Here is a 72,089-nt window from a genome sequence, read left to right on the forward strand (position 1 = left end):
CTCAATATTAAGTATGGTCCACATTATACTACAATGGGCTTCTTTCTATGCGTGGCCCAAAAAGAAATTGTAAGATCCAGTAGCAAAAATGTTGGTCCCACAGAAAGTTGCACAATCAAACCATTAGCATATTTAGAAATTTCTCGGCTGCTTTTGTAGGCCCCACAAAATTCTGCACACCAATTCAAAACATGCGTTTTATTCCGTGACCGTAGATCAACCAACTCATCTAATGGTTCACATTCTTTAGTGCTTTTTGAGAGAATGATGTGAACCATGTGTGCAGCCGCCAACCAACATTCTTGCTGATGTCATCATCTTCCTTTGATTCATGTGATAATTCATCGGAAAACATCAATAATTTCCGAGATCATCAACGGCAGCCGACAACATCCTTTGATTTCTTTATCACACATCATCAGCAAACCATTAACCATCTGACATCATAATTTTTATCATCATCATATATTCTTCATTATAATATTCAGAACATCATCAATCATCAAATTCATTTCGAGACTCATCATCATCATCTAACCTTCGAACATAAGCAACCTGCAACTTGCTTCTTTTTTATTATCACATAACCAACCTCCCATTTATGCATGAATTCCATATGTCTGAGTTGAACCGCTCCACCTCTCATCACTTCCCTTGTATCCTTCAAGCATGTAGACGACGACGGTGAAGTAGTCATCACACCACCGTTACTTCCGGCATCACCACGCACCCAGCGTCTTCACCTTCTTCTCCACCCCGTCCGTAACTCACCATGCTTTACCACCATTAACACCGCCGTACACCTCTTTCACCTTGTATCTACTGCGTCGTTTCAGCTTCAACCACCGTCACCGTAACTCTACAACATTCATCACCATCATCACCTTCAACCTCCATCTCCGCAACCACCGACGACCACCGAAAAACCTTTGTCATCGTCGCACTACGGTGCCGTCGGAATGACGGTTTTAACCGCTGTCGAGCTACCGCCGCGCCACCGTAGGGGATTTGATCGGCCTTTTCTGTTTCTGACGTCTCTTTTTCTCTTAACGATTTTTTCAGATCTGTAGATGAATACCGGATCTTACGAACCGGAGAACTTTCCATATACGAACACACATCCCCCGACACTTGCAACGCGTCTTCTTGTTCTTCGAGCGATATCAAAACCGAGCCTTTGAAAGACTTCAATGGCTCTGATACCACTTGTTGGTCCCGTTTAACCGGATCTTTCAAAGATATCAAATAACACCAAGTTTGTGCGGAATCCAAACTTGATGTGATTCAAGAACAAATCGAAAAACAATGAAAATACGAACCGAAAATATGGAAACGAAGAACAAACCGAATCACCTTTAAACTTGCACACGATTCTATTACTTTGACAAGCAAAATCGTCTGGTACAAGTTCACCACCAATTGCCTCTCTCTCTCTAGAGAAATCTGTAACTATGAAGATCCAACCCTAAAACAAGTTAGAAACTTGTTTATATACATACCTAAGCCCACTTCCCTACATGAGCTCCCCTTGGGCCTGCTTGGCCCACATGGCCTAAAGCTTGGCCCAAGTGACCTGTAAAGGTCCAAAACCTAATATCAACTAACCCGGTAAAGCCCAGTTCGTAACCATAGCCCATTGGATTAATTTGATGCGTCAGTCTCACACTTTAGGGCCTAACAGTTCGTATCTACATACTTAACCTTTTTTTTTTCTCTACAATGCCTCAACGTACACCATATACGCAATATTTATTTTTCATACCTACACCTATGTTCATACGTTTTATGCTTGTACTCATACACATACTACTTATACGTTTTACGCTTCTGCTTATACACACACTACTTACACGTTTTATGTTTATGCTCATACATACATGCGTATTCATACTTAAACTTATGCTCATACTTTCATCCTTACTCATGATTCGTACATTCATACCTATACGCGAGCGTAATCCGAGGGATTCGCTTACGTGGGTCCCATACATGCTTAAACATAAACATGCTTACATACGACATTCTTCTACGTACACATTCTTATTTTCAAATTCATGTATACCTTGATTCATACATAACTAGTACAAGCTATGTGGATCATGCGACAATCAGTATAATCGCGGGTGCACACGGGATTATAGTGATAGGCGTATGAGAACCATAGAGTGTACTACTGTGTATGGTAAGACACGGAACGTAACATGACCCCAAGTAACGAAACGGACGTAATGTGGTTAAAACATGGTGGATACGCCGCTGGTACTTCCTATATATAAGTGTTTTCACCATGTTACCAAACTTTCGTAAAACGTGCCATGAGAAATTCAGTGTGTTGCAGACCTTTTGGACCTAATACAACTTCACGCAACTCACAAACGCATTATATCCGATTATTCATGACGAGACTTCATCCTTAACACACTACGTTCATCTATCCAACACTTATGCTATTCACATACTTGTACTCTTTAAGAGTCATTCGTTCATTCTATACTCGTATTATTTTACACAAAACTCGTTCGCAATCCAGCTTGTTTAAACATTTGAGTCCTAACTTACCTCGTTACCTATAAAATAGCCTCCCTATTCTTGATTCTTGTGAAACTATACTTAGTATACCTCTATTGCTTTATTTAAAGTAACAAAGCTTTTCGTTCCTCTCAATAAACAGGTTTTACGAAAGTATGATTTTTTTTATACTATCCTTAAGAACTTCCCCTTGCAAATCTACCTTGACGTTCTCCAAAATTTGGTACTTTTCAAAACTTTCAAACTTCCCAAGTTTCAATTCTTAATGATCACCTTTATGCCAAAAACTCTTTCAAGCCTTCCTCTTGAATAAATTTCGGGACGAAATTTCCTAAAGGAGGGGAGACTGTAACGCCCTGCGTTTTCAAACTTCCTACATTTAGAAACCTTACGTGAAATTCTAACTTTGGAAATCTTGTGTTCTTATAACCATTCTTTCATTGTAATCGTTGTAAAATACGGAACTTGCTACGTAAATAAAACTTGTACATTACACTTTTTACCTAGTTAAATCATGTTTTATTTCATATTTCACCTTGTTACAAGTTAGGGGAAGCATTGTTGCACATTATTACACAACTTAATTAACAAAATTACTCATTATAATGTTTTAAAAAAATAAAAAAAATAAAAAAAATAAAGAAATATGGCAGCCCAATTCAGCAAAATTCAGCCCCATATAGTTGGGTTTTGTGGGCTAGTTTCAAGGTGTAACCCCTTCTAAACACTTTCAAAGCCCAACCCATTGAAAACCTAATCCTTCCCCCTATAAATACCACTTATAACCAGCCTCCCTACCACTTTTGCAACCCTATATACTCACAAAACATCCACCAAACCGTAGCTGAAAGCAAGGGTTCGAGTAGATTGACACCCCTTCACGAAAATGAGCATAACTCACTCAATTCTTATCCGATTCACTTGATTCTTTTTCCTACTTGCTTGTATAATCATGGGGTTCGATTCCTAGACTTCTCCTTGGAGAAATCAGACCTGGAAATGCCCCGAAATAGTCCATAAACTTTCTGTTTGTTTTTGTGTTCATCAAAAACTTGTTTAAACCTATGCAACTTGTGTCTAACACATCTCATACCTATGTCCTAATGCTTACAACTTATCCCATGGTTGGTTAAGCTTAAAAACAAGGTTGAGACATTTAAAATCAGAGGATTAAACCTCATAAACTTGGTGTTTTGTTTAGGGTTTTTAACCCACAAGTCATGTCAAACTTTGTCTTTGATACATGAGTGATTATGGAACAACTTGGGTTGTCCAAACATACAATCCTCACATGATTTGATGATTTCTCTTAGTTAGTGTGTATATTTCTTATTCTTTATTGTATGTTCATGACCCTCCTTGGTTGTTTTTTTTACATCAAGTGTAGTGGTGAACACATAGAGGTGCCTAAATGGAATACTTGATCTTCCTACCTCCTACATGACTTCTATGACATTTAGAGGTACCAAAATGAAGATTTTAATCTTCTACCTCATGCTTGAACTATTGGACATATATTATATAACCTAAATATATTATTCGAATAATCGAATCTTTGATGATGAACTAGTGTTCATATGTCGGGGTACTAGATTACATCATCCTAGACTATGATAACTTGTCACGATTCTAATGGAACCTTGTTCCATGAAAACATCTAAACTCCTTCGAGTTTCCTAGTGTCAAGAACAAGCATCATATGTACTAAATGATTATTTTCCATGTTATTCTCATATCTTATTTTTATGTTGTTTTAAACACCGAATCTCGACTCTAAACATACTTGAACCTTAACCCTTATACATTCGGACTCTAAATCTCTACTCGTCAACAATTGGATAATCGGAAAACATATGCAAACTTTGTGAGTATACTCGTATTTCCCCCTTTTTACTTTTACCACTTTTGGGGTGTAACATGTTTACCTATTAACTTACACATGAACACTTTATTAAACACATGAACGTTCCTATAACATGCTTGTATACGTGATGACTTGATACTTTAAACTTGGGTTATTCTTATGTGTTGAACTTATCATTAACTTCGTACGAGCCAAACCTTGACATATGTAGCGCTATAGGATTAACGACCCGCCTCTACTGAAACTTTGGTTATGTCATGAGCAAGTTGCGTTTTCTTGGTTTGATATGTTAGACACATGCCATGTTTAAATGTTTATCTTGAATCACATGCTTGCTATGAGGAATTGTTCAAACTTATCTTTTGCTATGTACGTATCAAACTTGTATACTCGCCTTTGCTTTTGCATTGAACTTTATTTTAAACATGTTACAGGTTGATGAGGACGATGCTAAGAAAAGAAGTAGCGTTGATGCCTAGATACACATATAGACGTTAGGGTTTAATATGTTGTATCAAATTTTGTTATGTTATCATGTTGTTATGTTAAACTTGTTGTATTTGAATTTCTTGTAATGTTGACTATTTGAAGTTATGAAATGAAATGAAATTTGGAATTTCTAAATATTGTCACAAATAGCGTTATGATGTCTCTAGCAATCTTCACACTTCGTCTCATCCCGATGTTTCCGCCATTGGTTGGGGTGTGACATAGAGTCAAGTGTTTGTCTGGTGTGTGGCAACAACCCATTATAGAAAGTGGATACTTGTTGCCATACCGCAAGACCGTGATGAGGACACTTTCTTAGTAGCTTCTTGAACCTTTCCCAAGTTTCATATAAGGATTCCCCATCTTCTCGTGAATATGTATTAATTTCAGTCATTAATTTAGCCGTTTTAGCAGGAGGGAAATACTTATATAGAAACTTTTAGGCTAGTTTATCCCAGGTGTTTATCGAGCCAACTGGGAGGGTATTAAGCCAAGCCTTAGCTCGGTCTTTTAGTGAAAATGGAAACATTCGGAGGCGGATGGCGTCGTTTGAAGCTCCATTGATCCGAAAGGTATCACATATTTCTAAGAAATTAGTAATATGTAGATGGGGATCCTCGTCCACAAACCCATGGAAGGTTGCGAAGTTTTGAAGCATTTGTATCAAATGCGGCCGAAGTTCGAAGTTGTTGGCTTCGACATTCGGTGCATTGATAGCGGCGCCGAGATTACCTACGGTGGGTCGTAGGTAATCCATGAGGGTACGTTGGTCCGCCATTGGAAGTGGATCCCCCGAAACTTTCTCTTGGTTTTTAGCTTTGAGTCTTCTTCTTAGAAAGCGTTCAGGTTCGTCTAGGGGTTCTTTTATGTCTCTACTAGAACTGGAGCTCATACACTACGTGAAAAGTTCAGATGTGGCGCCTGGGTTCCAAGTCCTACAATAAAAACAAAAAGAACGCTGGTCAGAAGCTTCACCACGGCCCATTGCTCAGATGAACACTGCCCGTGGTCGGAGATACAGTGATTGTTTTACGGATCCCTGTTACTGGGGAGCTCGACACGGCCCCGTGTTGCACCGACATGACCCCGTGCTCAACTCTCTGTAACTCGGAAAATAAAAACTGCCAGTAACAATTCTTGGCACGGCCCATGTCCGACCAGGCACGACCCGTGCTGAGCTCTACAGAAGCTAAAAAATCTACGAAAAATCCTAAAAAAATAGAAAAAATAAGAAAAACGATTAGGCTGTTGATTCCTAACTTTCTTAAAATCCTTGTGTCCCCGACAACGGCGCCAAAAACTTGATGCACGTGTGGTGTTATAGGTTTATATATATATATATATATATATATATATATATATACATATTAGCCCTTTTTACACGTTAGTCAAGTTTTAAATTTATAAAACACGATATTTTACTAACACCAAACACACATATGGGCAAGTGCACCCATCGTGAGCGTAGTATAGTGTTGGTAAAATACTGAGGTCATCCAAGGACACAAGAGCTTTTAATACCGGTTTATCCTCAACGTCTAATCAAATCAAAAGTTTAGAAAAAGGTTTTAAACTAGAAAATAAAAACTAAAAATGCTGAAAATAAAAATAAAAGTAAAAACAGATAGACAAGATGAATCACTTGGATCCGACTCGTGTTTAGTGTAACCTTTGATTATTTCCGCACTTTTGTATTTTTTAAGAGATTATCTTAGTTATAGTAGTAGACCCCTCTTTTGAAGGTGACGTTACCCTCAACCCAGTAGTTTGAGTCAGGAAGGATACAAATCTAAAGGGTTGAGTTATTGAAAGATAATTAATTAAGTTATTAATGCGTAATGTGGTAGGCCCCTCTTTTGAAGGTGACGTTACCCTCGGCTAAGTAGTCTGAGTCAGCAGGGATACAGTCCTAAGTAGCCGGGTTAATGTTTTAATAGTAGCTTACATATGAGGGGATCAAAGAGTTTGGACCCCCGCCATCCAATACCAGTAGGTATTGATGGAGGTCCTACTAAAATTGACCCACGTCCTTGCAGGATCTATACACTGAACAAGGCAAGACTCTTACCAAACCATTCCCTTAACCCCCAACCAGGTAGCCAACATATCTCATATAGACCGTGGAGATATGAATGGTGAAAATCTTTTATTTTATATATACAGTAAAATAATGCCAAGACACCACGGACAAATGATAAGGAAGATTCACCTTCAACATAAGAAACTAGTTATTAAAGTCATTAATACATAACCAAATAAAAAGTGCGAAAAGATTAAAAATAAAAAGTATTACACTAGACACTTGTCTTCACCAAGTGATGTAAGAGACTTAGGCAAACATGGCCTTTGATTGTCAAGAACTCTTACGATCAATCTTGGATCCCGAGACTACTCACACACTCTATGATGAATGATGGTGGTGGATGTGGGTTGTGATGGTGGTGGTGGGTGGGTGAAGTGTGAGAGAGGTGGTGTGCCAAGGGATGGTTTACAAATGAGCCAAGCACCCCTATTTATAGCCTGCACAGAAGCCCGGACACGGCCCCGTGTCCACCCATCTTCTCTTTCTTCATTAAATGTAGTTTGTCTGCATTAGTTGACCACGTCCCCGTGTCCGCTGGGCACGACCCCGTGTGTAGAAGTGTATTTGTACTATCAAGATTTCCCTAGATTCTGCGAATCTTAGAGTTGAACACGGCCCCGTGTCCGCTGGGCACGCCCCTGTGGTGGGTGATAGAATCTTCTACAACTTTGTCTTTTTTGCAGACACTTGGGCACGCCCCTGTGCTCATTGAGCACGGAGCGTGTTCAGCCTTCTATTCTCTTGTTTTTGCTTGGGAAGATGCTGTCGAGGGGTCGGGCATTCCACGTTTGTTCTTTTCTTGTATTTATGTTAGATTTAGCTGCCTTTTTGCTTCTTTTGTTCATTTGAGCTCATTTAATCCTGAAAATACAAAAGGAAGACAAAAACACACTTTTTCCAACATTAGTACTAAAAAGGGTTAGTTTTTTGCCACATTTGATATAATTTATATGTTGCATTTTGCGCACATCATTATTCCTGTTTTGGTCCCCATTCAAAATTAACTGATTTGCAGGTCAGTTTGGTTAATGGAATGGCTATCCTAGAGAAATCTCGGATAAACCGTCTATAGTATCCTGTCAGTCCAAGAAAACTTCTTACTTCTGTTAGCGACTCAGGGACTTTCCACTTAGTAATCGCCTCAATCTTTGTGGGATCCACATGAATTCCTTTATGATTAACCAGATGTCCAAGGAATTGCACTTCTTGTAACCAAAATTCACATTTTGAGAATTTAGCATAAACCTTTTCGTTTCTCAACAATGTCAGAAGTGTATGGAGATGCGTTGCATGTTCCTCTTTACTCTTAGAGTAAATTAGAATATCATCTATAAAGACAATTATGAATTTATCCAGGTATGGTTTACATGTCCTGTTCATCATGCCCATAAATGCGGCTGGGGCATTGGTTAAACCAAATGGCATGACGGTAAATTCACAATGATCGTATCTTGTTCTGAAGGCAGTTTTAGGAATGTCCTCTTCCTGTACTTTCAGTTGATGATATCCTGAGCGTAAGTCGATCTTAGAAAAGAATCGAGCTCCTTGAAGTTGATCAAACAGATCATCGATTCTCGGTAGTGGGTACCGATTCTTAATCGTAACCTTGTTCAATTCTCGATAATCAATGCACATACGCATCGATCCGTCTTTCTTCTTAACAAACTACACCAGTGCTCCCCACGGTGATGAACTTGGTTGTATAAAGACTTTGTCAAGAAGTTCGTCCAATTGTTTCGTCAGTTCCTGCATCTCCGTTGGTGCTAATCGATATGGTGCTTTGGCAATTGGTGTCGTTCCTGGTATTAGGTGAATTTTAAATTCAACCTTTCTATCGGGCGGTAATCCAGGTAACTCTTCTGGAAAAACATCTGAGAATTTAAATATCACAGGGATATCTTTTAATTCTTTTCCTTTAGTATTGATGATTATAGAAATCATATATACTATTCCTCCCTTCCTTTCATAATTTGCAGCTTTCATCATAGAGATTAATTTTTTCGATCTGGTTGGCTTATTTCCTTTAATTGTGATCTTTTCACCTGTTGGTGTACTTATCTGTACTGACTTTTAATCACACGAAATACTGGCATGATTGGCTACCAACCAATCCATTCCTAACACAACATCGAATCCGGCTAGATTCATTCGATAAATGTTAGCAAAGAAATGATGGTTCAGGATTTCTATTCTTGCTTCCTGCAAGATCTCACTAATCTTAATGGATTCTCCGTTTGCTGTCTCTACCAAACAATCTTGTTGAAGTTTGGTTAAGGGTTGGTCAAGAAGTTTGTAGAAAGAAGTATTGATAAAACTTTGGTTTACACCAGAGTCAAATAATACTTTGGTAAATATATTATTAACTAAGAACGTACCGACAATCACATCCGGAATCATCTTGGCTTCCTCCGCTGTCTGAACAAACGCTCTGGCATTCTTCTTTGGTCCTTCAGTTATCTTAGCCTTATTGGTTGTGGCTAGAGCTAGTTTAATGTGCCCAGTTTCTCCACAATTGAAACATATCCTATTACTAGGTTTCTTCCTACAGTCTTCTTCCTTGTGTCCAGATATTTTGCAAAAGTTGTAGTATACGGAGCATCTTCCAGAGTGCTTTCTTTTGCAATACTTACAGTAGGGTGTAAAGGAAGAACCTGTACTTTTCCCACTGTTGGTATTACCGTAGCGAAATTCTTGGGTAAGCTTTTGAGCAAGGTTCTTTCTTCGGTTTTCCTCTTGGGTGCGTATGTCACACCCCGATATTTCCACATATTACCAGTGGGCCCGGTGGGGAGAATCGTGACGTAGTTGATATCATCATTGTCAGTACACACAATATAATAGCACAGCGGAAGGCTTGGTGAATAAACTATTACAAACCATAATGTCTGAGTGTTCGAGTAAATGAATATACAGACTGGAGTGTAATAAGATCCACAGGCGGATCATAAAAAGTACAAGGAAACAAAATAACAGACTTCAGGTATCTACGGATTTGCAAGATCCTCTTAAGACACCTAATAGCTCCAGTCTATTACGAGAGGTACCTGTCAATCAGTCTTTAGAAAATACGTCAGTATAAACTGGTAAATACAATTAACTGACTCTTTTGAAAATATTTATGAAAATTGATTTAAGTGCACATGGCACAAATCTTTTATAACTTGGGACAATTATTTAAAATAATCTTGTATACAGATTTATATGTTTGTCATACGATTGGGGCTGGTTGGAAGCCGGTCGTGATTAACCGACTCACCACTTATAGAACCCACAAAGGAGTTATCCCCAACATGTGGGTTTATATTTTAGCATTTGCATCTGTCAGGTGTATGCCTACACCCCGTGCATAGGTCGTGGCCATTTTCAAATGAAATGAGCCGAGGATATCCAGGACATGGTCGAATTAAACCCCAATGTTCATGTTATCAAACAAAACAAATTAAAACGGGTTATGCAATTTATTAACCACAATCCGATTAAATGATTTCATACCCGACCAAGTGGTATTATTATAATACCATATCCCAAGCCCTATAAGGGAAAATAAGTTAAAAGTATTTACCTGAGCTAATGTGAAAGATAACTCAGCAGTAAAATCCTAAAGCTTCTTGATAGTACCTTCTACTGGATGCTACTAATATGTATGGAAGGTTTAATAACCTATTAGGATGCTAACGGGTCTTTAGCTCAGTCAAAGACTTAGACCGGCTAGCTAGAAAGAGACTTTACGGTTCTAAATGCTAGATTAAGCGGGGACCGGAATAGAATTTGGTTTAGACCCGACAAGCTTGGATACTTGTATAATATGGTTAAACTACACACATTCTGGAAATTGAGGATTTAATGATAAGGTTGACCCGTTTCGGCTATTATACGTAAACAAGTCACGTAAACCGATCTGAACGCGTAAATGCGTAACGGGTAACCAAAATGAATTATATACAGGTCTTAATTGTTAATACGCTTGAAATATGTTAATACGTCAGTTGGATGTTAACATATATGCGCAAAAAGTATTTAAAACCAAGTTAAGTCCCATAAGGGCATTTTGGTAATTTTAACGCTTATAAAAGAGTTTAAATACTAGCCTGAGTTTCAGGTCTGATATAATCAGTAAAAATATGTATTTTTTATAAGTTATAATAGTAGGGTATTATATATATGTGAAATTTATCTTTTATAACCAAATTATGCACCGTAGGGGCATTTTGGTAATTTCACATAAGCTTTAAAGGTCAAAATTAGAATTCTGAGTTTAAAACTTTGGCTTACTATTTAATTACATAAATTAACTTAAAACATCAGTAGGTAATACGTTTTATGTGCCAAAAATAGTTTTAACTCATACTATTCGCTTAAGACGCGCAAAAGTCGGTTTTAAGCGATTTTCGGGTTAAAATAGGAAATCTGAGTTTTTGATCAGTTTATAAGTTTCAAAATATTTTATTTATCATATAAAATCAGTAGCAAAATTTGGTACTAAAATGTTATGTAAAACTCATTTTATTCAAGAAAAGGGTATAACCGACATTTACCGAATCAATGCTAGAACCCTATGTTATGTTCAGCTTAAAAATAAATAAAAATCTTCAAAAATCCCAAAATATTATTTTACATCAGTGGGTAAAAAGTTTGGTATCAAAATTTGGGTTTAAATATGCTATATGCTAATTACGTCGTTTAATTAATAAAACGCTTTCTAATTACGCTAATGAGCATAACTCCTAATCTAGACCTCAAGCTAATGTCAAATTTTTAGGACAAGTCTAAATATCAGTAGCAAAGGTTTTTGTCTACTCACATTGCTAAAAGTCTCATTTGTGTGTCAAAAGGGCGTTTATGGCATTTTTAAGCATATTAACGATCAAGTGCATATAATTCAAACCACTAAGAATCATGCCATATAACTTCAAAGGGTTATACTACTGAGTAATGTGGTCCTAATGGAAGCTTAAAACATGGGAGAATTAAGCTTACACGGGTCAGAACTGAAAGTCAAAGCAAAAGTCAAGCTTTTGTGACTTTCGGTTATAAACTGACCTTAGACTGTTAATTGTCGGGTTAGGACTGATAAAACATGTTCTAATATTAATTACCAAGTCATTAGAATGTTAAAATATAATTTAGAACTTCTGTTTTATTAACTTAAATCATTTTCAAGTATTCTGTCCAGTTTGACTTTTTGTCAAACTAGTTTGACCCGACAATTAACTAGTCAAACGAGATAATTAGGAGGTGCCCTTTTAGGGGTTAATCACCTACCTTAATATGGTTCTATAACCACTTTCATTTTGATCAGTGGTTAGACCATATGTGATTAAACTGAAAGTCAAACCTAAATTACGACCAGTTTGACTTTTCAATAATTAAGCTAATTAAAAAGGACTAAGCAAGTAATTAGACTCTTACTAGTGGTCTTTGCTGTCTTTTCTACACTTGTAATCTTCTCCTAATCCTTGCTAGCACCAGAGATGGATGTTTGAAGATTGTTTGCAAAAGTGAGTTCTTGAACTCATGAACTAAAGACTACATATACTAAGTTTCATGAATCTAGATCATCCACACCTGTTATGGGAGTCCCTAGGATCACCCCAGGTGTCCTAGTGGGTTAAATAAACCGACATACAGCCCCTGGAATCGATACTATTGAGGTTGAGGCGGTGTAACAGCTTTAATCCACACCTGTCATGATTTTTCTGCGCTGGACATTTTTAGGCGGCCCGCGTAAGATCTTAAAGGGTCTTACGCGGCCCGCGTAGACCTGTCTTATAGGTTAAAACACTTTGCAACTTGGCAACTTTGGTCCCTGGTCGTTTAAAACCCCATTTAACCTCATTTTTGACATATAAGGCCCTTGTAGCCTAAATAGTCAAGTTGAGTAGTTCATCATCATTTACAAAGGCGGAATCAATGTAAACAACGTCAAACAGCTTGTTCCTTTCAATTCTTTACTTTACTTATTAATCCTGAGCTTTTACACAGTCAAATGACACACGGACAACACCTTGGCTCAGAATTCAACTCAAGATTCCGCTCCAAATGAACACAGCTCTCACCTATATATAGAGTGCCTGATTCCGCTTGAAATAGGTTCAAGCGGAACCTCTGATTTCGCTCCAGGTGAATTCAAGCGGAATCACCATTGCTGGTTCAAGTGGAATATCTAACCTAGCTGATTTCGCTTGAAATGAACTATGTAATTTCAAGCGGAATTAACACTAAAAACCACTTTTCAATTCTAAACCCTAATCTATCCTATCTAGACATAAGACTCGATTAAGACGTAGTTAACAGACACTAGATGCACCAAAAGACTCCCCCTTAAATGTTGACGAAGTCTTCGGCGTCGAGTCTTCAGTCTTTGTCTCTTTCCAAATTGTCTTTCTTGTAAAAACTCTCTTCAAATCTTCAATCTTTAATCTGCAATCTTTAATCTTCAATCTCCCCTCTGTGTGTTGATCCAGAATCTAGACTCCCCCTTTCACAGACTCCCCCTCTCGATAAGCTGGGATCTAGGGTCGTAATCTGGCTCAAACTTTAACATTTTGTTGCCATGGGGATGTTAAATCCTGTTTCCTGTTACTCAAACATAAAACATTACAATCCATACAAACTTAAAAACTTTCAACTATCCATCAGTTTTAGAAATCCACTTAAGTATTCAGGTCCAAGTTAATGACCCTGATTACTCAATTAAACTACCAAGTTCAATTTAATGACCTTGGTTGATTTGTGACAAAACAAACTGATTTTTGTTCAAATTTTTTTTTTCAAACATTTCCTGAAAATAACAAGCATCAAGTTAATGAACTTGTTTTTGACTTTTCAACAACCAGATTTTAACAAGATAAGCTCTCCTCATTCTCCAGTCCAGAACCTTCCTGCATCTGCTTCAACTTTGAGAATCTAACGATAAACTCTCCACTTTGGTTTGTTGGAAAATAAAGCAGAAATAAAATCTTTTTTTTTGGATTTTTAATAAAGTTTCTAAACTAGAAATGAAATACAGAAACTTAAATGCAGAATGTAATGAAAGTAAATTAATTACAAACATATTTTTGGTGAGCGTGTCAAGGAATCATATCAGCTATCAGACAGATCACTAGTACCGTTAAGCTTTAATTTCATACTCAGAATTAAACAATTCACGTAGATTGTCGATATGCTGATCCACTTTAAATTCTCACACAAATTTTCAATCTGTTCAGGATACGAATTAGATATTTTTAAGAACTTAAACTCATTCATGTGTCCCACCTCTTGAATATACTCCCGTATCCAGATCCTAATATTCAGTCTTACAGGTGAGTATACCACAGATGATATCTGTAAGGGGTTAGATGCGAAACCGTGAGAGCTCAGGTCAGAACTTCCGTTCAGCAGAGAGATGACGGTTCGACTTTAGGTGTGTCCACTTTAGAGGATCTTTTGTTTCAACAGCACACGATTATCATTTTGCAATGTTTCATCGTTTTTTATGCTGAGGGTGGTGCTATGTTTCAAGCAATGCAGAAAGTATTATTCGGGGACTAGGTCAGAACTTCCATTCAGGAGAAGTCCCGGAATAATACCCCAGATATCACTGAGTATAAAGACCTAGTATTTCAGAAAGAGGGGCCTTTCAAACAAGATTTCAGGGGTTACCTATATATCCAAGTAGTGTTCCCCACAAAATAAGTAAGTTTGAGTTTTATGTTTATATCCCGAACAGACCTACTAAATGTGTAAAAACCTATCGACACATCATCAACGAGTCTGTTTAACGCATTTAAACTTTTCAAATCTTTAGCGTACTGTAACTGTCTAGCCGATGTACTATCATTTTCCCTTTTTACACAAGCTCTTTTTCAGTTTTCTATTGTTTTTGGATTTTGAAATTTTATCATGTTTTTGTATTTTTGAATTTTTTTACTGTTTTTGTATTTTCTGAAAATATATCTACTCCCCCTAAATACCAAAACAAGTAAAAAATCGACAAACCATTGCAGATTGTTTCTCATTATCATCTACAACAGTACCTTCATCAACACCAATAATTCCATCCGACACCGAGAAAAGCATCATACCGTTTAGTTTTAAAAGATATTTAAACCGAGTTTTATCAAAAGCTTTGGTATGTAAATCAGCTTTCTGTTCGTCAGTGTGGATTTTCTCAATTCGTATCAACTTCTTCTCGAAGCAATCTCGGATGAAGTGATGTCGAATTTCTATATGTTTAGTTTTAGCGTGATGTACTGGATTTTTTGTTATATTAATAGCGGCCTCATTATCAACAAAGAGAGGTGTGTTAAGAAACTGCAAACCGTAATCGCGCATCTGTTGTTGGATCCACAAGATCTGAGAGCAGTAACTGCTAGCAGATACGTACCCCGCTTCACATGTGGATAGCGCCACAGACGTTTGCTTCTTACACTGCCAGGTGACCAGACGAGGTCCAAACAACTGGCATCCTGCTATTGTTGATTTTGCATTGACTTTGCAGCATCCGAAATATGAGTCGGAATACCATTCGAGCGTAAAATCGCCTTTTCTAGAATACCACAACCCCAATGATGGAGTTCCCTTCAGGTAGCGTAATATCCTCTTCACAATAATCATATGCGAAGCTCTCGGGTTAGATTGAAATCTTGCTGCGAGGCACGTTGGGTACATGATATCAGGTCTTGAAGCAGTTAAGTACATCAATGAACCAATCATGGAACGATAAAACGTCTCATCTGCCCTGTCTACGGTGAGATCTGGGTGAATCCCATGATTTGTTGCTAACGGGGTTGACGCTGGAGTAGAACCTGACATCCCAAATTTCTCTAGAATATCATGAACGTACATCGTCTGGTGAATGAAAATTCCCTTAGGTAGTTGTTCAACTTGAAGTCCCAAAAAGAATTTCATCTCCCCCACTGATGACATTTCGAATTTTTGCTTCATCACTTGTTCAAAATCTTTGCACAAGTTCTCATTCGTTGACCCAAATATTATGTCGTCCACGTATATTTGAACTATCAGAAGATGTCCGTCGACCTCTTTGGTGAAGAGAGTGGCATCCACTTTTCCACGAATAAAGCTGTTGGCTAGTAGGTGTTGAGACAATGTCTCGTACCAAGCTCTCGGGGCCTGGTGTAAACCATACAGCGCTTTGTCCAGCAAGTAGACCTTGTTTTTGTGGATTGGATCGGTAAAGCCCGGTGGCTGTCCGACATATACCTCCTCTTTAACCTTCCCGTAAAGAAACGCCGATTTCACATCTAGCTTATATACTTTGAAGTTCTTCAAGGATGCAAATGCCAGGAAAATTCTGATTGCTTCTAGTCGAGCCACAGGAGCGTACACTTCAGTAAAATCAATCCCTTCCTGTTAACTGAAGCTCTCATACCACTTATTGGACCGGTTATGTGACCCTAAACAGTCAAGTTGAGTAGTTCATCATCATTTACAAAGGTGGAATCAATGTAAACAATGTCAAACAGCTTGTTCCTTTCAATTCTTTACTTTACTGATTAATCCTGAGCTTTTACATAGTCAAATGACACACGGACAACACCTCGGCTCAGAATACAACTCAAGTTTCCGCTCCAAATGAACACAGCTCTCACCTATATATAGAGTGCCTGATTCCGCTTGAAATAGATTCAAGCGGAACCTCTGATTTCGCTCCAGGTGAATTCAAGCGGAAGGTTCAAGTGGAATATCTAACCTAGCTGATTTCGCTTGAAATGAACTATGTAATTTCAAGCGGAATTAACACTAAAAACCACTATTCAATTCTAAACCCTAATCTATCCTATCTAGACATAAGACTCGATTAAGATGTAGTTAACAGACACTAGATGCACCAACACCGGGTTCGTTAATTATCACTATAAATGCAAGTTTCGTCAAGTTGACACTTATAGCCCAAAGTTTTGAAAACATGCTTAACGATCTTGAAACCAAGTGAAATTTTTATCACTTATTCTTGGGAGTATGTTTGAATATTTCGACGCCTCGGTTTCATTGAAAGGTCACTCAAAGGTCAGAATTAACATGTTGACACGTTTAACCCTTGTAGTTTTATAATCTTCCGATTATTTTCACAAACGGCTTCTTATATCCAATTGATCACTCGTTTAAGGATATATTCTTCACGCATGGTCATTCAGAGGCCTAAGGTTGGCATGTTGACACTTTTAGTCCCTCTACTTACATAGTTTCACTGTTTGTCAACTTTAGTCCTTCAAACTAAATTTTTCATACATTTAGAATTTAGGACACGTGTCTATATATAATTGGACACGTTTTTACGTGGTGTTAGATCCTCACCCCCTTAAAATAAATCTCGACCCCGAGATTTACTAGAATAAATGAGGGTACTTCTGTCGCATAGTGGACTCAACTTCCCACGTATATTCGGGACCTCTAGGGGCATCCCACTTGACCTTTACTATAGGCACATGTTTTCTTCGGAGCTTTTTAACCTGACGATCCTCGATCGATATAGGTCTTTCAACAAATCTCAGGCTTTTATCAATCTGTACGTCTTTATGAGACATAGCTAGCGATTCATCAGCTAAGCATTTCTTGAGATTACAGATATGGAACACATTATGTATTCCACTCAGCTCCTCAGGCAAGTTTAGCTTACAAGCTACACTGCTGACACATTCGATAATCTCAAATGGTCCAATATACCTAGGGCTTAACTTACCCTTCTTACCGAAACTCATCACGCCTTTCCAGGGTGATACTTTCAGTAAGACTTTATCGCCAACCTCAAACTTTAGAGGTTTCCGCCTCTTATCAGCATAACTTTTCTGCCTATCCTTGGCAGCTTTCAGGCGATCATGAATTTGGACAATCTTGTCCGTCGTTTCAAGGACTATATCAAGTCCTGATAACTGGGCTTCTCCTACTTTGCCCAACAGACAGGCGTTCTGCATTTCCTACCATATAATGCCTCAAAAGGCGCAGCTTGAATGCTTGTATGGTAGCTATTGCTATAGGAGAACTCGATCAAGGGTAGGTGGTCATCCCAACTACCACCTAAATCAATAACACATGCACGAAGCATGTCTTCCAAAGTTTGAATTGTACGCTCACTCTGTCCATCTGTCTGAGGATGGTAAGCAATACTAAAATTCAAACGTGTGCCCAGAGATTGTTGGAAACTTTTCCAAAAGTGAGTGGTGTACCTTGTATCTCTGTCAGAGATAATAGACACCGGCACTCCGTGAAGAGCTACAATCTTATCTACTTACAACTGGGCTAACTTATCGGAGCTATGAGTCTCCTTAATGGGTAAGAAATGTGTTGACTTAGTCAGCCTATCTACAATAACCCATATGGTATCATTTCCATGCCTTGTTTTAGGTAACTTGGTTATGAAATCCATGGTTACCATCTCCCACTTCCACGTAGGGAGTTCTGGTTGTTGAAGCAGACCTGATGGCTTTTGATGTTCTGCTTTAATCTGAGCACAAGTCAGGCACTTAGCTACATGTGTGGCAATAGACTTCTTCAAACCTATCCACCAATAATTAGCCTTTAAATTCTGATACATTTTGTCACCTCCAGGGTGAACTGAGTACTTGGAGTTGTGGGCTTCATGGAGGATTACATCTCGAAGTCCTCCATGAATAGGAACCCAAATTATTCCATTCATTCTGAGGATTCCATCCTTCCCAGGTGCTAACTGCTCAGCAGTTACACCTAACTTTTCATTTGGAAGGTTAATTTCCAAAACAGCATCTTTCTGTGCAGCTAATAGCCTTTCATTCAGACTATTCTTTAGCTCAATGCTCTTGGCATTGATCCTGATTGGTTTAACTCTTTCCTTTCGGCTTAGAGCATCAGTGACCACGTTCGCTTTACCTGGATGGTAGCGTATCTCACAATCATAGTCATTTAGAGTTTCCATCCAGCGGCGTTGCCTCATATTGAGTTCTTTTTGATTGAATAAGTGTTGGAGACTTTTGTGATCTGAATAGATCACACATTTTGTTCCATATAGATAATGTCTCCATAACTTAAGCGCGAATATAACGGCACCCAATTCCAAATCATGGGTGGTGTAATTATTTTCATGCACCTTCAGTTGTCGTGATGCATAGGCAATCACCTTGCCACGCTACATAAGTACACATCCCATGCCGGTGTGTGAAGCATCACAGTATACAACAAACTCTTCAATTCCTTCGGGTAAGGTTAATACTGGAGCATTGCTCAACTTTTGCTTAAGAATCTCAAAAGATTATTGTTGTTTTGGACCCCAATCAAATTTCACATTCTTGCGGGTCAAAGAAGTTAATGGTGCAGCTATCCTTGAGAAGTTTTCAATGAATCTTCTATAATATCCAGCTAAACCTAGAAAGCTGCGAATTTCTGTAGGCGTCTTCGGTGCTTCCTAATTCATAATGGCTTCTATCTTGGCGGGATCAACTTGGATACCACGCTCACTAACAACATGTCCAAGAAATTGGATTTCGCGAAGCCAGAACTCACATTTGGAGAATTTAGCATACAACTTCTCCTGTTGAAGCAACTTGGCTACGAGAGTAAATAAGTATGTCGTCTATAAAGACAATGACAAACTTATCTAAGTATGGTTTGCAGACTCTATTCATGAGGTCCATGAATGCTGCTGGTGCATTAGTGAGCCCAAAAGGCATCACTAAAAACTCAAAATGTCCATACCTCGTCCTGAATGTCGTCTTAGGCACATCTTCAGTTCTCACTTTAAGTTGATGATACCCAGATCTCAAATCAATCTTCGAGAAGTAGCTCGCCCCTTGAAGTTGATCGATTAAATCATCGATCCTGGGTAAAGGATAATGATTCTTGATCGTTGCCTTATTCAATTCACGGTAATCAATGCATAAGCGCATTGATCCGTCCTTCTTTTTCACAAACAATATTGGAGCTCCCCAAGGCGAAGAGCTGGGTTGAATGAAACCTTTATCCAGTAAGTCGTCGAGTTGAGTCCTGAGCTCTTTCATTTCCATAGGTGCTAGACGATAAGGAGCTTGGGCAATTGGCGCAGATCCTGGAAGAATGTCTATCCTTAACTCTACTTGCCTCTCAGGAGGTAATCCAGGTAACTCGTCAGGAAAAACATCAGGATATTCAGAGATGATTGGGATATCTTCAATTTTAGGCTTCGGTTCATTCACAGACACTTGTGCCATGTAGATGACACATCCGCTTTTCAAACACTGTGATACCTTGAGAACAGACACTTGTGTGTATCTCCCTGAATAGTGACTGATTCGCCAGAAGGGGTTTTGATAATAACTAGCTTTTTGTCGCAGGCAATTTGGGCTTGGTTATGCGACAACCAATCCATGCCTAAAACTATATCAAACCCCGCCAATTTCATTGGCAAGAGGGATAGCGGGATAGAATGATTCTTAATGGATATAGAACATCCATCAAGAAGAGTGGAAGCTGTTTCTAAAGTACCATCGGCAAGCTCTACCTCATATTTTATGTCTAGAGTCTTAATAGGCAAATTCAATATCTTACAGAACTTATGGTCTACAAAGGACTTATCAGCACCAGAATCAAATAAGACTCTAGCATAGTTATTATTGATGAGGAAGGTACCTGTTATGACGTTCTCGTCGTTCACCGCTTCCCTCGCGTTCATCTGAAAGACTCTCGCATTGTTTTTCTTCGCCTCCTTGGGCTTCTTAGCATTCTTGGGGCCATTGGTTTTGATGTGCCCCTTTTCATTGCAACCATAGCAGATTGCATCTTTGATATTTCGGCACTCAACAGACTTGTGCCCTTTCTTTTTGCAGATCCCACATGGTTTGGCCTGTGGGTCTTGGTTGCACTTTCCAAAGTGCCTTTTGTGACATATCTTGCACCTGGGCCTATCATTTGACTGCCCCTTTTTGGAACTAGAGTTCCCTTTGCCCTTTTTGTTCGACTGAGGAGACTTATCTTCCTCTCTTTTCCTCTTCCCTTCATCGGTAACCTTCTTTGCCCTACTCCTCACCATCCAGAGTGAGGGACAAAGATAGATCCACAGCAGATCTATAAGTGGCTGGCTTAGAGGCCTTAACATTCCCTTTTATTTCAGGGGCCAAGCCACCGATGAAACGCGCAATGCGTTTGGGTTCAGGGGTGACTAAATATGGTACAAGCCTTGACATTGAGTTGAAGCTAGTCACATAGGATCTACAATCCAGATCCTTCATCACTAAGGTGAGGAAATCAGTCTCTATCCGCTCGACTTCATGCTGAGGACAATAGGTGTCCTTAACCAAACCAACAAACTTGTTCCATGAAAGATTGTACAAAGGAACCTTCCCAGTGGCTTGCACTAATGCTTTCCACCAGGTGAGGGCATCGCCCTTGAAGGATTGTGACACAAACTTCACTATATCCCCTTTAGCACATCCGCTGATGTCTATCACAGTCTCCATCTCGTTCAACGATTTCATGCAATCGATTGCTCCCTTTTCTCCTGTAAAATCCCTCGGTTTACAGGAGACAAAGTACTTATAGGTACAACCCTTGGTGTACCTGGGAGTCGGCTCGAGGACAATCTGCCTCTTTGGCTCACTACCCTAATTAGATGAGTGCTGAGACTCACTTTTCTTATAAGTATGAGATTGAGAATGGGATTTTGAATGACTTTTGGACCGAACATTACTCGGCTCCTTGAATATCTTATCCACCGCTTGAGAAACTGCGGTGTCGATCATTGCTTGCAGTTCAGCATTTGTAAGATTTACCCTTGCTTCATTATTGTTCTCCCTATGAGGGTGGCTATTTGCCTCATCAGATCCAGCCATTTTCGAGTACTAGATCAAACAATAATGATATGTAAATTATACAGTGATTCATCACATTGATGATCAGATGGCCATGGTATTATTAAACCATATAGACCATTTTAAATAAATTAATCAAATCAGAATTTGCCTAGGCTACAATAGAACCATAATAAGCAATTTATAGGGTATAATCCTTTATATTTATTAGACAGAGGATATAAATCACATTTGTCAATGTCATGGAAGACATTTTTATTTAGCACAAGCCTCGTCTCGAAGGACATTTAGATGGCACAAAAGCCTTGTCACTAGGACGATTAAAACATAACCAACGATCTCTTGGATCATTGATCTTTTAAGGGTTGAACATAGTTCATCGCCATTTTGACAAGAAGTTTACAAATAAAACTATCATTGTCATTGTTACACCTTTGCTTATAAGCATACATCTCTAATGGATGTTTTGGTGTATACATCATATTGATGTTTATTTGCCATGATTCGCATTGATCATATAGGCTATATATAAGTGACTTGGAAAACCCAAGTACATTTGGAAGCTTGTGTGGTTTCTCGTACCGCACAACTAGGAATGTTAACATGTTTTCAGATGTTAACAGAGATTTATTGTCTTAAAAAGGTTGTACCATCATAGCCATTTTAATATTTTGGCTAGGTTATACCTCTAAGAAAATTTCTTTGACAGATCAATTATAAATTGAAAGGATAAAGCATGATGATGTAATAAAATACATAAAGAAAATCCAAAGAAACTTCATTAAACATTAAACTACTACAAGTGCCCTAAACGGGTCTTAAAAAGAACATACTGCCCATGCAGGGGCTACAGAAACAGAAAACGAGTCCTCGCAGGGACTAGGTACTGAAAACAAAATGTCCTCGCAGGGACTTGATTGAAAATAAAATAATGTCCTCGCGGGGACTTGATTAAAAGACAATACAAGATAAAGTAACTTCCTATTTCTTCTTGCCCTTAATTAGGCTCGCAAGGCCTTTGAGAAAGCTACTATGCTGCTTCTTGGTTTTGTTTGCCTCATGCTCAACCCTATCTAACCTTTCCAGGATCTCCTGAGTTTGCTGCTGCTGGGGAGGAGGTTGCTGGTAAGGCGGGTATTGATAACCCTGTACCGGGTATCCAGTTGGATAAACTGGAGGGTAAGAAGAAGAAGGGTAAAGATGATGGTATTGTGCAGTTGTAAGGTACGGATCATGAGTTCCATAATCCGATGGATATCCTGATGGATTTTCAAAAGGGTTGTACCCAGAAGAACCTGGGTAAGTTGCGATTGGGTTGTCAAAACCCATTGGCGGTGGCGGTGGTGCATAAGAAACTGGCGGAGGATCGTTCTCCGGCACCGCGTTCGAGGGTCCACCCATTTGGGGATCCTCGATAATAGGAGGGTGTAACAATCCTCAAATTAAACCGACACCCTTGATTATTTTCCGACACCCTAATATATTTTGAAATACCCCAATATGTCTTTAAATACACCCCGTTTGTGAAAACGGAGCCCGAAATACAGTATTGCATTTAAAAATAATTAAAAACAAGAAAAATTAAGTTGAGGCGGGCCGCATAGACCCACCCCAACCATTTACGCGGGCGGTATCAAGGCTAAAGCCTGAATTCGTTGAATTTTAAGTTTAGGCTAAGCTCACCTTAACTCTTACGCGGGCCGCGTGAGATCGAAATTGTGGCACAGCCCGGTGATGACACGTGTCATCATCGTGGCAAGTCTATACACTGATCCGGACGAGCTACGCTTTGACCGAGGTTTGACGCGGGCCGCATAGCGCTAAGGCTACTCTTACGCTGGCCGCGTGAGGACCAGATTCAGCACCTATATAAGAAGGGCATCGGCTTTCAGTTCCGATCGCTCACAATCATTCTCAAATCTTAAATTCTGAATAGTAGAGATTATACTCGGGTATTATACCCCCTAAATAGCGAGGTTCTGCTACGATGTAAGTATTATAACCCCTAGAGACGTATTAGATACTCTGCCCGATTGATCCAGGGTTCCGTAACGGCTGTCGTGGTTCTGCCCGACATAGTCATTGGAATGCCGTCTCGGGGAGGGTATTACTAATGTTAAAATGGGTTATTATACTAACACACGTGCATTTGTGTAATTTATAGATTATTCCCAGGAAATCCTTACTGAAAACCCTAAAACAGCAATGTGAGCAATCCTCTTTTTTGTTAAATGTTTTTACAAAACCTCACTTAATTAAACATATACTAAGCAGTTATTGAGTATTTGTAAGAATACAATTATAGTGGGTATGTTGGGGTTTTGTATACAAAATTTGTTACTGGCGTGGTAAAATTCCACAAGTTGAGTATGACAGTACCACTGATATTAATTGTTATATCTTGGAAACAAATGTAATTGTGGATGCGCCCTCAATACTGCAAATTGGTTTTTACTTAAACTTGATTAAACTGGGATTCACTCACCAGTATGACAGCACTGAAGGCTTGGAAAAGTGGCAATAAAGTTACCTAAAAGAAATAGATGTTTTTCTTAAATAAAAATAGGATGTATTCATATGAAAACTGTGTACTAAAAACTTGGGTTTTACCCATGTGTTTAATATTATGGAAATGTGGTATTTTACTCTGATTAAATATTTCCTAACTACGGTCCTGATGAAATTTCCGCTGCCAAACTAGACAATAACGTGATACCACCGAAACTGGCTCGCGGCCGCCCGTTCCCGGAGATTTGGGATCGGGGACTGTGACAGAAGGTGGTATCAGAGCTATGCCACTGATTCAGCCACAGAAGTGTTCCGCTGACATCAAAATTCAAAGTGTTAGGAAATAAATAACGGAAATGCTTGCTGTCTTTTCTACACTTATAATCTTCACCTAATCCTTGATAGCACCAGAGATAGATGTTTGTAGATTGTTTGCAAAAGTGAGTTCTTGAACTCATGAACTAAAGACTATATATACTAAGTTTCATGAATCTAGATCATCCACACCTGTTATGGGAGTCCCTAGGATCACCCCAGGTGTCCTAGTGGGTTAAATAAACCAACATACAGCCCCTTGAATCGATACTATTGAGGTTGAGGCGGTGTAACAGCTTTAACCCTCACCTGTCATGATTTTTCTGTGTTGGGCATTTTTAGGCGGCCCGCGTAAGATCTTAAAGGGTCTTACGCGGCCCGCGTAGACCTGTTTTACAGGTTAAAACACTTTGCAACTTGGCAGCTTTAGTCCCTGGTCGTTTAAAACCCCATTTAACCTCATTTTTGACATATAAGGCCCTTGTAGGTAGTTTGTTGAGGCTCAAGGATGTATAAACTAACTTCGTTAGGCTCGGGTTCGTTAATTATCACTATAAATGCAAGTTTCGTCAAGTTGACACTTATAGCCCAAAGTTTTGAAAACATGCTTAACGATCTTGAAACCATGTGAAATTTTTATCACTTATTCTTGGGAGTATATTTGAATATTTCGAAGCCTCGGTTTCGTTAAAAGGTCACTCAGAGGTCAGAATTAACATGTTGACACATTTAACCCTTGTAGTTTTATAATCTTCCGATTATTTTCACAAACGACTTCTTATATCCAATTGATCACTCGTTTAAGGATATATTCTTCACGCATGGTCATTCAGAGGCCTAAGTTTGGCATGTTGACACTTTTAGTCCCTCTGCTTACATAGTTTCATTGTTTGTCAACTTTAGTCCTTCAAACTAAAATTTTCATACATTTAGAGTTTAGCACACGTGTCTATATATAATTGGACACGTTTTTACGTGGTGTTACAGAGTACCAATTCATCAGTCAGGGTATTGGCTAGTTCTACTGCTTCTTCTATGGTTTGTGGTCTAGTTGCCTTGACTACGTGTCTAATCTCACTAATTAATCCTCAAACGTAATGGGAGTTTAACACTGGTTCAGGTGAGGCTAAAGTTGGCACTATGCCAAGCTATTCAAAAGCCAGACTTATACAGGCAATGTATTTTTTCCATTGTACTTTTTATCATCGGCCCCGCGCCTTATTAATGCAAATATTATCTTTACATATGTTATTGTTTATTACAAATTGCATATAATTCCTTTGGTATACGCGAAAACAATATGGTGAACATTGTAAACCTCATGAACGGTCTAATAGGCACAAGCCCCGCGCACAGTCTAGACCTACGTTCACACATGAGCACAATACCATTCTCATTCGCTTTACCTAAACAAAGTAATTATGCACATGCAACATATTGTAATTCAAACACAACATATAATTACCAAAAAATAAATATGCACAACAGTGCATCAGAAAAGTTACTAGTGCAACAAAGCACTTTAACAAAGATTTACAAAACACAGCAGTGTATCAAAATATTAGTTACAGATCAAACAAGCTACACACCAAGAAACATATCTAATACACCAAACGGAGTATGGAGAACTTCACCATACTCAGAAAGAGGATGAGGATCAACAATCCATGGGTTAGCACTTTCCCCATCATCTTCTGCAGCAACAGCTATGTTCCCACCAGTCAAAGCCTCGGCCAAAGGAGCAGCATAAAAACCATGGCGGCGTCCTTGGTACACAATGGAGCACCGGCCTCTCCAGTCAGCCGGAAATGCTTGACTGACGGCATGTGCTGATAACCTAGTAACCCCCCCCCCGTTATTATCATCTGCAAGACAGGAGAAGGTTCGATTCCTTGAAGAATCAAGGAGAATTGCACCACGAATACATCCATTTTTAACGACAGAGTCAGTTAACGTGTCGGAGAGAAAAAGCAGACCGTCAACGGCGTCAAAGGTTTTCAGAATTTCAGAAATTCTCCGGCGTCTCGGCTGTCGCCAAGTCCTCATTTTTTCCCAAAATTGGAAAAAACTTCACAACCAATATGAATATATAGGCCAGAAAAGGCTAATGTCAGCATTGAAGGAAGGATTTGTGATGATTAAGTGTCAAATCAGTTGCCTTAGAAACGGCGCTGCCACTGCAACGGTCACATCACATTAAAAACTCTCTGACAGAGTCCACACACATTCCCAGAGCTACAGTTCCGTTAGAAGACGAAGAGGCAATACAAACCATATTTTCACAATGACGTAAGCAATAGTCAGCTCATAATTAAAGAAGCTCTTCGCTCAAGATAACAGTTCAGAATAAAGAAAGATGCAAATATCTTCCCTTGTAAGATTTCCATCTTTCTAAAATCAAGATTTTTCAAAATCAAAATAATAAGCAAAGACTATCTTCTACCAAAAAATATTCTCCACTTTCGCGCCAAAAACTCTACAACAAAAGCACCTCTCTCTCATAGTCCAGTGCTCCACTTATTTACATAAGAGCAACACTAGACTGGGGGGACTTGAAGGGGTAAGGTCCCAAAAACCTCGCTTCAAGTACTTGGGACCATACCACAACCTCATCCTTCTAACCCTCTTTAGACCTCGCGCGGCCACGCACTGGTCCAACGAAGAGAACTTAGAAGAAAAACAACAAGCAACACCTGCGCGCCAAAAGGAAGCTAACGATTCCTTGCGCCTCTCTCCATAACAGATAAGGATAAAAATCCTAATATACATTCCCGCATAAATAATATCCAAATAATATCCAGACTTGGATATTATTTACTTCACTGATGCCATACAGTAAGGAGCCACACAGGATTATAGTTGTAATCTTCTAGAAGGCTCTATCGTGCATCACCAGACGGTTATAACCGTCTGACCACGTGTCATCATCCCAGGCTCTCTTATAGTCACGATGATGACACTAAATTGAAGAGCGATCTTCACTTGCCCACTTTCCATGTGGCAATACCCCAATCGTTGATCAAATATCGCGATCCGTGTGCTCTCACATTCGATAAATGATTAACGGAGGGAAAAATAACCGCCTACGGAATTAACATTTTCCGTCAACATTTCACCAACAAGTTTTCCCGCCCAAACTTCGGCTATAAATAGAAGGATAATTCAAGTTACATTCACTTCACTTATACTTCTTCTTCTTCATAAACCTGTACTTATTCTCACGCCGGAGGGTGGTCACTAAGAGAACCCCCATTCTCCCCGTGGCGAGTCTAACGGTGGTTATTTTGCAGTTACCGTGAAGAGAAAAAGATTTGTCACCCACGAACCGAACGAGGAGAAACCAACCCTTTTATGCAGAACCGAACCCCCTGGTTTAGTTGATTCCGGTCACTTAACCAGTGTTTCTTCAATATTATTTTGTGTTATTTGACTATTTGTTAGTTTACAGTATAAGTGAGCAAGGTACGTCGGACGGTTATCGTCAATTAGCTAGTCATCAAAAGATGAAGGAACCTCATCTCTGCCAAACCCCTCTTACGGTTGTTCTTATAAATAATTCTTGGCCTGCAAACCAATAGAATTCTCAGGCAATAAAGGAGCCATTGCAAATTGGATAGAAAAGACTGAAGCAGTCATAAAAATAAGTAAATGTGCAGACGAAGATAAGATTATGTCTGCTTCTAATCTTTTCAAAAATACAGCCTTAGAATGGTGGAATACTATTCTCCAGTCTAGGGGAAGTGACATAGTTTATAATATGGAATGGATCAACTTTAAGGAAATTGTTGAAAGAAAATTATGTCCTCCTAATGAAAAGGAACAAATCGCCAATAAGTTCCTAAATCTTAAAATGACTGGGATAGACTGCAAAGGTTACACCTGCGCAGCTGCTGCGCGTTCCAGGTGCGAGGAATAGTTGTTCCGTCGATCCTTTTTAGGGTGTACGCCCCTTTGCCCAGGACCTCGTTGATAATGTATGGTCCTTCCCATTTAGGTGCTAATTTGCCCGACTTCTCCGCATTGGATGCTTCTTTGTTGCGCAGGACGACGTCTCCTAGGACGAAGGTACATATCCGAACGTGCGCGTTGTAGTATTTTTCAAGTTTGGATTTATACATTGCCTCTGCGATGGCCGCATTTTCGTGTCTTTCCTTGAGAAGGTCTAGATCCATCCTTCGTTTTTTTCATTGTCCTGCTTCTCCATGGCAATCATGCGCGGCGAGGGGAGTCCTATTTCTGCTGGTATTACTGCCTCTGATCCATATACCAGGCTAAATGGGGTTTCCCCCGTACTAGTTTTTGGCATGGTGCGATGAGCCCATAAGATGCTAGGGAGCTCATCTACCCATCCTCTGCGCGCCGTCCCTAATCTCGCTTTGATGCCATCCACTATTTGTTTATTTATACTTTCGACCTGCCCATTTGCTTGTGGGTGCGCCACAGAGGCAAATTTGTGCTCGATCTTCATTTCTTTAAACCACTTTTGGAGATCTTCTGAGGCAAAATTTGTGCCGTTATCTGAAATAATGCGCAAGGGCAACCCGAACCGACAGATGATATGTTCCCATATAAACTTGCGGATTACCATTGCTGTAGTTGACGCCAATGCTTTAGCTTCTACCCACTTGGTGAAGTAGTCAACTGCTACAATAATGAATTTAACTGCGCCTGGTGCGTCAAGGAAAGGACCGACAAGGTCGATACCCCACTGTTGAAAAGGCCAGGCGGAGGTGACTGGTACTAAAGGATTTTTGGACGAAGGATTTTTGGCGCATGGCACTGGCATGTCGCGCATTTGCGTAATAATTCCACTGCGTCCACATGCATCCCCGGCCAATAGTAGCCTGCGCTCATTATCTTTGCTACTACCATGTGTGGTCCGGCGTGTATCCCACATAATCCTTCGTGGATTTTTCTAACCAAGTACTGCACATCTGTTTTATCGACACAACGTAGGAGTGGACCCATAAATGATTTCTGGTATAAAATACCGTCTGCCATTTCGTAGTTTAGCGCTTTGTTCTGGATCTTCCTAGCTTCCGCTTTTCCTTCTGCAAGTTTGCCATGCTGCAGGTACATGATGATCGGGGACATCCAGGATGGGCTGCCGACCTCGACGATGTTTACTTGTTTTAAAGGAACGGATGGATTGGATAATACCTCAATGCGGACTTCTTTTGCTAGATGCTTGAAACTGGTGGCAGCCAATTTGCTCAACGCGTCTGCATGTTTATTTTCACTTCTGTTTATGTGAACTATTTTGAATGTTTGGAACTGGCTGATAAGCATTCGTGCTTGCTCTAGATATAAAGCCATGGCTTCGCCCTTAGCGTCGTAATGGCCATTAACTTGTTCAGCCACTAGCTTTGAATCGACATGAGCTTCAAGGTTTTTTGCTCCCATTAAGTGCCAAACGGAGGCTTGCAAGAAATGCTTCATATTCTGCCTCGTTGTTTATACTTTTGAAATCTAGGCGTATTGCGTATGTGAGCTCGTGATCATCTGGGCTAACGAGTCGGAGGCCTGCACCTGCACCATCATCGTTAGAAGCTTCGTCTGTGTGCAACGTCCAAACCCTATCGTCGAAGATTGGAATAGGGTTTTGGATCGCCTCATATTCCTGTACTTTGTATATGGGAACTTCTGTGGCGAAGTCTACTAACACTTGCCCTTTGATTGCTGGTCGAGGTCTATATAGGATATTGTATCCTCCTTGCTCGATGGCCCATTTGGCTAATCTTCCCGCGACATCGGGTTTAGACAGAATTTGGCCTAGATGGTAATTAGTGAGTACTGTAATAACATGACCAGAGAAATACCCACGTAGTCTTTGTGACGCATGTACTAGTGCGAGGACGAGCTTTTCTATCATAGAGTAGCGTGTCTCTGGTCCAGTTAGCATCTTACTAATGTAGTATATCGGGGTTTGAACGCCCTCTCTTTCCACCATTAACACTGCGCCAACCGCTACCTCCGCTGCGGACAGATATAAGATTAGCGGTTCTTCTTTTCGCGGTGCTGTCAACGTTGGTAACTGGATTAGACATTCCTTCATTTGCTTGAAGGCTATCTCCGCTTCTGGTGTCCATTGAAAACGGCTCTTCTTGGCGCAATTGCAAAATGTGCTAATGAACGGGTAAGACTTCGCGGCGTGGTTTGCTAGGAATCTATTCAAGGCTGCTAATCATCCCGCAAGTCGTTGCATCTCTTTAACTGTTGCTGGTGACGGGTTACTATGAACCCTAGAAATTTGCCCTCCTCCATTCCGAAGGAGCATTTCGTTGGGTTAAGCTTTAAATTGACGCTGCGCAATGAATCAAAAGTGCGCTGAATGTTTGCGAGCATGGTCTCTTCTTCTTGGCTCATGATGACGAGGTCATCCATATAAACTTCTACTGTTTTACCAATGTCTTCCCCGAGGACTGTATCCATCAAGCGCTGGTAAGTAGCACCTGCATTGCGGAGACCAAAAGGCATTTTCGTATAGCAAAAGATGCCCTTATCTATACGGAAGGCTGTTTTGTCTTCATCTTCCTCTTTCATTTGTACTTGATGGTAGTCTTTATAATAGTCGAGAAAACACTTTCAGCGGAAGGATGCTAGAGAGTCAACTTTCTTATCTATTTCCGGGAGCGCATAACAATCTTTCGGGCAAGCTTTGTTGAGGTCTTTGAAGTCGACGCACATGCGCCACCCGCCATTGTGTTTTTGAACCATTACTGGGTTGGCGACCCAGGTTTGGTATTGTACTTCTCGCATGATCCCAGCGTTGAGTAACTCTGTTACTTGCTCGTTCATTGCTTCTGCCTTTTCTGCGCTGAGACTGCGCCTTCCTTGCACGAGGGGCTCTGCTGAAGGTCGGACGTTCAGACAGTGTTGCACTATATCTCGTGCAACTCCAGTCATATCTGTTGGGCACCAGGCGAAGATGTCTATATTGTTTGAAAGTAATTCCTTTAACTGTATTCGTATTGCCGGTGAAATGGCGTGCCCTAGTAAAATGGTTTGCTCTAGATACTCCTCATTGAGAACCCATTTTTCCGGTTCGTTTGATGTTGAAGGTTTGGCAACCTTTGCTGGTGGCTCATCGTCCACGTACATGACGTCCTTGCTGGAATACAAAATTGCTACTCCGGTTTCCGTCAGAAAGTCGCAGGCAGCGTGTGGTATGGAGGTAATCATGTTGAATTCTATCTGCGATCGTCTCCCCAGCAGTACATCATGGCGCGATGCTGGCATAACCATGAAATTCACTGTGACAGTGTGCGAATGTTCACCGTCTGAGAGAGTCACAGGAAAAGCGATTTACCCTAGTGGAAAAACAGCTTCGTTGCAGAAACCAGTGAGAGGGAAATCAACTGGTTCTAAGCGTGCTTTATCTTCGGGGTCTAGTTGCTTGAAACATTGTTCATAGATTATATCCATCGAGCTTCCTGGATCTATGAACATGTAATCAGTTCTGTAGTGGCCGAAGATACCGGTAATAATTACTGGACGTTCTTCCTAAGGACCTCCAGGGACGACAGGAAATACAACTTGTTGCTCTCTCCAATGCTGATTATGGCTTCATTTGTTTGGCCTTCGTGAGGGACCTCCTTGCACCATGTTTATCTGCTTTGATTCGGTTTTCTGGTGATTGGTATCTTCTGATTCTCGTATCATCTCGTCGTGACTACTGGATTGGATGTCCCACTGACAAGGTATCTGTGGGTCCAACACTGTAGTGCCAAAATTACCCTTACTTTCTTCCAGATTATCAGATCTGTTATTTGGTAACTCAGATCTGTTGTATTGTGCGAAAATTTGGTTCATGGCGATCTGGAATCTGTTGAACTAGTACCCTGGAGTTCTTTCCAGGAGTAGATCTGAACGGTTATGAATTCCCGTTTGTATCAGGAAATCATTTCCTTCCAAATGATTTTGGTTACTTTCTTTTTGCCCATGATTCCACCGTTCTGAATATTTCGGGCTATAGTACCCTTAACATCAGATCGAGAACTTGATGGGTGAATTGGTAAGTTCTCTGCCATATGAAACAGAGAATGAAGAAAAAATAAACTGGAACGAGAAGAAATGAGTGAAACTGAGAAATCGGTGGGCGCCAATGAAGAAACACTGGTTAAGTGACCGGAATCAACTAAACCAGGGGGTTCGATTCTGCATAAAAGGGTTGGTTTCTCCTTGTTCGGTTCGTGGGTGACAGATCTTCTTCTCTTCACGGTAACTGCAAAACAACAACCGTTAGACTCGCCAAGGGGAGAATGGGGGCTCTCTCCGTGACCACCCTCCGGCGTGAGAATAAGTACAGGTTTATGAAGAAAAAGAAGTATAAGTGAAGTGAATGTAACTTGAAGATTATACCCGAATTATCCTTCTATTTATAGCCGAAGTTTGGGCGGGAAAACTTGTTGGTGAAATATTGTTGGAAAATGTTAATTCCGTAGGCGGTTATTTTTTCCTCCGTTAATCATTTATCGAATGTGAGAGCACACGCATCGCGATCTTTGATCAACGGTTGGGGTATTGCCACATGAAAAGTGGGCAAGTGAAGATCGCACTTCAATTTAGTGCCATCATCGTGACTATAAGAGAGCCTGGGATGATGACACGTGGTCAGACGGTTATAACCGTCTGGTGATGCACGATAGAGCCTTCTAGAAGATTACAACTGTAATCTGGTGTGGCTCCTTACTGTATGGTATCAGTGAAGTAAATAATATCCAAGTCTGGATATTATTTATGCGGGAATGTTTATTAGGATTTTTATCCTTATCTGTTATGGAGAGAGGCGCAAGGATTCGTTAGCTTCCTTTGGCGCGCAGGTGTTGTTTGTTGTTTTTCTTCTAAGTTCTCTTCGTTGGACCAGTGCGCGGCCGCACGAGGTGTAAAGAGGGTTAGAAGGATGAGGTTGTGGTATGGTCCCAAGTACTTGAAGCGAGGTATTTGGGACCTTACCCCTTCAAATATTTACACGTAATCACATAAATTATTTCCTAACACAGAATTTAAGTGTCAGCAGAACACTTCATTTGCTTAAACCAGTGGCTATAGCCCTGATACCACCTCCTGTCGCAACCCCCGACCCCTGCCCGGGAGCGGTGCCGGGAGCCAGTTAGATGGTATCGGTGTTTATTAATTTGGCAGCGGAATACATCAGGACCGCAGTTAAGAAATATTTTTATCAGAGTTAAACACCAAACTTTTTATAACAAATCATTGGGATAAAACTTAAGTTTATTTGATAATACATTTATAGGGATAAACCCTAATTATTGAAAACAAAAACTCCTTTTTATTTAGGTAACTTTTATAGCCACTTTTCCAAGCCTTCAGTGCTCTTTAGCTGGCTTCTATTGGCTTTCACATTTTGTTACCTGGAACACGTTTTAAAAATGTTTTATCAGCAAGAAATACTGGCGAACGCATCCCAGTTTAATCAAAACAGTTTTACAACTTCACAGTATTGAGGGCATCCGCAATTACATTTGTTTATATCTACTCAATTACCCATTAAGTACTATCAACACATGACTTGTGGGTCATATTACTCATTGGCTAACCCTTTGTCCAATGGTAACGTCTTTCACATTTTGTATACAAAACCCCAACATACCGACAGTAATTGTAGAATCACAAATACTCAATTACCGTTAAGTGTAATTTAAAACATTTGAGGTTTTGGTAAAACATTTTAAGTCACAAAAGATTTACAAAAAGAGAATGTACTCACATTGTTTACTTAGGTAAAATTAAAGCATCCTGGTGTATCTCCTGGTTATTATCTATTAAAATTAAACAATGCACACGTGTTAGTAAAATAACCCAAATCACATTAACCGTAGAACTCGAGACAGAACTCCAATGACTGAGTCAGGCAGAGCCTTGACATGCATTACGGAGTCCTAGATCAATCGGGTGTAACACGAGACAGAACTCCAACGACTGAGTCAGGTAGAGCCTTGACATGCGTTACGGAGCCCTAGATTGATCGTGTAGGGTAACAAGCAGGGTTATAATACTTACAACGAGGCAGAGCTTCGCTTTATAGGGTATTATACTGTCACACCCCGATATTTCCACGTATTACCGGTGGGCTCGGTGGGGAGTATCGTGACGTAGTTGATATCATCATAGTCAAACAACACAATATTTAAACGGACATCGGAAGCAAAAGATAGATTTATTTCAACCAAATAAAATTGTAATATTTAAGTATCACAAAGTAGTTGAAACAGATCCACAGGCGGATCAAAATAAAGAGGAGACTTGTTCAACAGACTTAACGCATCCAAGCTTGCGAGACTCTTATTGATGCTAAGGAGAGGCCAGCCTATTACGAGTAGTACCTGCACTTAGTCTTTTTGGGAAAATACGTCAGTTTACACTGGTAAATACAATTTAACTGACTCATTTTGAAAAGGTTTAAAATTGATTTGAATGCACATGGCACAAAAAGATTTTTGTAACTTGGGATAATTATTTGAATATAAACTTGTAAAAGAATTACATGTTTGTTATGCGTTCAGTTGCCCGGTTCGTGCCGGGTTAAAGATTAATAGACACACCACATGATATAGTCCCGCCACGTTATTCATGTAACTGGCGGTTATACCTTAAAAATTATAAATGCACTGACGGGTGTACGCCTACACCCGTGTGCTAAGGTCGTGGCCATTCTATGAATGATGCCAAGGATATCCGGGACATGGTCATTAAGCTCCCAAAGGCGTTAAACAAACAAAACCAAATTTTTAAACGGGTCATCTTGATAATACTTAATTACCAATGAATTAAGGTCAAATGCCCGACCAAGCGGTATTTTATATACCGTACCCCAAGCCCGTATAAGGGAAAATAAGTTAAAAGTATTTACCTGAGCAAGTATAGTCACAATAAGCAGGTGCAAATAGCTTTTACCGGGTCTCCTGTTCTGGAACGAAGGTTTATAATAACCTATTAGAATCCTAATGGGTCTTTAATTTAGCCTAAGCTTAGACCGGTTAGTTTTAAAGAAAGAATACGGTTCCATCGCATAGAAGGCGAAGACCGGTTTAGAATGTGGTTTTGACCCGACAAGCTTGCATGCTTGTTTAATATGGGTAACTTAAACACATTCTGGCTTTTGAGACAAAAATTGATATGGTTTGACCCGTTTTGGCTAATATATGCAAACTAGTTACATAAGTCGATCCGAACGCGGAAAGTGCGTAATGAGTAACCATATGAATCATATACAAGTTTCCTAAGTTAATATGCCATAAAAATGTTGTGACATCAGTAAGATATCTTCTATTATGTCCAAAATGATTTTAAACTCAAACTATGCCCCGTAAGGGCATTTTGGTCATTTAAAAGGTTATAAAAGAGTTTAATTAGTAATCTGAGTTACAGGTCTGATTTATTTAGTAAATATACTTAATTTAATAAGTTATAACAGTAGGGTACCATATATATGTGAAATTTATTAATTATAACCATACTATGCACCGTAGGGGCATTTTGGTAACTTCACATAAGCCTAAAAGGTCAAAAACTGGAAATCTAAGTTTAAAAATTTTGCTTACTGTTATATTATGGAATTTTACTGAAAATATCAGTAGGTATCATACCTTATATGTTTAAAATAGTTTTAATACATACTATGCGTTAAAAATGCTTAAAAAGGCGATTTGGAGCCATTTCCGGGTTTTGTATAGAAAGATGATATTTTTAATATTCTAGAAGCTCAAAATATTTTATTTAACATATTAGATCAGTAGAAAAAGGTTTGGGGTCAAAAGGATTTACAAAACTCATTTTATAGCCTGAAAGGGCAAAACCGGCAATAATCGAAATAAACTTAGAACTCTAAGTTATGCTCAGCCTAAAAATAAATAAAAATCTCCAAAATCCCATAATATTATTTTATATCAGTGGGTATAAAGTTTGGTATCAAAAATTAGGTTTAGATAGGCTATATGCTAATTATGCCATTAAATTACTAAAAAGTTTCTTATTTACGCTAATGAGCATAACTCCTATTCTAGACCTCAAACTGATATCAATTTTTTGGTACAGGTTTATAAATCAGTAGTGAAGGTTTCTACTCTTTTACTTTTTCAAAAATCACATTTTAAGGTGAAAAGGGCATAATAGTCAACATTTAGGCAATTAACGGAAACTTGCATAATAATTGGACAACTAATGAACCAAGCCGTATAATCACAGAGGGTTATACTAACATGTAACTAGGTCCAAAAGAAGTTCTAAGGCAATCCTAAACTAGGCTTAAACGGGTCAGAACTGAAAGTCAAAGTAGAAGTCAAACTATGCGACTTTCGGTCCCGAACCGAGCCTAAACTGAAAATTGTCGGGGTGAACATGTTTAGACATGCTCTTACATTAATTACCAAGTTATATTAATGATAAAACAGGTTGTATAGCTTCTACATTGCTAATTATGCATTTATTTGAAATTAAACTTTCTGTTGACTTTTTAAGAGGTTTGACCCGACAATTGACCTAGTTAGAGTGGGAATCAGAAGGTACCCTTTTAAGGGTTTATTACCACATAATTACCTACTCATAGGTATTTTTAATTCGAGATTTGACTGGGTAATTATGGACTAATCTCGAAGTCAAACCTTAATTACGACGGTTTAACTTTTAGCTAATTAACTAAGCTAAACTGAATTAAAAAGGATTAAGGACACTTACAAGAGTCCTAAGTATGATTAGGGACCTAAGAGGAGTTGGTTGCTGATCAGAGAAGCTCCAGAGAAGTCTTGAAAAATTTTCCAAGTGAGCAAGTGAGAATGTTGCAACTTGTTCTTCTTATATAGTGAACCCAATTCCTTAGGATGATGCCAAACAACTCTACCATTGTCATGAGATCCTCCCAGGTGTCCCTATGATGCTAAAAACCAGTTACAAGACCCCTGATTTTTGAAAACCACTCATCTAAGGCAGTGGAACTGGCTGAACAGGCAGCTGCCCATTTCTGCTGCCAGCGACAACCTTACGGACCGTAAGCGATTCCTTTGCGGTCCGTAAGCATCTCCTTGCGGACCGTAAGCCTTAGCTCTTACGGTCCGTAACCGATGACCAGGGACAAAATTTTTTGCAACTTTTAGACTTTGCTCATGCATTTCTTACAAGTCCGAATCTTGTGCTTCTTTTCAGTAAAGGGACCAAGTTTTCAGCCCTTGCATGCCTTGCATGTACTTACACAACTTTGGCTCTTTGTGGAAGGTTTAAATGTCGGAATTACCGAGAATTCACATTGGATCCAAGTCTTGGTTATGATTAATTTATTATTTAGGACAACCAGATTTATTTATATAATTTAGATGCTGATTAAGTATATCATGGTTAGAGATTTATTAATAGGTCGTTCAGATGTATAAATTAACATGTCGACGCTTTTAAATCCTACCGTACATCTTTATCTGGATCTGTTTTCATAACATGTTTGTATTACATGACACGTGCCTTTATTTTATTGGGTATGATTTTACGAGGTGTTACATATACCCGAGTATTATAATTGCCTAGAGAATTGAGAGAGATTTCAGAATTTGAACGGTTTGCAAAAGAGGCCTGAAGCCTCTATTTATAGGTTGGTCGAGGGGCGGCTCGCGGCCTGCGAAGCCCTTCTCTTATTCTTTCGCGGCCCGCGACAAGGGTAGACTAGGCTGTAGGCTTGGCCAGTCAGCGAATATAGCCTTGCCACGTGTTGACACGTGGTGACATGGGTGTCCGGCAAGCAACTAGGGCTCGCTCCCCGCGAAAGACCACGGGGGTCCGGGTCGCGGCCGCGACAACCCCATATTTTTGTTTTTGTTTGATTTTTATAAATATTAAGGTATTTAAGGCCGTTTCTCGCATACGGGGTATATTTTAGGACGTCTAGGGTCACGTTTAAGGGTTCTAGGAGGGTTGTTATATATACGGCTCGTGTAGATAGAGAAATTAAAATATTAGGTTGTATGACATTCTATACGGGTCGTATAACATTATGCGGGTCGTATAATATCATATGAGGTTTGGGTCATATAACATTGTATCCTGGTCGTATAATGTTATACGACTCGTATACATGGAGACAAAAAAAACATTCTCTAATATTTTTTTGTGCAGGATTCAGTGGCGGACCAAGGAATTTTTCCATGGGGGTGCGAAATATTTTTAAAAATTTTAGGCCCCAAGGTATATAAATAAAAAATCGGTTCGTATCGGGTCGAGTCGGGTCGAGTCGGTCATGTAAAACAAAAGAACTAAATTTATATAATCATCAAAAACACGTCAAACCTTATTAAAAATATAATTAAAACGTCGTCCTACAGGTTTTCATTTTTTGAAATCTATCCAAAACATCATCTAAACCTACTTTCTTAAGCAACTCTTTCTCTATATAACATATATAACCTTCACTTAAATTCTCATCGTCAATCCGATTACGCAAGTATCCACATCAACGAATCCGGAAGACGTATCAACTTTCCTCTTGAGAAATCGCGCCATAATGTCGCTGCTGATTTTTCCTATCGGCTATCACAAACAAATTGATCTATAAGTTCATGGCTCCGTAACATATTACATAATGTATCAACTATTCAAGCCCTAAATATCATAATGTAAATCACCCTAAAAAGCATTTAAACAACATATACACCATAAAAAAAGCCAAACGTTCTTCACTAAAAAAAGCCAAACATACTGTGGTATGCGGCTATAAAAAAGGCAAAATATCATGACTAACAAAATATAACTCACCATAACATAATGAAAACAAAACGAAGCACATGTCTACTATGGTTAGTATGCGGCTATAATAGGCTGCTGGGGGTGGATAATATCAACAAAAAAATCAACCTAAAATCATCAAAAATAACAAAAAAAAACTTACCCGTGTTTGATCGGCGGTGGTATGGTGGCTGCTGACTGTTCACTGTTGTCGTTGTTGATCTTCTGATCGCTGGCGTGCAAGGACGATAAAGAGAGCAGGATAGAATATGTAAGGGTTTTGGGCTTGTTTATTTTATTTTAGTTTGAAATATTGTTGATTTGTTGGGTTTGTTTATTTGGCTAAGACTTAGTAGTGGGCTAGTTAAATGTATTGGGTATTTGGGTTTAGTTATTTAGGTATTAAAAGTTATATAATTTAGGTAGTATTTATTATAAAATAAGAGTTTACTAAAGAATATTTTTAAAATATAAGTTGATAACACTTTTTACCTAAGGGGTGCGGACGGAAAATTCCAAGGGGTGCGGACGGGATTTTCGACGGAACTTAGCACTAAATTTTTTTTTCCCGGGGGTGTGCCCGTCCACCTTGGGCTGGGCTTAGGTCCGCCCCTGGCAGGATTCTGATATACGACCCGTATAACTCTACACGAGCCGTATAGCTGTGGTGTGAGAATTGTGAGAGCTAAATAATTAGAAAAATCATTGTTTAAGAAATTTGCAGTTGAACAAAATGATGGAAACATATATGTTAGTTTATTACTTTCCAGGAGCCAAAGATACATGCATGCTAACTGTTAGTATGGGGACGAAACTTCTATGTTATTGCAAAAATAAAATACTTGGCAACTTGCTCCGGCTGTCCCCACCGCGCCACCACCCGTACAGCAGCGGATAATAACAAAATCTTGGATCCTTATCTGAGTTTTTCCAGTTTTCATGGCTGTTGCTTTAGAACGAACATGCATAAAAAGAACCAAGTTGATACTACACTTATACCACCACCAAGGTCGGTCCGTAAGACTTATCAACCTAGGCTAAGGCCTAGGGTCACCTAAAACAAGAGCCTCTAATTTTTTTTTCTTTTCATATAGACTTGTTTTTGGTCAATTTAAACAACGTTTCTAGGCCCCAGATTTAGGATTTTTCTCAAGGAGTCCACATTGTATGTCTTTACGCACACACTTCATTCCAGAATCCAAAAGCAGCGCCACAACACACCGACCATCGTTACTTGCGATGTCTTTTGATTAACAATTGCAAAACTGATTGCGGATTGGGGCCGATATTAGGATAAATCATCGCCATGGTTATTGTTTGTCTCAAATATCAATCGCTGATTTTCTTTATACCAATTTAATAGGACCCCTACTTTGTAGTTCGTTTAAAACCTCAAAAACCATTGGAACAGCCCTAACCACCACATAAATAATTAAGACCCCTTTATTTGAAATGGTAGAATTATTGTTGAAGGGGGTGACTATGATGTTAATGGGTAGTGTTTATTGGTTGCTTGGTCAAATCCAATATGAAAGTAGTATTTGACACACATGGACAAAAACATAAATATGAATATTGGACACACATGGACAAAACTTGTATGCTGGGTGCGGATAAATCAATCACATAGTTTTTTTATTTTTTTTTAAGTATATAACATATGTTAGGATTTTTCAGTTGACCTTCAAAGCTTTTTGAATGACAACTCTTGAGATTTGTGGACTTTCTTATAAAAAATCAATCTACATATGTTGCATTTAAAAAAAGAAAGTTAAAAAAAGAGTAATTACTACTTAAACAACTTTCAGCTTTTTTAGATTATGAGTAATGGGCATTATAGGGGCATTAAATGGCTTGAAAATGCCCCCAACATCATATCCGTGAGTTTTATAGGGACATGAAAATGGATGGGCATTTCTAGTATAATGCCCATTGAAGACAACAAAATTGGAAACTAATGATGGAATGAGGGCATTAGAGACATTAATCATTACGGATGGCCTTATGGTCATGATTACCTCAAAAGTTCATTATAGCTCTTAGTTTTACTGACTGAAATGAGAAGTCTTTCCACCAAATACAACTAAAAAAGCTAGTTCTCAAGTTAACCGATATCCGAGCATCGAAAAAAACCCCGTTAAAATATTCTGAATTTGTTACTACAAACACATGAAGCTAAACACGAACGTGTTTTCACCATAAAAATTCAAATGCATGAAATTATTATAAATAGACAAAATTATACCCAAACTTGCACCTTATACCTTTCATATAAAAAAACGCTACAATCAACTTTTTACTATAAATTTTGTTGCCAGAATCAACCTTTTGCAGAAAAAAAAACTATTTATTTTTTTAGTTAAGTCACCTCGCAATGCATGTGAGCGTATTTTGGTCATTTTGAAGCCTTATTTAATTTTTGTTTATTTGTTAATACACCACAAAACCATTAACCACTGGGTGATACCACTATCCACTGATGACCGGTGGCGAGAGAGGGTTTCCGCCCCCGGTAACCACTGTAGCATCCCTTCATCGTCATCAACCACCATCACACTTGTTACTTCCACCACCATCGTTTCATTGTCATCAAACATTCATTAGCATCACCATTAACCACCATACAACATCATCAGTTACCATCACTGCTACAAAAAGAGACATTTGCAATAAAGTTTTGTTACAGGAAAAATTGGTCGCTAAGTTTGCTACGAATTAGCTACGTATTAGTTATGCACTAGCTACAGACACATTTTGCTACAAATATTCCGTCACAAATGAAATCCATAGCAAAATCTGCAGCAAATCCGTAACAAAATTGAGGAAATAAATACAAGAAATTAACGTAGCAAAACCTGTAAATTAGTATTTAGAAATTAACCAAAAAGGTAAAATAAAATCCGTAGCAAAATCTGTAGCAATGTTGAGAATAAAAGTATTTAACGAATAATTAAATAAAATGCCTAGCAAAATTCGTAGCAAAATATAGAAACAATATCTATAACCAAACATAGAAAAAACTTGTAGCAACACCCATAGCAAAACTGAGGAAATAAATATCAAAATGTTGTAGCAAAATCAGTAGCAAAACCATGAAAATAAATATTTGGAAATTAACTAAAAAAGTTAAATAAAATTTGTAGCAAAATCTATAGCAAATTGAGAATATAAGTATTTTAAAATAATTAAATAAAGTGCCTAGCAATATTTGTAGCAAAATGTAGAGTAAAAATATCTAAAACAAACGTAGAAAAAGTTGTAGCAACATCCGCAGTAAATAAATTAGCGACGAGACTGTAGCTACGGACCAAATCCATAGCAAAATGGGTGTTTGCTACGGATTTTGTCGTAGCAATTACTTATTTTTAGTAGTGCATCTTCACCACCATAAGCCACTACAATCACCGTTCACCACCATTGTCTACCATAGTAGCCGCTGAGCACCGCTACAATACCCTAATGTTGTCTGACCGAGGTAACGGTCACAACCACCCCATCAACATCATGCTTGGCCGGAAAAGAAACAAAACATGAAATCATAAAAATTATCAGTGGTCGGAGTTACCTTATACCCCGGAAAACCGACCGCCATTACAGCTCTTTGTCGGAACCACCCACCATAACCATCATCATCACTTTTAACCTTAACCACCTCCGTTGATGTTTTCGTCAAACACCATCACTTCCATCACCGATTCAATTTTTTGTTTCACTATCGGAGGGGGGGGGGGTGGGGGGAGGTCAGTCTGATCCCCTTCCCGTCGTCTTCCTCACTCTTCCGATTTCTCTCTATCTCTGTGTTCCATCTTTCTCGCTCTGCCCCTCCCTCTCTCTCTCTTATAGCTAATCTCTGTCTCGCTCTCTAAACTTACTTAAATGAGGAAAGTGTGCGGATGTGTGTGGATTCAAAAAGGTAACCCAAAATCATATATTAACACGGGGATTCATAAATACTAATATACCCTCACTTGTGTTGCATGTGAGGTGACTTAATCAAAAAATTAAACGAAATTATATAAAAGGTTGGTTACGGCAGCAAAAAATTATAGTTTAAGGTTGATTATAGTGTTTCTTTTAAATTAAAAGGGTATAAGGTGCAAGTTTAGGTATACATAAAAGTTTATTCGTGTAATTTATCTATGAACCATAAACCTATGCTTTATCTTTTAAATTATTATTACTATATGATAAATTACAAAGTGAATCAACAGTGTTTCATTCAATGATTTTTTTATTATTTATTTATTATATAATTTTTTTATATTCATCAATACCTTATATTCATTTATTAGACTATGAGGTATGGGGCGAGAGTTGGGACGTGGTTTGGGTACAAATGCCCAAGTCACCACCCTGGGTGGGTTTGAGTTTCGGCGTGGCCCCTTGGGCGGGAGTTTCAGCCCGGGCGTTGGGCATGCCTAGCGGTCCTCCGTGGCCGGCTCTCATTGGCTGGGTTGGCTAGGCCATAGCGGCTAGGTTTAAATTTTAAAAAATAACCGTTTGGCTTGGCCAAACGGTTCACCCAAGTCACTATAAACCCCCCCCAACCCCACCGCCTGTCCACATCGCTACCCCAACCCTTCACTCCATCTACCCGAACCCGCTACCCACACTTGATACCGGCACAACGTGGGGAACGACCGGCACAATTTAAACGCGTGCCAACACAAGTGGCGCAAGCTACGATCGAAGCTTGACCGTTTTAAAGCCTACTACGATAGTGTCCCGGGTGGTGATATAAGTCACGAAAACCGGGTGGCGGTGGCTAGGGCTGTAAACGAACCGAACGTTCAGCGAACAGTTCGTGAACCGTTCGGCGGGAAGTTCGTTTATGTTCGTTCGATAAGCTTAACGAACGAACACGAACAAAAAATTTCATTCGATAAGCTTAACGAACGAACACGAACAAAGGTCTCGTTCGTTCGACTGCGTTCGTGAACGTTCAGTAATATGTTCGTTTATGTTCGTTCATTTATGTCCGTTCGTGTTCGTTCGTGTTCGGTTTTTTATGTTTATTTTTCTAAAAGGTTTTAAAGTTTTATTAACTTTTTTACTTTCCCCCGTAAGTATTATTTCCCTCTCTTGTTGTTTACCTTTTCCACCTTTTTTGCTTTCCCGCCTAATTCCTACATTTCAGTACACTAATTATATTAAAAAATTAGTAAAAACTAATAACCCATGTGGCCTTAACGGTGCCTTTTTTAATTTTCAAAATTAATGTTCATTTGTGTCCGTTTGTGTTCGTTTGCGTTCGTGGTTAGTGTTCACGAACTGTTCGCGAACAACCAAAATTCCTTAACGAACGGAAACGAACACAAACTTCTGTTCGTCATGTGTTCGCGAACAGTTCACGAACATCCAAATTTCCTTAACGAACGAACACGAACATAGCCTTGTTCGTGTTCGTTCGGTTCGTTTACAGCCCTAGCGGTGGCCAACATCGAGTTCCGGAGCAAGGAGCGGAAGCCGTTTGACAAGCTCGCCCTGTTCGAAATCTACCTAACGCTTTAGGCTTTTTTTTTTCTTAACCGACCCAACATGTCACTCACCAGCGGGGAGGCTCGAAGTCCACGTGTCAACCCATGCCCAAAACATGAATCCTGTAATTTTTACAGTGATTAAGTGGTGAAACAAGAGTTAGGGTCTACGTTCAGTCTTCGCAAGAAGTGAAACAGTTAAAAGAAGAGTTGCAGGATGATGTCGGTCGAAAACACCAATGCCTTTCGCGCAACGCGCGTCATTGAAAAACACTAGTTATGAATAAATATACAACTAGTGACATAAAACACATATATTTAAAATTTAATAAAAGTAAATGGATCAAAACACTACCCTTAGTTTAAAACGAACTAGGTCCTTTTACTCATATTTGTTTGTGGAATTGACCTGAACCAACCCAAACTCGTTTAGACCAAACCCAACTTCTCAAATGTTGTTTTAGATTCCTGTAGCAAATTTATTGTCCATGTAAAATTGGTATGAGGGGTCAGATGTTATTGTAACACCTAGGGCTGTAAACGAATCGAACGAACACGAACAAGGCCTTGTTCGTGTTCGTTCATTAAGGAAATAAATGTGTTCACGAACGGTTCATGAACACTTACCGAACGAGATTTTATGTTCGTGTTCGTTCATTAAGGAAATGAGCGTGTTCCACTACTAGAAAAGTGGTCATTTTGCTATAGAAATTTCCTACGCAAAAAAATGCGTCACAAATTCTGACACATTTACTACGCATTTCCTACAAAAAAAAGATCTTGATTTTTTTGGCCAATTTGCGACACAATAGTGACAAAAATACTAATTCTAAGTACTGTGTAGGAAATGCGTAGCAACTTGCTACGCATTTATGACGGATGAATTATATTTGTATTTGAATTATATTTAAACGTTTAATTATTATTATTATTAACTATTGTGTAGGAAATGTGTAGCAACTTGCTACGCATTTATGACGGATGAATTATATTTTTATTTGAATTATATTTAAACGTTTAATTATTATTATTATTAACTATTGTGTAGGAAATGCGTAGCAACTTGCTACGCATTTATGACGGATGAATTATATTTGTATTTGAATTATATTTAAACGTTTAATTATTATTATTATTAACTATTGTGTAGGAAATGCGTAGCAACTTGCTACGCATTTATGACAGATGCATTATATTTGTATTTGAATTATATTTAAACGTTTAATTATTATTATTATTAACTATTGTGTAGGAAATGCGTAGCAACTTGCTACGCATTTATGACGGATGAATTATATTTGTATTTGAGTTATATTTAAACGTTTTATTATCAACTTGCTATGCATTTATGACGAAATATTTATTATTATACTTAGATTATATCTTAATGTTTAATCAGCATTATTATTAATTAATTAAATTTATACCGAATTGTTTTCGGTACTCGCTATCATGGTTGCAAAAGTCGCTAGGCGCTCCCTAGTCAGTCGACCGGGGAGTTCAGAGTACTCGGCCTAGGCGGAGAGTACACGGGAAGTACTCGGACATGCCAAATTATAAAGAAATTAGTTTTCGGAAATTAAATATATGTCAAATAACATAAATTTACTAATATTTATAACAAAATACATGAAATTGATATTCACTCTTTAATATGATAAGCATAGAAATTATGTTTTATTTTATTTTAAGTCAAACTCGGCCCGAGTTGACCTACTAGATCCGATTTGGCTGATGTTGACCGCATTTTACCGATTCCGAGTAATTAGTCGGAGTTGAAGAAAGTCGCCTCGGCAACCTACCTTGTAGCGATTGCTCGGGGAGTACTCGGCCTTGGAGACCTTGTTTTACAACTATGCCCGTTATTTGGCGTTTTCAGTACCGATACTTTCAATTCGGTATGGATCATATTTGGTCTTAAAGGAGGGTCAGGGGGTCAGCCGACAATACGGATTTTATACGAATATTTTATACATATAAATTTAGTTTCGCGAATTTATCGTGCTTCCGTTCGCCACAAAGCGCAGAGGTGAATTTATCCATGTCAAATCGAATTAATTTATTTGTATTAATAAAAGAGCATTTATTAATCGAACAACCTTGTGAAAAAGCAATCTGATTAAAATGAACACTATAACCCAATCTGGAAACAAACAAAGATAGAACAGTGTCGATCGCCGATTGCGTTCGCGAACACCAAACGAACAACCAACCTAGAATGAACAATCATGTGAGGACACAATCTGATTGAAACGAACACCAAAACTCGATCTGGAATGGAACCAAGAGAGAATCTCAGATGGACACAAAAGAGTCCTGGTCGCGTGTTTGGTATCTTAAACCTGGTTACGCACACGATGTTTATATATCATAGGATTTTTGTAATTTGAAATGGGCAATTTTGTCTTTTTATTATTGGAGGGAAAATATGCAATTTTAAATTGGGGTTGAGTAAATATGCAATTAAAAAGCTTAGTAGGGGGAAATATGCAATTATTCATTTAATTAAACCAACCATATCTTACGCGTTTTAATACTAAAATTATATATTACGACGTTCCAACGATTTCTGGTGTGAAAAACGGGTTCGTAGGTGCTGACGGACCCTTAAAACTTGGGTATCGGGCTTGTAGGCCTTGGGCTCAAGCCGATGAAGAAAACCTGAGTATAAATAACTATCACAAACCCTAATTTTCATTTTACCTCAGCCGCTCCCAACTTTCCCTCCCATCTTCACAACATCTCTGCTTCTCCACTTCAAACAAGAAACCACAGAGAACTCTCTCTCTCTCTCTCCTTCTCGACTTCAAACCAGCAACAATAGAGAGGAGCCGGCAAGCCGGCGGCGGCCGATGAGATTCTCCGGTCGATGTGTTCTATGACAACCCCCACATCTTGCAGATTTAAGAGAGAGAATCGAGGGAAGAAGGGAGAGCATCGAAGTGAAAGAGACTGCTCAGAGGGAGAGAGCGGCGGAATTAGGCGGCAGCGCCGCCGTTAGCGGCGGCGGGGGTGCATCTGAACGGCGCCCCTTCTCTCGTTTTTTTGTGGATCTGAACGGCCGTTAGCGGCGGCGGTGGTGGATCTGAACGGCGGTGGTGGATCTGAACGGCCGTTAGCGATTTCGGGTCAAAGACGGCAATAATGGTAGAGGTTTGGTTCAGACTCAGTGTAGGCAAGAATCAGATATACATTTTTTGTTTCGAAGTTTGTATAAATTTATGATTAATGTTATTGAGATTTTTGTTTGTAAATTTGTATAAATTTATGATTAATGTTATTGAGTTTGTATAGTTTTTAGTTTTATTTCTTTAAACAAAGCATATTTTTACCGAAGCGTTTGTGACACAAAATCCATCATCAAAAACATTTTCTTTTTTTCATTTTATTTATTATAAATTCGTTAGAAATGCGTAGTAAACAGGTAGTCGGAAATTTGTCAAAAACTATGAAAAAATATAAAAATTAAATTTCATGACAATTGTGTAGCAAAAAATAAAAATTAACTTCTGTTAAATGGGTAGGAAAATGTCAAGAAAATTTGTAGCAATTTGTGACAGCCCTTTTTTGTCAGAAATGGGTAGGAAAATGCGTAGAAAATGCGTAAGAAACCAGTTTCCTACGAGTGGTTTTCCTACATATGCATTTTGTCACAAATTCATAGAAAATCGCGAATTGTGACGAATTTCCTACGGAAAAAGGTGTCAAAAATTTTAATTTCCTACGGAATGGTTCACGAACACAAACGAACACAAACAAATTTGGCGAACTCGACAAAGGATAAAGATAGATGGGCCAGAGAGTAGCACTCGAACTTGAATCCCTTATTGTGGAACAGAGGTCAATCATATTCGTGGATGTAAATAATGAGAAATGAAAGGGAAATGATGCATAAACAAGGTGAAAGTGGGTTTCCTAGTTTAATTGCTAGGGAAATAAAATAAATAAAAGTTTAATAATATAAAAAGTACAAATAAAATATAAGAAAGTACAAAAATCTTCAATTAAAACACAAACATACGAACATAAACGAACGTAAATCAACGAATGTTCACGAACACGTTCACGAACACCTTACCGAACGTTCACGAACACAATCGAACGAACGAGACCTCTGTTCATGTTCGTTCATTTAACTAATCGAACGAAATTTCTTGTTCATGTTCGTTCGTTTATTAAACGAACGAACATAAACGAACTTCCCGCCGAACGGTTCGCGAACTGTTCGCTGAACGTTCAGTTCGTTTACAGCCCTAGTAACACCCTCAACAAATTTTACAAATCCGTCATGAGCACAAGAAATGTTGAATTCATAAAAAATAGTTGAACTAAAATATGATCAATGCTTTTTAGCTCTAATTAAGTTGTATGGGTAAGAGCAACCCCATAAATGGTGACATACTAGAAAGTCTTAAGTTGAACAACTAATAACAAATATCTAAGATATGTATACGAAAAATACAGACAATATTGATTAGTATGAGTAATCAGATATTATAATTACAAATTCTTCCGTAGAATAACATACATACGACAAAGATGTATGTGTTCAAGTGACGTGTTATATATCCGTCTAGAATCCAAAAAAAATCTTAAGAAAATAAAAATCAACATATAATACGGTTATATCATCATGCTCGATCAAGATTCTCCATCTCTTTTGCTAATAAACTACTCAAATTGTCATATTTATATATAAACAAGTTGAAAATAAAAAAATATATTTTAAGGTTCCATCTTGAAAGGAAAATAACCAAAAGATAAAGGTTCATGTATGGCAACGGGGGAAATCAACTTATTTAAATTGCAGTCAACAAAAGTTTAGTTTGTCATTATCTGATTCAAACTATACTTTAATCAAGTTGCATTTGTGGTATTTTCTACTAACCTCGTTTTAAACAAAGTTATTAAGCGCTACATGTATCATCATCATCAACATTATATATCTGACCTCAAATTTTCACTACTTACAATCTAATATAGGGTTACTAGGTTAGAACCCCGTGTATTACACGGGTTGAATAAATATAACTTTATATACTAAGCAATAAAATAGTTACATCTTTTAAAAACTCGTGTATTGCACAATTTGAATAAACACATGTCTTACATGAATAATGTAATCTGTTAAAACATTTAGTCATCAAGATGTGTTTTCTAACAAAAGGAACTTTGAGGTACTATTTACTTATTGTAACATCTCACTTTATTTTTTATTAAGTTAGAGAGTTGTGTATTACATGGTTTATAACATTTTACTTTGTTTTTTTATTTATTATTAGGTTAGAAACTTACGTATTACCTGATGTTGGATAATCAGCAGAAAAAAATGAAAAGAAATATTTTAGTAAAAAATATTAAATATACAAGAAATAAGCTGGATATTATGATTTAATATTATTATTTCATTGGAGTGTAAAATGGGATAATGAGATTCTTTATTATAAATATGATTTTAAATATACCATGTATAATATATATATATATATATATATATATATATATATATTTTACATGTATTGAATAAATTCTTTTAACGAAACAATTGATTAAAATAAATATTTTTATTTTAATATGTGATTATCAGTTATCCTTATCCTTATCATCAAAATACAAAAACAATTAAAACTAACAATTAAATAAAATCTTTATCTTTATAAATATTTAAAACACTAATATATTTTTTTAGATTTTAATAATTAATATATGATTATAATAATTAATATATTATTATCGGTTATGCTTGTATTTATCATTAAAATCTCTTCTATAAATTTTAAATTTAACATTATCAATAATTGATTTTCCATAATAAATATTTAGAAAAAAATAATTAAGACTGACTCATAGAACGCCATGTGTCCCTAACATAGTTTGTTTTATTATATGTATAGAATAGATTATCATGTAACTAACATGTATTTTCATAAATTTTATGATTTATAGGACACGTTTTTCTTCATTATTTAGGGGGTGTTTGTTTTTTCAGTTAACCCTCTTCTGGCCTCTTATGTCTGTGCCACGCAGACCACGCGCATACGTTTAACTCTGCAGACCGTTTGTTTTTTAGAAGACATTTCATTAAAAAATGTCTTCAAACATCTGCGCGTCCTCTTCCCCACGCAGACATGGTCCAATCTCTTCTAACCTCTTCCACACCTTCCTCCTCTAAACCACCATTGCCGGAACCTGCCGGAACCACCGGAACCACCGTCACTACCACTGTTAACCCAACCCAAACCAAGTCTGACCCGAGACTGACCCGAGACCCAAACTGAATCTGAACTGGGTGACCCGAGCAGCACCACCACCGCCGTCGAGCAGCACCACCGCCGCTGTTTCTCCCTTTAGCCGTTGTTTCTCTCTCTAGCCGTTGTTTCTCTCTTTCTCGTTGTTTGTATTATCTGGGGTTGGGGTCTTCTGTGGTGGGGGAGAATGTGGAGAGTATTGATGAGATTGTGGATTTGGGTCTTGTCGGTTGGATTGGATCTGGGTGTGTTTTGGGTTTTCTGTATCTGGGTTGCTGATCTTGGGACATTTTTGGTTGAAGAAGTCTGGTTATTGATGGTATTCTTGTTTGTTTGGATAGTGTGTGTTGGGAGAAGAGAAGGTTTGCATATGTGGGGTTTTGAGATAACCAAACACTCTTTTAATTACACTCTTTAGACATTTGGTTCACATATTCTTGTGCAGACGTTTGCAGATGTGGTCCGCAGACCGCAGACATTTTATATCTGGAAAAACAACACCACATTAGTTGTACTTGTATAGTTTTATTAATTATACTGACGCTATTTTATTTTTCTCTTAAATTTTACATGTATAAATATATCTAAGTCTATTTGTAGTGGGTGTGATCTGTTTCATTAACTGAAAAGAAATCACACACATATTCAAGTTGCACTCCACTTTCGTTACCCCTTTTTGCCCAACCCTTGACACCCCTTCGGCACGGCGTTTAACGTCCCTGAGGTGATTTGGCAGGTCACACTGGACCACTACACGTCTACACTACAGATAGTCTAACATTTAAAGATGTATTCGGTTAAAAAAATCATTAAACTTAAACCAACAACAAATTTAATAAAAAAATTAAAGATGTATTCGGTTAGAAAAATCATTAAACTTAAACCAACAACAAATTTAATAAAAAGAAAACAAATATATACGTTTCATATCTTTTATCATACAAGAATCGACATAGAGTCAGAAATATTTAATCCCTTAATCGTAATCAACCTAATTACGCCATTAGGCCCTTCACTAAACACACGTATCCCAGATTTACAATCATAATCCGCCACCAATGATCGAACAGGTCTTTCATACCCATCCAACACTTTCAAGCAATAAAACCCACCCAGTTTACCCTCACATCCACCTCGCCAAATCCTAACCGTTCGATCAGCAGACCCACTTAACAACAAATCACGCACACTAATCAAACAAAGCACCGCCTTACAATGTCCACGTAACACCTCCGTCAACACCCTACCATTACTACCGTGTTCCTTTCCCCACACTAAAACCGCCCCATCACTCCCACCAGAAAACAGTAACAAACCGTCGTCGTTTAACACCAACGCATTCACACCAGACTTATGTTTATTATCCAACGTGGCAATCAGCTCATATTTTCCGTACACTTTTCCCCACATTTTAATCTTACAATCGGCTGAGCCGGTAAATATGGTTCCATTAGCTGATACAACGACGTCGTTGATGGCGTCATCATGAGCTTGTATACTCTGCACACATCGAAAATCTGACGTCCTCCAAATTTTCAAACATTTGTCCCACGAAACCGAACAGAATAGCTCATCGGTAATAAACGCGAGTGCAGAAACGGCGTCGTAATGCTGGATCCATAGTTTCCTTTTGTGACGTCTCACATTTACGTAATTTTTGGGTGAAACTGAACGAAGTAATTTATCTTCCAACGTTGGGAGTGTTGTAATATGTTTGTGTTGTTTGTCTTTTATTATTTTCCATACGCGGATCTTGTTGTCGTGATGGGCTGTGTATATGTTACCGTTGCTAAATGCAATGGATTTTACGGGTACGGAGACAGTGAAGGTGTCAAGGAGGTTGAATGAGGAGGTGTGGATTACGTGGATGAGGGTGTCGGTGGTGGTTAAGTAGAGGCGGTGGTTATGTACGGCGAGGAATTTGACGGTGGTGGTGGGTGGTTGGGTGGTGGTGGTTGTGGAGGAGAGTATTGAGAGGAGTGGCCGGAGTTTCATGTTGCCGGAGAGTTAAAGATGGTGGTGTGTTTGGATAGAACAGTGAGTAGAGGGAAGAAGAGTGGATTGTTTGTTTATATAAAGGGTTAATTTTGAAAAGTCAATATTAAAATGGATAATGTGATGTATTAATTAGAGGGGGCAATCTTGACCCAAAACCTTCCAAGTGGGTCGGTTTGGGTTGCTTTTAAAATTATATGGGTTGGAATGGTAAGATATTTTAATTAAATGGGTCACAATGGGTCACTTGAAATTCCATCTTGTTATTTTCGGGTCAAAGCGGGTCGACAACATTAAAGAAATGGGTTGATGTGGGTTAGTGTCTTAAAGAAACATGGCAGGTTTCGGATCGAAATGGGTTTCGACCAGTACCATTTCAAAAAGAACGGTTTCGACATGTACCGTTTCGACGCGAACCGTTTCAACCCGTACCGTTTTGACCAGTACCGTTTCGAACCAACGCGAACCGTTTTGACCCGTACCGTTTCGACCCGTACCATTTCAAATCGAACCGTTTCGACGTGAATTGTTTCGACCCGAACCGTTTCGACTCGAACCGTTTCAACCAGTACCGTTTTGACGCGAATCGTTTCGACGCGAACCGTTTCGACCCGAACGGTTTCGACCCGAACGGTTTCGACCCGAACGGTTTCGACCCGTACCGTTTCGAACAGATGCGAACCATTTCCACCAGTACCGTTTAGACCAGTACCGTTTCGACCTGTACCGTCTCGAACCGACGCGAACCGTTTTGACTAGTACCGTTTCGAATCGAAATGAAATGAGCAATAACTTTCCTTGCGTTATTGAAAGACTGCACATGCAGATGAGAACACATCAAGATGGTGCCAGTGGTAATTAAATATCTTTTTATTTCGTTTTGATCGATTTTTTTGGTTTTGTTTTGGACTGGTTTTAATTTTGTTAGTATTTTTGTTTCGTTTCGTATCGGTTTCGATCTTTTCAGTTTTTTTTTTTTTTTTTTTTTTTTTTTTTTTTTTTTGTGTTTCGTTTCGGTTTTTTTCTGTTTCTGTTTGGTCGTTTATTTGGTTTCGTTTGATTTTTTGTTTCGTTTTGATCGATTTTTTCGGTTTCGTTTCGGATCGGTTTCAAAACTTTCAGTTTTTTGTTTCGTTTCGGTTTAGTTTCGTTTTTTTTTTGTTTCGGTTTAGTTGGTTTCGTTTCGTGTTGATTTTTTGTTTCCTTTTGGATGGAAATCACATTCATCGAAACCCGAAGGTTTCCTCATGGAAGATTTCGACTTCCTACCGAACTTTTTTCCGATCGTGCTGAAACTTGAAACCTAACCCATATTAGATATGCATAACCAGGTTACAAATCTTTTAATATAATAGTATTGCAGTTAGAGACGTTTCCAATTGTGCATAACCAAGTTACAAATCTTTTAATATAACAAGTCTACTACTTTTCCAATTATGGAAGAACTAACCGTCTCAGCCATACTGTTATGGCGGTTTGGATTGATTTGGATGGAAAAGCAGTTCAAAGCGTAGTATGTTTTTTAAAAAGGCATTTTTTAACCGACCCGACAAAATTACCCCTTAATCTACAATCTCTCTTTTAAAAAAAAAACTTTTTTTAACCAAAAGGACCTGACCCGACCCGAAACACGTTCTGACCCAGACCCGTTTCAACCCGAACCCGTTCTGACCCGAACCCGTTCCGACCCGAACCCGTTTCGACCCGAACCAAAACAACCCTTTTTTGTGATTGACCCGTTCTGACCCGAACCCGTTTTGACCCATGACCCGACCCGACCCGACCCGTTTGCCAGGTCTAGTATTAATGATAGTTAAATATTTAAGTCGTTGTATATAATAAAAAAATCAAGAGAAAAAACAACAACTAAAATATTTATCTTGATCCTGGTTAGGAACGTAGGGGCACATTTGCTTACCGAATCTTTGTTTGGAAAATAACTATTTACTATGTGTTACAACTTTATTAAGTTGTTTGGAAAATAACTATTTACTTATGTGTTACAACTTTATTAAGAGGTGTGTTCAAGTGGCAACGCCCATTAGAGCGTCGTAAAATTCTGTGTTCGTTTACATGAAATCAGGTCTTGGGAAAGCGCTCCCTCTCTCCTCCATCTCACCACCTCTGTCTTCTGTGTTACGGATGTATGTAGGCTTTCCGTTAAAGATGATGTTACTTGTGTCTCAACAACCAATGCGGTAGTGGTTCATTGGCAAAGGTAAAACGTTTAAACATTGAAGTTTGAAAAGGAGAGACTTAGGTTCAAATGATGCCTTGAGGTTGAAGTTTATGATGAAAGGTCATAGGTGATTCCACCTGATGGAATGGGTTGATCTCCCTGATAAAATAATAAGTTTGTATTAAAAACTAGATGAATTTATAAAGTATGAAATTACCATTGAATCTATGTTGCTGATTTCCGTAGTATTTGTTAGTATTTTTGGTAAACTTATATCAACGAATTGGTTTTGTCACTACTTTTTATATGTATAGCAGAAATTCCTATAGCAACTTGAAGGATCAAGAAATAATATCTCATCCACCTAGATAAATGCTTGCAAGATATATACAGTAACATATAAATCATTTGCAATAGGTTTATATAATTTAACAACCTTACAAACTGAGTTTGCAAGCACTAATCAACTTCAATATTTATTAGGCTATATGGTGTGGTAATGACTCAAATGACCATCATCACCCTCTACGTCAGCGTCATGTCACCCCACCCTCATCCATCAACCTAATCCACAACCCTATATGGTGCACTATCATCCATTATCCTCCTCCACCAATCAAAATCTCCTAATTAATTGAAAGACAATCATGGATGTTATGGATTAAACCATGCAAACCACCGTGGTTTGCATAGAGGACGGTGTAGCAGTGGTTTCATGGTCCTACGTGACAATCCATGATCCAAACCACCATCTCCATACCCCATAGCCTTAGCCATGTCACAAGACTCAACATATGGATTATTTAGTGATTCCATCGTCTGTACTCTCCAGTATTGCTCTCTTTTATTGCTTACAAGAGTGTGTACTTTAAAACTAATCCTACAAAAACAGGTGTCCCGTCAAAGAGTATTCACAATGCAGACGGGATGTCACCCTCTCTCCTCCAAGGCAACGTCTGCAAAACCTATGCATCCCACCCTCCCTCTTCTCTTACATTCCCACTTGTACCCACTCTCTGATACTCGTCCCAATATCTCATCTCTCTCTCTCTCTCTCTTTTACCTTGTAATACCCCGAATCTTAATGTGCTGGTTATAAATGTGTGAAATATGTAATTTATATTTCATATATTGTTAAACGAGTAAGATAATTGTGTGAAAGGTGAAATATCTTGACAAACCTTGGCTAATATAGGAGACCGTTAATATTAATAATTAAATATATTATTTTATTTACCTTACTCCGTTTTTAATGAAACTTAGGTTAAAACGTAGATAAAAATATGCTTGTTCTAATGACATATTCGTCGTTTTATAAAACGTCATATTTTAAAAGTTATACAAGAAAAACGAGTTAAGCAGCTGAATTAATATATATAAGCAAGCAAGCTAGCAGGTCAAGCAGGTAGGTAGGCACGTCAATTGAATCCGACCAGTGATTTGAGGTGCCTGCTTGCTTGCTTTAAATAAGAGTCTCAGTAGTTTGTTTAGGTACCAGTTTCTTTAACGGGAATGCTCTAGTATAGAGAATCCTGAGTATACGATACCCCGTTGGGTGTTGTTAATAGTCGTTTTTGGAGCGCGAGTAGGAGCAGGAGTAGGGAAACTCTACATCAACGTGCCGTAGATAGTTTTGAGGTATACTCTCGTTTAAGTTTATGTTTAGTTATTTATTATTTATTTTTAGTAGTTAATATTAGTTTTATATTAGTAATAATATATTAGTAGTAGTAGTGTTAGTATTATTTTTAGGTACTAGGGTTATTGTCAGGGGCGGGTATTGGGTAGCCTAGCCTTAGTTAGGCATGGACTGATCACCCATGCTTAAACAAGGCAGTGTTAACCAATATCCAACCATGATAATGACTAGTTAGGTGTACCATTACCTAACCTAGGATTATGTAATTGTGTCAGGACCTTGAGACATAACCCAGTATTACTAGCGGTTGTTAAGCAATTGCTAATCAGGTGAGTCATCGTACTTGTCTTTTAAACTATGATAGTATACTCGTCCATAACTGGTAATAATGAGAATGCTGCAGTATGCATGTGTCAGTAGGGGTATATGGGATCCTATTATGCTTAATGAGGTGTGTCATTCTGGGAAGGGTAATAAGGTGTTGTACCCACAGGCACTTCGTGCTTATAAGGTCCAGCGACACACACTCATACCTATGTGACGGCCGTAGGGGGACACAGCTGGAGGACCAGTATGTCTCTTGTACGGTGGTTTGTGACAAGTCAAATGTGACCTATAAGGTTCAATGAGGTCCAACCTGACTATAATGTGGTCACATGCCCATATTGTGTATGCATATAATGTAAACTGTGGTCTGTCTTTATAAAAATTGTATAGTATGAGCTCACCAGTATATATCTGACGTCGTTTTGAGTATACTTATCTCAGGTTAGTCATGAGGAAAGCTATAGGAACTACATGACAGTTGGGGAGTTTTAGAAGATCAAGGAGTTCTTAGTTGCCAAAAGTTCGTAAATAAATAAAGTGTTGTACTCAGACTATTATAAGTTTTAATGAAAGTAGTTTGTTTCCGCTGTAAGTGTATCAATTGTGCATAATCACCCAGGTTACGGGGTGGGTGTCACAGTTGGTATCAGAGCCCGAGGTTTTAGCGAATTAGGTATTGCAGGAATGCCTAAGCTTTAACCAGTAGTTCTCTAAAGATTAAATAGCACACTCAGACTAGGCCAAATAACATGTTCTTAGGAAAAGTACTTGCATAGTCAGTTGAGTGACGCTAGAAGAAGTAAACTTGTTGTGCCTTTTTATGTGCTATATATATATATATATATATCTCTATGTGATGTATATAGTTGTTATATTATAATGATGTATCATACATACTAGTAAATCTTTATACTTATATTCCTATAGGAAGGAGATAATGTTTGAACATAGAAATGAACAAGGGTCTAGAAATAATCAGAATAACAGTAGGAGAGAGGAAGGTTCTTATAGGACTCGAACTCCCTCTCATAGTGTCAGGTCCCGGTCTAGTACAAGCATGCGTCTAAATACTGTGGATATCCACAATATAGCTGTGGAAGTGGCTAAGGTAATGAAGAATGCACAAACCGGTAATGTTAACCAATCTGGAGAACGACATGAAGAAAGCTCAGCAGCCTCCACGCCAGTACAAAGGGAAGGAATGGGCGAAAGGAAAAACACTATTGCAACCACGCCACTAGAAGGAAAAGGTGAATATTCCAAAGCAAAGGAATGTACTTATAAGCACTTCATGTCCTGTAAACCTCAATCCTTTGACGGAAGAAAGGGAGCACTAGAAGCTCAAGACTGGCTCAACAGAATGGAGTCAGTATTAGACATATGTGAGTGTGATGACCGCAACAAAGTACGGTTCGCCGTACATATGTTTGAAGCTGAAGCCCTTCACTGGTGGAACATTGTGGTCCGAACAGAAGGAAAAGAAAAGGTTAAGGAGATGAAGTGGGAGGAGTTTATTCATAAGTTTCTTGCTAAGTATTGTCCTCCCAGTGAGACCGAGCAACTGGAAGTAGAATTCTTTCAGTTAAAAATGGGAAATAAAACCTATCGACAGTATGTTTCTCGTTTCAACGACATATCTCGACTGGTTTCTTATTTAGCATTGACTGAGGAACAACTGATCAATAGGTTTATTTGGGGTCTACCCTCTGAAATGAGGGTGTTTATCAAATCCAAATCCCCCAAGACTTTTGTAGAAACTGTTGAGGCTGGCGCCGTCATGGCTGCCGAGATGATTCTGCGGCAGGCTGAATCTCCCACACCAAAAAGAAAGTGGGAAGAAAGAAAGGGGACACCCGGAATAACAACTTTAAAAGGCCTAAAACATTTCCTCAATGTCAAATTTGCAAACGTTTTCATACGGGGGAATGTCGTTTTCCTTGTCCAAATTGTAAAAAGACGGGTCATGCTCTTCAAGAATGCAAGGAAAAGAAGAAGTGTTTCAAATGTGGAGACCCTAACCACATGAGATCTGAATGTCCCGAACTTAAAAGAAATGATAGAACACAACCAAATCAGCCAAAAGGGCGGGCATTTGTACTCACCACAGAAGAAGCCAAGACCAATACAGACGTTATCACGGGTACGTATCTCATAAATGATGTATATGCGCGTGTGTTATTTGATACCGGTGCAAATAGAAGTCTAGTGTCGACTACCTTTAGACCTTACTTGAACCAGGCATCCCAAACCCTAGATCATGCCTTTACAGTAGAAATGGCTGATGAAAGTCAAAGAGAGATAGTTGACATAGTTAAGAATTGTAAAATAAGCTTAAACAACCATGTTATCCCTATAGACCTAATACCTATGGAACTTGGAGAATTCGACATAGTCATAGGAATGGACTGGTTGACACCATATCATGCGGAAGTTATATGTGACAAAAGGATCGTCCGACTCCGATTACCCAACGGTAAACAACTAACTGTATCGGGAGATCGCACTGACAAGACTAAGAACCTCATCACGATAGCACAAGTACATAAATGCCTAAGGAAAGGGTATCTTGCCTTTTTAGCATATGTCGTAAACACTACAGAAAAGCAGAAGGTCGAGGACGTGCCAGTAGTACGAGAATACCTCGAAGTGTTTCCCAATGAGCTCCCCGGACTACCATCGGATAGACAGGTTGAGTTTCGCATTGACCTAGTTCCCGGTACATCACCGATTGCTAAGTCGCCGTACAGACTAGCCCCGACAGAAATGCAAGAACTCAAGAAGCAACTACAAGAGTTGCTTGACAAGGGGTTTATCCAACCTAGTTCGTCACCATGGGGAGCACCCATCTTGTTTGTCAAGAAGAAAGATGGGACGATGCGCATGTGCATCGATTATAGAGACTTGAATAAAGCCACTATAAAGAATAAATACCCTTTGCCCAGGATCGACGACTTGTTTGATCAATTACAAGGGGCAAGCTATTTCTCTAAAATAGACTTGAGGTCTGGATACCACCAAGTGAAAGTTGCACCAGAAGACATACCTAAGACTGCCTTCAGGACTAGGTATGGAGATTATGAATTTTTGGTAATGCCATTTGGACTGACCAACACACCTGCAATGTTCATGGACCTCATGAACAGGGTTTGTAAACCTTACCTCGATAAGTTTGTGATCGTTTTTATTGACGATATCCTTATCTACTCTAAGAACGAGGTAGAACATGAACAACACCTAAGAGCAGTCCTTGAATTGCTCAAGAAAGAAAAAACTCTATGCAAAGTTCTCTAAGTGTGAATTTTGGATACGTGAGGTGCAATTCCTAGGCCACGTGATAAATGAATGTGGAATACAAGTTGACCCTGCAAAGATCGAGGCCATCAAGAAATGGGAAGTACCAAAGAATCCCACTGAAATCAGAAGATTTCTGGGGTTAGCAGGATACTATAGAAGGTTTATTCAAGACTTCTCAAAGATTGCAACACCATTAACCACACTAACCCAGAAAGCCTCTAAGTTTAATTGGGGACCTAAACAAGAAGAAGCCTTTAACACGTTAAAGCATAAGTTATGTAGCGCCCCAATACTGTCACTTCTTGAGGGAATAAAAGATTTTGCCGTCTACTGTGATGCATCTCACTATGGTATGGGATGTGTATTCATGCAAAGAGGCAAAGTGATTGCCTACGCCTCTAGACAGTTGAAGATTCATGAACGGAACTACACAACCCATGATTTGGAACTTGGTGCCATAGTGTTCGCATTGAAAATTTGGAGGCACTATCTTTACGGTACAAAGTGCACTATCTATAGTGACCATAAAAGTTTAAAACACATATTTGAGCAGAAGGAGCTCAATATGCGTCAGAGACGATGGATGGAGTTATTAAGTGATTATGACTGTGAGATCCAATACCATCCAGGTAAGGCAAACATAGTAGCAGATGCTCTAAGTAGAAAAGAGAAACCTCAACCAATAAGAATTCGTGCAACCAGAATAGAGGTTAAAACTAGTCTCTTAGATCAAGTTAAGAATATACAACAAGAAGCCTTAAAAGAGAATCATATTGTAAAAGAAAGAATGATTGGGAGACTGAAGCTACTGACAATGGGAAATGATAATATCCTTAGGTTCAACAATAGGATATGGGTTCCTAATTTTGGAGGACTGCAGGATACAATCTTAGAGGAAGCTCATAAGTCTAAGTATTCCATTCACCCTGGTAGTGACAAGATGTATAAGGAGTTGAGGAGAGATTATTGGTGGCCAGGAATGAAGCGATCTGTTGCCCATTATGTGGAAAAATGCCTTACATGCCTTAAGGTGAAGGCAGAACATCAAAAACCCTCTGGATACTTGCAACAACCAGAGATCCCAGAATGGAAATGGGAGAAAATCACCATGGATTTTATGACGAAGCTCCCAAGGTCAAGTCACAGTTATGATACTATTTGGGTAATAGTGAACAGACTGACCAAGTCTGCACACTTCGTGCCAATTCGTGAGGACTATAAGATGAACAAGCTAGCTCAAATTTACATCAAAGAAATAGTCTCACGACATGGGGTGCCTGTATCGATCATATCAGACAGAGATAGTCGTTTCACATCTAAATTCTGGCAAAGTTTCCAACAAGAGTTGGGAACCAAGCTTAATCTAAGCACTGCATATCATCCTCAGACGGATGGCCAGAGTGAACGGACTATTCAGACATTAGAAGATGTGCTTCGGGCCTGTGTAATTGATTTTGGTGGAAGTTGGGACACTCATCTGCCACTCATCGAATTCGCCTACAATAATAGCTATCACACTAGCATTAAAGCTGCACCATATGAAGCTTTATACGGAAGAAAGTGTCGAACTCCTATCTGCTGGACAGAAGTAGGCGAAAGTCAACTGTCAGGACCAGAAATCATTGTGGAGACCACCGAAAAGATTCAGCAAATAAAAGAAAGGATGAAAAGTGCTCAAGATCGACAAAAGAGTTATGCAGATCAGAGGCGTAAACCCCTAGAGTTCCAAATAGTGGATAAAGTAATGCTTAAGATATCACCTCTGAAAGGAGTGATCGGTTTGGAAAGAAGGGAAAGTTGAAACCCCGATACATTGGTCCGTTTGAAGTAACAAGCAAAGTAGGACCAGTGGCTTATCGGCTAAAACTTCCTGAACAGCTGGCAGGAATACATAATACTTTCCATGTATCAAATTTAAGGAAGTGCCTAGTGGACGAAGCCCAACAAATACCCCTGGAAGAGGTACATGTTGACGAAAAACTCAACTTCATTGAAGAACCACTACAAATCGAAGATAGAAAGGTTAAAAAGTTACGCAAGAAGGAAATCCCGTTAGTCAAAGTCAAGTGGAACGCATGTCATGGACCCAACTTTACATGGGAACTAGAAAACATAATGAAAGATAAGTACCCTCATCTTTTTAAGTAATGACAAATTTCGAGGACGAAATTTTTGTAAGGAGGGAAGGATGTAATACCCCGAATCTTAATGTGCTGGTTATAAATGTGTGAAATATGTAATTTATATTTCATATATTGTTAAACGAGTAAGATAATTGTGTGAAAGGTGAAATATCTTGACAAACCTTGGCTAATATAGGAGACCGTTAATATTTATAATTAAATATATTATTTTATTTACCTTACTCCGTTTTTAATGAAACTTAGGTTAAAACGTAGATAAAAATATGCTTGTTCTAATGACATATTCGTCGTTTTATAAAACGTCATATTTTAAAAGTTATACAAGAAAAACGAGTTAAGCAGCTGAATTAATATATATAAGCAAGCAAGCTAGCAGGTCAAGCAGGTAGGTAGGCACGTCAATTGAATCCCATATCGAGAAAGTGATTTGAGGTGCCTGCTTGCTTGCTTTAAATAAGAGTCTCAGTAGTTTGTTTAGGTACCAGTTTCTTTAACGGGAATGCTCTAGTATAGAGAATCCTAAGTATACGATACCCCGTTGGGTGTTGTTAATAGTCGTTTTTGGAGCGCGAGTAGGAGCAGGAGTAGGGAAACTCTACATCAACGTGTCGTAGATAGTTTTGAGGTATACTCTCGTTTAAGTTTATGTTTAGTTATTTATTATTTATTTTTAGTAGTTAATATTAGTTTTATTATTAGTAATAATATATAAGTAGTAGTAGTGTTAGTATTATTTTTAGGTACTAGGGTTATTGTCAGGGGCGGGTATTGGGTAGCCTAGCCTTAGTTAGGCATGGACTGATCACCCATGCTTAAACAAGGCAGTGTTAACCAATATCCAACCATGATAATGACTAGTTAGGTGTACCATTACCTAACCTAGGATTATGTAATTGTGTCAGGACCTTGAGACATAACCCAGTATTACTAGCGGCTGTTAAGCAATTGCTAATCAGGTGAGTCATCATACTTGTCTTTTAAACTGTGATAGTATACTCGTCCATAACTGGTAATAATGAGAATGCTGCAGTATGCATGTGTCAGTAGGGGTATATGGGATCCTATTATGCTTAATGAGGTGTGTCACTCTGGGAAGGGTAATAAGGTGTTGTACCCACAAGCAGTTCGTGCTTATAAGGTCCAGCGACACACACACATACCTATGTGACGGCCGTAGGGGGACACAGCTGGAGGACCAGTATGTCTCTTGTACGGTGGTTTGTGACAAGTCAAATGTGACCTATAAGGTTCAATGAGGTCCAACCTGACTATAATGTGGTCACATGCCCATATTGTGTATGCATATAATGTAAAATGTGGTCTGTCTTTATAAAAATTGTATAGTATGAGCTCACCAGTATATATCTGACGTCGTTTTGAGTATACTTATCTCAGGTTAGTCATGAGGAAAGCTATAGGAAATACATGACAGTTGGGGAGTTTTAGAAGATCAAGGAGTTCTTAGTTGCCAAAAGTTCGTAAATAAATAAAGTGTTGTACTCAGACTATTATAAGTTTTAATGAAAGTAGTTTGTTTCCGCTGTAAGTGTATCAATTGTGTATAATCACCCGGGTTACGGGGTGGGTGTCACATACCTCCTTGTGTTCGTGTCACACCCCTAATTTCCACGTGTTACCGTTGGGCCCGGTGGGGAGTATCGTGACGTAGTTGATATCATCATAGTCAAACAACACAAATTTAATATGCACAACGGAAGCAAAAGATAGATTTATTTCAACCGAATAATTATTGTAATATTAAGTATCACAAACAGTTGAAATAGATCCACAGGCGGATCAAAAGAAAAAGGAGACATGTTCAACAGATTTATTTGCATCCAAGCTTGCGAGACTCTAAGCGATGCTAAGGAGAGGCCAGCCTATTACGCGTAGTACCTGCACTTAATCTTTTTGGGAAAATACGTCAGTTTACACTGGTAAATACAATTTAACTAACTCATTTTGAAAATGTTTGAAAATTGATTTGAATGCACATGGCACAAAAAAAGATTTTTATAAATTGAGATAATTATTTGAATATAATGCTTGTAATGAATTACATGTTTATTTTTGCGTCTAGTAGCCCGGTTCATGCCGGGTTAAAGATTAATAGACACACCACATAGTATAGTCCCGTGGCGGGAAACCAGCGGTTATACCTTGATAATTTTAAATGCACTGACAGGTGTACGCCTACACCCGTGTGCTAAGGTCGTGGCCATTCTTTGAATGATGCCAAGGATATCCGGGACATGGTCATTAAACTCCCAAAGGCATTAAACAAACAAAACAAATTTTTAAACAGGTCATCTTGATAATACTTAACCACTAATCGATTAACGTCAAATGCCCGACCAAGCGGTATTTTATATACCGTACCCCAAGCCCGTATAGGGAAAATAAGTTAAAAGTATTTACCTGAGCAAATATAGTCACAATAAGCAAGTGCAAATATCTTTTACTGGATCTCCTATTCTGGAACGAAGGTTTATAATAACCTATTAGAATCCTAACGGGTCTTTAATTTAGCCTAAGCTTAGACCGGTTAGTTTTAAAGAAAGAATACGGTTCAATCGCATGGAAAGGCGAAGACCGGATTAGAATGTGGTTTTGACCCGACAAGTTTGGAGACTTGCATAACATGGGTAAACTAAACACATTCTGGATTTTGAGACAATAATGATATGGTTTGACCCGTTTCGGCTAATACATGCAAACTAGTTACATAAGCCGATCCGAACGCGTAAAGTGCGTAAAGAGTAACCATGTGAATCGTATACAAGTTTCCTGAGTTAATATGCACTAGTTATGTTGTGATATCAGTAAGATATGTCCTATTATGCCCAAAATAATTTTAAACTCAAACTATGCCTCATAAGGGCATTTTGGTCATTTTAAAGGGTATAAAAGAGTTTAATTTGAAATATGAGTTACAGGTCTGATTTATTTAGTAAATATACTTAATTTAATAAGTTATAACAGTAGGGTATCAAATATATGTGAATTTTATTAATTATAACCACACTATGCACCGAAGGGGCATTTTAGTAATTTCACATAAGCCTAAAAGGTCAAGATTGGAAATATGAGTTTAAAACCTTTGTTTACTGTTATAATATAAAAATTTACTGAATAAATCAGTAGGTTTCAACTCTTATATATATAAACTAGTTTTGATACATATTATGTCGTAAAAATGCTTAAAAAGGCGATTTGGAGCCATTTCCGGGTTTTGTATAGAAAGCTGATATTTTTAATATTCCAGAAGGCTCAAAATAATTTATTTAACATAATAAATCAATAGAAAAAGGTTTGAGGTCAAAAGGATTTATAAAACTCATTTTATAGCCCAAAAGGGCAAAACCGACAATAACCGAATTAAGCTTACAACTCTAAGTTATGCGCAGCCTAAAAATAAATAAAAATCTTCAAAAATTCCAAAATATTATTTTATATCAGTAGGTAATAAGTTTTGTATAAAAATTTGGGTTTAGATAGGCTATATGCTAATTATGCCAATTAATTATTAAGAATGCTTCTAATTACGCTAATGAGCATAACTCTAAATCTAGACCTCAAACTGATGTAAAATTTTAAGTACAAGTTTATAAATCAGTAACTAAGGTGTCTACCCTTTTACATTTTCAAAAATCACATTTTAAGGTTATTTGGGCATAATGGTCAACATATAAGCGATTAACGGAATCATGCATAAGAATTAGATGTCTAATGAACCAAGTTGTATAATCACAGAGGGTTATACTAACATGTAAATAGGTTCAAAATAAGCTCTAAGGCAATCCTAAACTTGGCTTAAACGGGTCAGAACTGAAAGTCAAAGCGAAAGTCAAACTATGCGAATTTCGGTCCCGAACCGAGCCTAAACTGAAAATTGTCGGGGTGAACATGTTTAGACATGTTCTTACATTATTTACCAAGTTATATTAATGATAAAACAGGTTGCATAGATCCTACATTGCTAATTATGTATTAATTTGAAGATAAGCATTCTGTTGACTTTTTAAAGTAAGCTTTAACCCGACAATTGGCATAGTTAGAGTGGGAATCAGAGAGTACCCTTTTAAGGGTTTACTACCCACATAATTACCCACTCATAGGTATTTTTAATTCGAGATTTGAATGAATAAATTATGAGTAATCTCGAAGTCAAACTTTAATTACGACGATTTGACTTATAGCTAATTAACTAAGCTAAACTGGATTAGGAAGGGTTAAGGGTACTTACAAGAGTCCTAATTATGACTAGGGATCACTAAGAAGCTTGTTGCTGATCAGGGGAGCTCCAGAAACGAAGTTGTGAATGCTTCAAATGCAAGTGCCCAAATGTTGCAACTTAGATTTTCTTATATAGGGGTTTTGATCACACAAGATGATGCCAAAGAGGTCTATGCTTGTTTCCAGATCATGACAAGTGCCCCTATTGCATGTAAACTGGTTGGTGCAGCCACTGGTATGTAAAAACAAGGTTTTGAGTCGGTTTAACAGCTTTAACAGGCAGTTGCCATTTTTTTCGAATCAGATGACCCCTCACGCCACGCGTAGGTCCCCTAAGGATCCTACGCGTAGCGCGACGCCCTCGTGAATGAATTTCAACTTTCCAAATTTGTTGTTTTGGTCCCTGGTCCTTCTAAACGAGGTTTTAACTTTATTTCTTGCAATTTTAACCCTCTAACTTGACTTTTAAGGGCTCCAAGACATATACAAACTTGGTTAAGTCCTTGATTAACTTTGTGATCACCCGTAAGGCCTTAAATTGCAACGTTGACGCTTTTAACCCTTTGTACATGAATTTTATCATAACTTTCTCATACGATAACGAAACTTTATGAAATTTTTATCACACATTCTAGTGAGCATAATTAATCGTTACAAAGCTTCGGGTTTGCTAAAAGGTCACTCAGAGGTATACTTTAAACATGTTGACACATTTAGCCCCTGTAGTTTGTAATCTCTCACTTTCTTTCATATTTAGCTCCGTATGATCCATGATTTATTCGTTTGAAGGTATAAACATCTTGTAGGGCTATTTTAAAATATATTTATCCATTGTTGACACTTTGGACCCTTCTATTCACATTGTTTCCTTGTTTGTCAACTTTAGTCCCTCTTAAGGTATTCTTTCACACGTTCAAAGCTTACAACAAGTGTCAATACATTATTGGACATGAATTTTCGAGGTGTTACATCCTCACCCCCTTAAAAGAAATCTCGACCTCGAGATTTGCTAGAACAAATGAGGGTGTTTCTCCTTCATGGTGGACTCTAACTCCCACGTATATTCGGGACCTCTGCGGGCATCCCATTTTACCTTGACAATGGGCACATGCTTCCTTCGAAGCTTCTTTACCTGTCGATCCTCAATCGACACAGGTTTTTCCACAAATTTCAAGCTCTCATTTATGTTCACATCTGTGTGTGGTATGACTAGTGATTCATCAGCTAAAAATTTCTTCAGATTGCAGATGCGGAATACGTTGTGAATACCACTGAGCTCTTCTGGTAAGTTCAACTTATAAGCCACTGACCCTACACATTCGATGATCTCGAATGGTCCTATATATCTCGGGCTTAACTTATCTTTCTTACCAAATCGCATCACCCCTTTCCAGGGTGATACCTTAAGTAGAACTTTATCACCAACCTCAAACTTGAGAGGTTTTCGTCTTTTATCAGCATAGCTCTTCTGCCTATCCCTGGCAGCTTTCAGGCGGTCACGAATTTGGACAACCTTGTCCATCGTTTCAAAGACTAGGTCAGGACCTGATAACTGAGCTTCTCCTACTTCTTCCCAAAAATAGGCGTTCTGCACTTCCTACCATATAATGCCTCAAAAGGCGCAGCCTGAATGTTGGTATGATAGCTATTATTATAGGAGAACTCGATCAAGGGTAGATGTTTATCCCAACTACCACCTAAATCAATCACACATGCACGAAGCATGTCTTCCAGGGTTTGAATGGTACGCTCACTCTGCCCGTCCGTCTGAGGATGGTAAGCCGTGCTGAAATTTAAGCGTGTGCCCAAAGACTGTTGGAAACTTTTCCAAAAGTGCGACGTGTATCTGGTATCCCTGTCAGAGATAATAGCCACTGGTACCCCATGCAGAGACACAATCTTATCAACGTTTAATTGGGCTAACATATCAGAACTGTAAGTTTCCTTAATGGGTAGGAAATGTGCTGACTTAGTCAGTCTATCTACTATCACCCATATAGTATCATTTCCTTTCTTTGTCTTTGGCAACTTGGTGATGAAATCCATCGTCACCATTTCCCATTTCCAAGTGGGAATTTCAGGCTGTTGTAGTAAACCTGACGGCTTTTGATGTTCAGCTTTGACTTGTGCGCACGTCAAACATTTAGCTACATAGGCAGCTATAGAATTCTTCAAGCCTATCCACCAGTAGTTTGCCTTCAAATCCTGGTACATCTTATCAGCTCCAGGATGAACGGAATATTTGGAACTGTGGGCTTCCTGAAGGATGACGTCCCGAAGTCCTCCATAAACAGGAACCCATATTCTTCCATTTAATCTTAGGATTCCGTCCTTGCCATAGGATAACTGTTCTTCAGTCACTCCTAGCTTTTCATCAGGATAGTTAGCTTCCAACACAGCTTCCTTCTGTTCAGCTAACAACATTTCATTCAAACTATTCTTGATTTCAATGCTTTTGGCATTGATTCTTATCGGCTTCACTCTTTCTTTTCTACTCAAGGCATCTGCGACTACGTTGGCCTTGCCTGGATGGTATCTTATCTCACAATCATAATCATTCAAAGTTTCCATCCAACGTCGCTGTCTCATATTTAAATCCTTCTGATTGAACAGATGCTGAAGGCTTTTGTGATCAGAATAGATCACACACTTGGTTCCATACAAGTAATGCCTCCATAGTTTTAGTGCAAATACAACGGCACCCAACTCCAAATCATGGGTGGTGTAATTCTTTTCATGCACTTTTAACTGGCGTGAAGCGTAGGCAATGACTTTGCCTTTCTGCATAAGCACACATCCTATACTGGTGTGTGATGCATCACAATAAACCACAAACTCATCAATTCCTTCAGGTAACGTCAGCACTGGAGCGTTGCTCAGCTTCTGCTTCAAAATATCGAAGGATTCTTGCTGCTTAGGCCCCCAATTGAACTTGCTATTCTTGCGAGTGAGAAGAGTCAGGGGTGCTGCAATTCTCAAGAAGTTTTCGGTGAATCGCCTGTAGTATCCTGCTAGTCCTAAGAGACTGTGAATCTCCGTAGGCGTCTTTGGCTCTTGCCAGTTCATAATAGCTTCAATCTTAGCGAGATCTACTTGGATACCATGCTCACTAACAACATGTCCAAGGAATTGGACTTCACGAAGCCAGAACTCACACTTAGAAAATTTGGCATAGAGCTTTTCTTGATGAAGCAGTTTCAGAATGCAACAGAGGTGCTTCTCATGGTCAGCTTGGTTCTTTGAGTAGATGAGGATGTCATCGATGAAGACGATGACAAATTTATCCAGATAAGGCTTACAGACGCGATTCATGAGATCCATGAATGCGGCAGGTGCATTAGTGAGCCCAAAAGGCATCACTAGAAACTCGTAATGACCATAACGAGTCCTAAATGCAGTCTTATGTACATCTTCATCTTTAACCTTCAACTGATGGTAGCCTGACCTCAGATCAATCTTGGAAAAGTAGCTTGCTCCTTGAAGCTGATCGAACAGATCGTCGATCCTGGGCAAAGGATACCTATTCTTAATAGTGACCTTATTAAGCTCACGGTAATCGATGCACAAACGCATCGGCCCATCTTTCTTCTTGACAAACAAGATTGGTGCTCCCCATGGAGATGAGCTAGGTCTAATGAAACCTTTGGCTAGCAAATCATCTAACTGCGTCCTCAATTCCTTCATCTCTGTTGGTGCCAACCTATAAGGTGCTCTTGCAATAGGCGCTGCTCTTGGAATGATGTCGATTCTGAACTCTACTTGTCTATCTGGTGGCAAACCAGGTAGTTCTTCAGGGAAAACTGCAGGGAATTCAGAAATGACAGGGATATCTTCATGCTTGGGCTTCTGCTCATCGATAGTCACTTGTGCCATATAAATGACACAACCCTTCTTTAAGCATTTAGATGATTTGAGCATAGACACCTGCTCGGGTAACCCGTACTGGGTGTCTCCTTGGATGGTAAGTGGCTCACCAGACGGAGTCTTGATCACCACTTGCTTCTTGTTGCATACAATCTGGGCTTGGTTATGCGATAACCAGTCCATGCCTATCACTATATCGAAACCAGCTAACTTAAACGGAAGCAACGACAAAGGAAAAGAGTGGTTCCTAATGGATATGACACATCCATCTAATACGGTCGAAGCAGTTTCTATGGTTCCATCAGCTAATTCAACTTCATACTTCACACTTAAGGCTTTAACAGGCATTTTCAACAACTCACAAAACTTATTATCTACAAATGATTTATCAGCTCCTGAATCAAAAAGTACTCTTGCGTAGACATCATTAATTAGGAAGGTACCTGTTATCACATTGTCGTCCTGAACAGCTTCCTTCGCATCCATGCGGAAGACCCTTGCACTGGTCTTCTTTCCTTCCTCAGCTTTCTTTGCAAATTTTGGGCAATTCGTCTTAATATGCCCTTTTTCATTGCAACTGTAGCATGTTGCATCTTTGATCTTCTTACAATCTAGGGTCTTGTGCTCTGAAGACTTGCAAATCCCACATGCCTTTGGCTGAGACTGGGATTTCGACTCAAACCTGCACTTCCCAAAATGGTGTTTCTTACAAACCTTACACTTGGGCTTATCCCCAGATTGATGCCCATCCTTCCTAGATTCAGACTCCTTCTTGTGGTCGCGGTTTCCCTTGTGCTTTTTGTTTGACCGACGTGAATTGTCATCATCACGCTTTCTCTTCTCGGCATCCGTGTTCCTCAGCGATCTCTGCCGGACCGCGTCCAAAGTGAGGGACAACGATATATCAGCTACGGACCTGAATGTAGTTGGTCTTGAGGCCTTCACGCTTGCCTTTATCTCTGGGGCTAAACCCCCAATGAAACGAGCTATCCTTTTGGGTTCCAGGGTCACAAGGTAAGGAACCAACCTTGACATAGTATTAAAGCTCGTGAGGTAAGCTTGGCAATCCAGGTTTTTCATCACTAATGACAGAAAGTCAGACTCGATCTTTTCCACCTCATGTTGAGGGCAGTAGTTTTCCTTGATCAGTGCCACGAATTGTTCCCAAGACATGTTGTACAGTGGGATTTTCCCTGTAGCTTGGATCAGGGATCTCCACCAGGCTAGGGCCTCACCCTTGAAAGACTAGGACACAAACTTCACAATGTCTCTTTCAGCACACCCACTAATATCTACCACCGTGTCCATCTCATCCAACCAAGTCATGCAATCCACAGCCCCTTTCTCCCCAGTGAAATCTCGGGGCTTGCATGAAATAAAGTACTTGTATGTGCAACCTTTGGCACGAGGCTTATCAT

At 38.8% G+C, this 72,089-nt stretch overlaps 3 protein-coding genes and 1 non-coding gene across 4 annotated transcripts; 1 reads left to right on the forward strand and 3 right to left on the reverse strand.

The window, feature by feature from the left end:
- The first annotated feature begins 5,175 nt into the window (after positions 1-5,175).
- On the forward strand, positions 5,176-5,282 carry LOC118480004. The gene has a single exon (XR_004861645.1). It is a non-coding gene; the product is annotated as a small nucleolar RNA R71 (small nucleolar RNA).
- Positions 5,283-22,702: 17,420 nt separating this feature from the next.
- Positions 22,703-23,122, reverse strand: LOC110887823 (heterogeneous nuclear ribonucleoprotein U-like protein 1). Its single transcript, XM_022135389.1, has one exon. The coding sequence runs from the start codon at positions 23,120-23,122 to the stop codon at positions 22,703-22,705; it is 420 nt and encodes a 139-aa protein (XP_021991081.1).
- Positions 23,123-28,706: 5,584 nt separating this feature from the next.
- On the reverse strand, positions 28,707-29,441 carry LOC110887822 (uncharacterized protein K02A2.6-like). Its single transcript, XM_022135388.1, has one exon. It carries the CDS (start codon positions 29,439-29,441, stop codon positions 28,707-28,709), a length of 735 nt encoding a protein of 244 aa, XP_021991080.1.
- A 22,488-nt stretch (positions 29,442-51,929) lies between these two features.
- On the reverse strand, positions 51,930-52,988 carry LOC110887820 (protein JINGUBANG). Its single transcript, XM_022135387.2, has one exon. It carries the CDS (start codon positions 52,986-52,988, stop codon positions 51,930-51,932), a length of 1,059 nt encoding a protein of 352 aa, XP_021991079.1.
- Between the last annotated feature and the right edge of the window lie 19,101 nt (positions 52,989-72,089).

The sequence above is a fragment of the Helianthus annuus genome, chromosome 6 (assembly GCF_002127325.2).
Source record: "Helianthus annuus cultivar XRQ/B chromosome 6, HanXRQr2.0-SUNRISE, whole genome shotgun sequence".
In the NCBI taxonomy this organism is placed as follows: Eukaryota; Viridiplantae; Streptophyta; class Magnoliopsida; order Asterales; family Asteraceae; genus Helianthus; species Helianthus annuus.

Bases quoted from the DNA above. Each gene is read 5' to 3' on its own strand.
- LOC110887823 (XM_022135389.1), bottom strand. From the start codon at position 23,122: ATGGGTGGACCCTCGAACGCGGTGCCGGAGAACGATCCTCCGCCAGTT.
- LOC110887822 (XM_022135388.1), bottom strand. From the start codon at position 29,441: ATGTGGGATACACGCCGGACCACACATGGTAGTAGCAAAGATAATGAG.
- LOC110887820 (XM_022135387.2), bottom strand. From the start codon at position 52,988: ATGAAACTCCGGCCACTCCTCTCAATACTCTCCTCCACAACCACCACC.